Source organism: Fundulus heteroclitus, chromosome 1, assembly GCF_011125445.2.
Source record: "Fundulus heteroclitus isolate FHET01 chromosome 1, MU-UCD_Fhet_4.1, whole genome shotgun sequence".
NCBI lineage: Eukaryota > Metazoa > Chordata > Actinopteri > Cyprinodontiformes > Fundulidae > Fundulus > Fundulus heteroclitus.
Genome location: NC_046361.1, coordinates 39,925,441 through 39,997,529, shown reverse-complemented (window position 1 = coordinate 39,997,529; position 72,089 = coordinate 39,925,441). Strand labels below are relative to the sequence as shown.

Here is a 72,089-nt window from a genome sequence, read left to right as displayed (position 1 = left end):
TAATAACTGGAATAGTAACGATGGAGATAATTAAATACTGTAGCTGTGCATTTCTCCCCCACTTCATCAGGTTCACCTGGTAACCAAGGATTCCAACTATACGTGGCTCCATCCGACCACTTCCAGGTATCTCTGTAAAGACCAATCCAACTGTAACCTGCAGGGATCAGTGCCCTTATCTTCTCGTTCTCGGACAGGTTTCTGGGAATGGCCAGGTCTGTAAGGTGGTCTCTGCAGTAACTCTGAGCCTCCTTCCAGGTCATTAAAATGTTGATATAGACGAATGAAACATGCTGTCCTGAAAACGTTAAAAGAGAGATGGGACTATACTTGGAAGTAAGTGTTTGATCTCTGTGCAGAGTTCATCTCTTATTTTTGTGTTTACTGATAGTTGCTTAGTGAGATCAAAATTAGTTATTCGAAAGACTTTTAGGAGATTGGCTGAAGTTCACCGGTTATAGTTTAGACTTGTTTTAAAATAGCATAATTACAATCTCTGTGATTTATTGGTTTTACTTTTAAAAACCTTTTCAAAAGTAGATTCATACCTCTCATTTCAGACTGGTTAAACTGTTGTGTTAACAAAGTGCAGAGGAGTTCTATTGTTAAACATTTAATAGGACTAAACAGAATAATTATAAGAGTAACTAAAAAGTAAAGACAGAAGTAAACCAAATACTTACCCGTCACATTGGAGCAGACCGGTTTATAGGGATTGCCACAATGGTGCAGGCGCCACATTCCAGAACTGGTCATCACAACACATCCTGGCATCACCTTGTTGGTGCTTGGCTGTCCAGAGTCCCAGTTCATGAAGTTTGACTCATCATATTGGTAAAAATCTTTATCTACCAATGACCAGTTCCAGCTGACCTCAGTGAAGTACAAACCATTCCAGAACTGTTGGAAAAGTTAACAGTTACTAGTGAACTAGTTTAATCATATTTAACCTCCTGCTGCTTTGCATTATCACCTGCTCCATGTAGACTTGTAAAGTCTGCATTTTAGTTTTTGTAGGACATATAACATAGCTGTCATCAAAACATGGCTGAATGTCTCCTGGCAGTTTCACTGTGAGTTTCTACATCTCTGTAAAAGCATTATAAGCATGCATATCTAACAGTATGCTCATTTCCAGACATTTAGAAAGCATTTAGGTTTATCAGATGTGTTTCTATATGACTGAGTGTTTGGTTGATTTTACGAGTTTTGTGGTAATGTTTTAAAACCTTTTCTGGGTTATCATCCGAATCAGAATCAGAAATACTTTAATAATCCAAGAGGGAAATTACTGTTTCAGTACAACCGCCAAATACATCACAAACATTTTAGGGGGAGACGATTTACTGAGGCCATGCTGCCAAGGACACCGCCTTACACCGTGCCCACAGGGCGCTGCCATTACTCTGTGGAAAGATAAGAGGCACAGTAAGGGGAGGAAAAAACACATATTTTAAACTTTATCCTATCAATAGGACACAGTTTGAAATATCAAAAACCTCAGCATGAAAAGCACAAATATGATGAGACACATATAAGCAGAGGTTAACATTGGAGACTAGAGGTGTGTAAGTTCATGAGATAAATGAGCGTCAGTATTGTGTGTTGTTTTGTATGTCCATCACTCGCGCCCCAGCTTAACGCATCCACATGTGTCTGTGGAGGAGGAGAGAGCGGGGGGAGTAGTTCAGGGCCATCTTGCCATAACATCCAGGGGAGTTTTTAGATAGTGGGAACGCCTGATTAAAATACACAATTTGTTATGAGGACAAGCTGAACCAACTTTTCCGTCAGCTTTAAGAGACTTTTCATCGCTGGCTCCATGGATCCAATATTCCAAATTAGTTGGGCTTTTTCGTGTTTCACGTCCAGATTTTATCCCATCTCGCTTTTGAGTTCAACCACTAAAGCCAGTCTGCTACAGCTCAGCTCGTTCAACCTACTGTTCTGTTCATTTACTGCTTTAGTGATCGTGTCATAAGATGCCAGTAGCCTGATCATGGCCATATTTGCCAGTCTTGTAAAGTTTCTCTTAGGCAGAAACTTTACAAGCATCATGTTAAAAAACCCAGATTGAAGCAGGGTTTTAACCTTCTTATTAAATGTTAGCAACCAGACACAATTGTAAGATATATGTGTATTTTGTATAGTTCTTACAGTTTCATACGTGTGAACATATTCCTTGTCACTGTGCTGCTTATGGCTCCATTTGCTGTCAGTTTTGTATTTGCCATTCTTCCACCTGTGTGAATGTTTAGATTAACAACAGCTGGTGTGACGGCGCCACAGCAGCTATTGTTCCCTGGACATTCAGTTTTCGATTTGATTTTTAAGTAGTTGATGAATGGAGGCAGCAACAATATTCAGCAGAAAACTAAAAACTCACAACAACACCCGTATATCCCTCTGGGATTATTAAAGTATTTCTGATTCTGATTCTGATAAGGGGTTTCACAGTGCTTGTCTTTTAATAAGCACACCCTTCATCGACATTACAAGACTGTTGGACAGCTGCTTTCTCATCACATATAAAAATAAACAGAGTCCGTAGCATTATTTTTATGTAAGTTCTCAAGGAGTTTTCATCTCCTGGCTGGATTAGGCTATCATTTCATCATGTTTCAAGTGTGCCACCATTATTTCAGTGCTAATGCCCCTTTGTTCCGCTTGTTCTGGTTCTGCTTGGTTCTGTCCACTTCGAGAGCATTTCGATTACAGTTGTGTTTTTTATACCCGGCACGCTTTTTCGTTCCTGCTCAGGAGATAGTATAACAAGAGCGAAGCTGGGCAGGAACGTGACATAAACTGACGACTGTTTGACCAAGGGCGCAGAAAAAATAGATTTTCTCAGAGGAAAAGCAAGTTAAACTACCATGGATTTAATAAAAATTACCACTATTAATAGAGTGGGTCAATCTGAAATACCATTTTACTTTGCAACCCATAAACAATGCCTGAATAAAACAAAAGAAAAGAAAAAGGACACATCAGCTTTCTATACACAGAAGGGAGTGCTGTATTTAAAAACCTAAATCAGATCTGCTGATTTAACAAGGCTTTTTCTCATTTACACACACTGGAAGCTGTTAAAGGTTTTAGTGGCAGGGGTCTGGAGCTAAGCAGGGAAAGTCAGAGGAGCTTCCCACGTGCCAGAATGACATGTTCTTATGTGTTTAATAGTTCTATGCGTTTAACTTGAGAGAGTTTGAGATTTGGGCTTGTCTTTTTCTTTTAGGATGGGCAGGTTTTATGGTGGGTTTGGGCTGGAAACTAACAGTGAGATACAGCAACCTGTAGCGCTGTGTCTTGACTCAAACGTCTAGCATAAGCTACACGCTGATAAACATGAGCGCTGGTGTCAGGCTGAACACTGAAGTAAAAATTCAGACTAGAAGAGGTTCTGTAATTACAACAGCTCAGAGAACAAGGATCAGAACAAAGCAGACTTCCCGCAAGCAACCCGTTTCTTCAGTTTGGCAGTTTTACTGCTAGGTTCTGCTCCTGGTGCTCTTAGCTGTCTACCTAACCCTCCTAGCGTGACTTTTCAGACAGAAATTAACAGCGCTGCTTCCAGCTCGCTCTCCTTTGCTTCGTGGTCTCTTCTTGTAATTGTTTGGTAATCAGACCGAATATCCATCCCTTACTACTGACACCGACGGTTACCACAGCCGAGACGTGGCGTCCCTGAAGGCTATAAATGTCTGACCCAGCGACCCGCCCCTCTCCAGCTGTAATTGGCCAGCATGTTGCCTTGTCGTTGATTTGATTGGTTGAATTGTATGACTAACAAATCAAAGATAGTACTAATTGAATGTTGGCCACTCCGAGGTAAAAAAATTAAAAATAAAACTGCTTTAAAAAAAAAAGAAAACAGCTTCCGGTCCAGGGCGGGCAGGGCTTGCTCCATGGGCGGGCACGGTCCCCCAATGTACATACGGTCCACCATGCCACTGGGTATGAGCCCACATTGCTCCACATCACACTGATGGGGAGTTGCTCCGCCACAGCAGCAGTATAGAGCGAAGTGGGCATTGCTTGCTCCCATACCTGTGCAAGCAGAGAGAGGCTGTGTATTGATTATTAGTTCAGGGTCAGGAGCCAGATATTTATAACGAGGGATAATTTTATCCTTAAATATTTATATTTAATTGACCTCAAGAACAGCGGCCTTTTAGCAGACAGCTGCTTTCAGTTTTCAGAGTAAGTTACGGCTATGCCTTCGCCTTGTATTGCAGGTTTCTTTTTTTAAAACCCCACAAAGGCTGCGTTAGTTTATTTAAGTTTCATGAGGATCCTGAACATTTTGAGTAGGACAGGTTTGATTTCATTCCCACCTTAAAAGAGTTGCTTCGTGGTTCAGGACAACACAACTGTGGGCTGCTGTCTACGGCGGTACCCAGTCTAAGCCGAGTCTGAGAGTGTCGTTACTGGTTTTATAGATTAACTGGTGTCAGCAGCTAGAAAATGCAGATGTTACTGTGGGAGTGGCTTTTCAGGACCCTTTTACAAAATCATCAAATCAACAATGCTTGTTCAACTTTAAGAACTAAAACTCACTGCAAAGTATAATCTGATTCATAAGATTTCAAGAAATCCTTATAAAGGTATTTAATTGCTATAATGTTGCATGTTTTAAGTGATGCTTGTAAAACCGCTGACAGCTGCATATCTTGTTTGTGTTGTTTCAGAACCTGAGAGCCAACAAACTGCTGAAGAGCCAAGTGAAATAATATGTTCAAGAAGAAAAACTAGCTTTATTATTTAATTCTCTCCCATCCTGTATGACAGTAATTTCAACTTCCTATCATGAGGCTGAAAACACTCATGTTTTGTAGCAGTGTTTATGTCATTCCTTAAAGTTAGGAGAATATAGAGACAAATTAGGATGGATTTATTTTTTTCCTCTTTGTTTCATTAAGTAAATGTCAGGTTTTGTCCTGATGAACCTGAATTCACACCACACACAGAGTTTAGTTTAAGAGAGTTAATTGAAGGAAGGAAGGGATGTGGAGGGTGGTGAACCAGAGTCTATACCAGGGTGGAGAAGATGGACGAGGAACGCTGGAGGACTGAGGGTGACTGGAGGACCAGAGGATGCTGGAGTGCTGTGCTGCTGGAACCGGGAAGCTTTCACAGCAGGTGAGAGAGTTCTCGGGACACCAGGGCTGCAGTAAGACCAGGAGTGCAGCAGAGAGAGAGCCTGCAGAACGCAGGGGTTGGAGCACTGGGGTAGCAGGAGATCCCGTAGCACAGGCGTGGAGAAACTATGGCAGCCAGACGTGGGAGTATCTCTGACTGAGAGCATCAGACGATTGAAGAAGGACCGACAGTGAGGAGCTGACTGAGGTGAGCTTTTATAGTTGAGCTTGCAGGTGGAGAGAGTCCAGGATAATTGGAGGGTGAACAGGTGTAGATGATTAAGGTGAGTGGAAACAGAGCTGGGCGGGAGGAGGAAGCTGGTGGAAAATGATCAGGGTGCAGCAGGCAAAACTGCATCCTGACAGTAAATATATCTGAAATTTTTAAAATTTGATGTTGAAAACAAATGATGTGGGAAAAGGTTGATTTTCAACTAGGGCTGGGCAAGTTAATGCGTTAATTTTGCGTTAACTCATTAGACTATTAACGGCGATATTTTCTTTAACGCGCGTTAACGCATGTTGCTCACATGCTTTTATTTTGTGAAGGTCTGTTGCTGCGGTGTAGGGGTTTGAATCAGAACAGTAGGTGGCGATAATGCGCCAATAACCTCGCTGTCAGCCAAACCTCGGATTCAGAGGAAGAAAGGTGCTAGCCGGAAAAAAACTAAGCCGACATGCGGAAGGCGGTGTTTCCCGCAGGAATTTGCTTAGGCGAGGCGGTGAGTTGGCGAACGGAACAAGTTTTGTGCGGAGCGGAGCGGAGTCTGCATCGACGCCGTCGGTGAAGTTGCTTCTCGTTTCAAAGTATCCATGTGTTTTTGCCTGTTTTTCCCTGCCATTCACTATATGCACGCGAGAAAGCAACAACAAAAAACCGCGTGTTAACGTCAAATAAACGCAAGCAACGCAAGCATATCAAGTTAGCAAGCATTTCAGTTTAAAGTTCTTCCAGCAACGAATATGACAGAAACAAGTTAGTTGTAACCACTGCCAAGTTAAACTTTGGTATTGAACATAAAATGGTAATGCTGCTCCCTGCTGTTACCTCAGAAATTGCCTGTTTTTGGTAGATTTTTTCCTCATAAAGAGAATTCCCTGTCAGTGGCAATAAGCTTTAATTTATTATTATTGCTATTTTTTGTTTTACATGTTTAAGTTGAGCTTTACACTAAATATGTGTTACTGATAAGTGCTACAAATGTTACAACACTTTTGTTCATATGGCAGCAGAACATTAAAAGTGCTCTTTACACTACTTTTGAATTCATTCTTGGAGTTTGTAAATACAATGCGATTAATGGCGATTTATCGCGATTAATCAGGGCGATTAATTGCGATTAAATATTTTAATCGTTGCCCAGCCCTATTTTCAACATATTGAACTAAGGGTGAAATCAAGATCAAGATTTTCCCTTAAAGGGGCTATGTCAACAAATAAAAAATTTCTGAGGTTTTGGGGTTATAATATGATCTGTTGTGCACTGATTAGACCGTGTTAAAGTCAAACATGAATACCAAAGGACCTGCTGAGGGGTGGTCAGGTTTGTTGCTTTGCTCAAAAATATTCAGGTCAGAAAACGGGTCGTCTTTCTACGTTATTCATATTCTCCAATCAGAGCATGTCATCAAGCAACATATAAGTCACCAGACCTCTAAAATTTTATCAAAAGTAAAAAAAAAAAAAAAAAAAAAAAAAAAAAAAAAAGTTAGGAGTGAGATTATGCTAATTTGGGGGCGGGGCGTGTTTGGGGGCGGGGCTAACCGGACCCTGGAAGAGCCGGTGCAGTCAACTCCATCTCATTTTTATCCCACCAGACAATGAAGTAGACATGTATTACTTGTGTTAAAAAGAGAAAGAGACGTATTAATACTTTATTGTTCAGTTAATGGATTAAAACATAAATAATACACAATTGTTCAAATAATACTGATTAAAATAAGTAGTTTTAAGTTATTGACCGAATTATTACACTGTTACACATTCATCTATGGGTTGTTTATCATTGTAAATCTATAACCTGATTGGTGATTCAGGCTGAGTTTCATCAAGCCTTTATGATCCCCTCAGCAGCAACACTGAAGCACACAGAGGTTCCCGCTGCGTCTTTACGCACGATCCAGCTGCTGATGTCTCCCTCTTTTCAGCTCAATGCACTTCTAGACTGTTACAGTTTATAACATTCTCATCACCTTTCACAGCGACAGGTTTCTCAGTCAGTCGCCGCGCTGACCAGACAAATTTCTATTGCTCTCGTCAGTGCGCTCTGGGCGCCCAGAAAGCACCTGCTCCGAGGGAAAGGAGGGGGGGGAGAGGAGCAAGCGCGGAGGCACAGAAATACGGTGCATGTAGTTAAAAAATGCAGAATTAATAAAAACGAAACTTATAAACTGACCAAGTGGCGTTTTAAACTGCATCTGGTTAGCAGAACTGTTTTATGATCCAGCGTGCAGCCATGACTGGTTCTGAATGAACCGGTCATTTCGCAGCAGCTCCCCCCCCCCCCCCCCCCCCCCCGCCCCTCCTGCGTACGTAGTACAGGACCTTACCGGCTCACTTTCACCACTGTTAAGACTAAAATTATTCATAACTCTGATCACTCTTCCTGCTGCTCTGTTAAAAAGAACTGCAGCAGGAATTACTGATGGCCACAAGTTGTGAAAGAAGCCGAAACAGCTCAGCAGAAGGTGGAGTTTTGTCGTCCGCAGCCCAGATGGGCTTTGTGATTTTTATGCGTGAGAAATTCCATGTTTGCGTGTGAAATGTCATGTGTTGCGTGTGAGCATGTGAAGTTAGTGAAATGCGTGTGTCACACGGTCAATGCGTGAGAGTTGAGAGCTATGTAAGTCACATACATAAATCGCACCGGACTATACGCATTTATTTAGACATTTATTTCACAAAATCCATGACTATAAACTGACATTTAATCTGGCCCGATTTATTAAATTACACAGCTGCATCCACAAACAGCTGAATAACATGAAACACACCTGGGCGGACGAATGGGGTAGATTAGCAACTCCAACCAGCAAAGTTTACCCCTGCGAATTTCAGTGTAGGCCCGTTATGTCAAAATTACACCTAAATTAGTCCGTGACCGTAACGGTGCTACGACACGGATGTTTGAGAGCAACATAAAGCTCACGTACATCAACAAAGTTGTAACCCGCCTGGACAACAGAGCTGTAAGCTAGCGCTAGCTGTTTTTAGCTTCACAGACACACCAGTAACAGGGCTGTCACGGTCTGGGCCCTTCAAGCTGCACTGCACAATGCTCCAATGCGTGAATGCAGACTGAAAGAGCAAAACAACACAAAAACATGTGTTCAGTCGTTGTTGTCTAGCACTATTCAGATAAACAACCAAAAGTCCAGTGATAACTCTGGAGCAGCTGCAGAGATTGAAAAGGTATAAGTGAAAAAGCAAACAATAAGAAACCCTATTTGCAGTTTGCCCCAAGTCATCTGCATGGCACGGTTTCTGGAAGAATGTGAAAAAGCGAGAAACCCGATGCTTTCGGTGGTATAGTGTCTTGGTCTTGATTTGTTAACTAAAACGTTGAGCAATAAAATAACACGTTTATGTAAAATAAATGTTGAAGTGTTCTGAATTATAGCAAAGAAATATCAAAAATATCAACAAGAAAGAAAAGAGGGTTAAACAATCCACAACATTTATAAGCATGATCTTATCTTCAATGAAACAGAGAGAAATAGTGACTTTACAGGTGTTGAAGAGCGGATGTTTCTCTGATCAGCCATTCTGTTGAGGATGGTCCTGACATCTGGGTCAATGGTAACCAGGTCTGTGTAGTTTTCTCTGCAGTACCTCTGAGCTTCAGTCCAGTTTTTTGGGTCATCAATGAAATGGTATTGTCGTCCAAAGAGAGAGGAGACGGTGCACAGAACTGCACAAACAGAGATGGGAACATCATTTGAAATGTCTTTCTGCAAAATTTTCCATTTCAGGAATAAAATCTATGAAACTATGTAAACCTGATTTAACATCATAAAGAAGAGAAAAAAATTTACTTGTTCAATAATAGTAAATTTTAAATTTAAATTAAATCAGGAAATATGGTATGTAAAAAATCTAAATCTAAAATTAAAAACTAATGCACTTGCCTGATGCAGCAGTGATATACCAAAGAATGTTCTCCATTTCTGCACATTCACTGGTCTCTAATGACTGCAATAACCTGTGACTGCAGAAATCTGACTGCAGAAATCCAGCTTCTTGTTTTTAACCTCAAGATGCAAAACCTTAGACAAGCTATTTGCATTTTACATATCAGGAAATTCTAGACATCATAACTCTGCCTCCTCCCAACTTTGTGACATGCATTTTTGATTTTAGTCTTCAGTTTTTTTTTGTACTCTAAATTGTCATTAAACTTTAAAGTAATTAAATGTTGCTATATTTCAGGTATTACAAATATTTTCATCTTATTTTTTATATAAAAGAATCAGATTTTCTTTCAAACCCTTATCACTGTTGACGTTGTTACCATACCATATTATCCACGCATTTAAACTACTTAAAGAATAGATTTCAGTTCTGCTCCATATGAACATCTGCTAATTGCCTTATGAATAACTCATGATCACCTTGTGGCCATTATTTTTTGTTTTGAGACAGTTTGAAATTCTTACTCTTAAGTCATTTTGTTTTCTATATTTAAATGTTGCTATATTTAGAAATAATACAACTATTTTCATCTTTAACCTGTACATATAAAGGAATAGGATTTCCTTCAAGCTGTCATTGATGTTCCCACACCATGTAAATTAACAGTTTCAAATTCAGGCAAATGTTACTTTTTCCATAACATTTTATGTCTCCTGTTGTATCTCCTCCAGGTGAATCATTCTGATTTTCCTTATATAGGATATTTTTGACCAATCTGTATAATCTGACCCAATCTGTATAATATGATTGAACTTGACTTTGTAAAGAGCCTTGAGATGACATGTTTCATGATTTGGTGCTATATAAATAAAATTGAATTGAATTGATGAGTCACAAACATTGTTTCTTAATTAAGATAATACACAGTGTCAATGAGACACTGATAAATGTAGCTTTCCCAAGAAAAGAGATGAGATTTTTATTAGACTATTCAGTTTTATTACAAATCATGCAGACTCTCTTAATAATCTGTGACTGCAGAAATCCAGCTTCTTGTTTTTAACCTCAAGATGCAAAACTTTACACAAGCTATTTGCATTTTACACAGCAGGAAGGATGTGCTAACTCTGCCACCTCCCAACTTTGTGGGCTTACACATGCATTTTCAATCAAAAAGATCAATAAGGTCATTTTTTGCTGTATAATTCAATGTTGCTATATTTTGAAGAATTACAACTATTTTCATCTTACTCTTTTATATGAAATAATCAGATTTTCTTTCAAGCCGCTATAAATGTTGACGTTGTAACCATAACGTATAATCCACGCATTTAAAAGATTACTTAAAGAATAGATTTAAATTCTGTAATCTTTGGACCAGAGTCCTCAAAAAATTAACTTCTTAATCAATCACTTAATCTGGATGGCATTAACTTGGCCTCTGGTAATAAACTAAAAAATCTTGGTGTTATTTTTGACCAAGACATGTCATTTAAATCCCATATTAAACAGGTTTCCAGAGTTTCCTTTTTTCACCTCCGGAATAACGCCAAAATTAGAAACATTCTGTCCAGGGGTGATGCTGAAAAACTACTCCATGCATTTGTTACTTCAAGGCTGGACTATTGTAATTCTTTACTATCAGGAAGTCCACAAAATGCAGTTAAAAGTCTTCAGCTGATTCAAAATGCTGCGGCAAGAGTTCTGATGAAAATCAACAAGAGGGATCATATTTCTCCAATTTTAGCTTCCCTTCATTGGCTTCCTGTTAAATCAAGAATAGAATTTGTTGGCGGACTTCCTGTTTGCGGTAAGGCGTATTGCGTCACTTCCTGTTGTTGCTGTGTGAACGACGGAGCTTTGCTCCAGGCTCTCTCGCTTTTTATCTTTAAACCTCTTTGCTGTAACATCTGTTTCCAAACATAAGCACTTTTAAAACATTGTCTGTGGCTGCTCATCACGTTTGGGAACTCCTCGTGTTTCACACGGTTTGTTCTTTGGCGTGATAATAGGGCGTTAGCCTAGCTTTAGCCTAGCGTTAGCCTAGCGCTAGCCAAGCCTTAGCCTCATAATGGCTTCTCCGGCTCAGACTAAGTCTCCTATCTGCTGCTCTCTGTGTCAGATGTTCAGTTATTCCTCTGCCTCCTTTAGTGATGATGGTACATGTAATAAATGTAGTGTTTTTGTAGCTTTGGAGGCGAGGGTGTCAGAATTGGAGACCCGGCTCCGTGCTGTTGAAAAACCAGCTGATAGCCGCTCTTTTGCTAGCGCGGAGCCGCATAGAGTAACTTCACGTAGCGAACCTAAAGCAGTAGCACCCAGCCAGCCTGGTAACCAGGCTGGCTGGGTGACAGTTCGTAGGAAGCATAGCTCTAGATTACAGACCCCAGATCACCACCAACCCATCTGCGTTTCTAATAAATTTTCCCCTCTGAGCGACAATCTCGCCGAGGAGCCGACCTTAATTATTGGCAGCTCCATAATAAGAAATGTGGCACTAAAGAAACCAGGGACCATAGTTAAATGCCTACCAGGGGCCAGAACAGGCGACATAGAATCCTACCTAAAACTACTGGCTAAGGATAAGCGTAAATACCGCAAAATTGTTATTCACGCTGGCGGTAATGACACCCGGTCACGCCGATCAGAGGTCACCAAAGTTGGTGTTGCTTCGGTTTGTGAGTTTGCTAAAACTATGTCGGACTCTGTAATTTTCTCTGGTCCCCTGCCTGATCTGACCAGTGATGACATGTTTAGCCGCATGTCATCATTCAACCGCTGGTTGTCTAGGTGGTGTCCAGAAAACGACGTGGGCTACATTGATAACTGGAGAACTTTCTGGGGAAAACCTGGTCTGATCCGGAGAGACGGCATCCATCCTACTTTGGATGGTGCAGCTCTTCTTTCTAGGAATCTGGCCGGATTTATTAGTTCTCCTAAATGCTGACAACCCAGGGTCCAGACCAGGAAGCAGAGCCGTAGTTTAACACACCTCTCTGCAGCTTCTGTACTGTTACCCACCCATTATCCTATTGAGACGGTGTCTTTCCCACGGCCAAAACTTAACAGATCAAAAACTGATCTAAAAGGAACAAATCATAAAAACCTAATAAAAATCAATATGGTTCACCTTGAACCTAAAAATAAAATAATAAAATGTGGTCTATTAAATATAAGGTCTCTCCCTCCAAAGACTTTGTTAGTTAATGAATTGATTTCTGATAATCAGATTGATTTGTTTTGTCTCACAGAAACCTGGCTACAAGAGGACTACGTTAGTATAAATGAGTCAACCCCCTCCAGTTATTCAAATTTCCACATTCCCAGATCTGTGGGAAGAGGAGGAGGAGTGGCAACTATCTTTCAGTCTGATTTATTAATTAGTCCCAGGCCAACTAATAATTACAGTTCTTTTGAACATTTAACCCTCAGTTTCCCTCATCCAAACTGCAAAGCAATAAAACCTCTTCTGTTTGTTGTTTTGTATCGTCCACCAGGCCCTTACACTCAGTTTTTGGATGAGTTGTCAGATTTCTTATCTGATTTGGTGTTAAATACTGATAAGGTTATTATAGTGGGTGATTTTAACATCCATGTTGACACTGAATGTGATAACCTTAGTGTAGCCTTTAAAACTATCCTAGATTCAATTGGTTTTGCTCAAAATGTGCATGAACCGACGCACTCTCGGCTCCATACTTTAGACCTTGTTCTGACATATGGCATTGATTGTGAAGAATTAACAGTATTCTCTCACAACCCTGTCCTGTCTGATCATTTTTTAATAACATTTGAGTTTAATCTAACTGAATTCTCCACCCCCAAAAGAGGGTTCCATTATAGTAGATTTTTATCGGATAATGCTGTATCAAAACTTAAAGAGTCTGTCCCCTTCTTAATATCCTCAGTATTGCAGAAATGCCCTGTAGATGGCAGCATTGCTGTTTCTTCCCATTCACAAATCGATACCTTTGCTAACAATGTGACTTCCTCATTGCGTTCTGCATTAGACAATGTAGCTCCCTTGAAAAAGAAGGTGATTATTCACAGGAAGCTGGCTCCTTGGTTTAATTCAGAGCTGCGTTCCTTGAAGCACAATGTTAGGAAATTGGAGAGAAAATGGCGCTCTACACACCAAGAGGAATCCTACTTAATCTGGAGGGACAGACTATTGTTGTATAACAAGACCCTCCGCAGAGTTAGAGTAGCATATTTTTCATCATTAATTGAAGAGAATAAAAATAATCCTAGATTTCTCTTTAGTACAGTTGCCAAACTTACCCAGAGCCACAGCTCTGTTGATCCATCCATTCCCTTAGCTCTTAGTAGTAATGATTTTATGGGATTCTTCATAAATAAAATTGATGCCATTAAAAATAAAATAATTGGCATCCTCCCAAACATGATTACCTCGTCCTCAGTAAGTGAGGCAGCATTGGAGGAATCTTTAGAATCTGCGCAGTGTTTGAACTGTTTAGAAGCAGTAGAGCTTTCTGAGCTATCTAAAATTTTAGCTTTATCTAAACCTTCTACCTGTATGTTAGACCCAATCCCAACCAAGTTGTTTAAGGAGATATTCCCTTTGATCAGTGGCACTATTTTAGACATGATTAATCTATCCTTAGTAAATGGATATGTACCACAGGTTTTGAAAGTAGCTGTTATTAAACCTTTACTTAAGAAACCTTCTCTTGATCAAGATGAGTTAGTAAATTACAGACCTATATCTAATCTTCTTTTCTTATCTAAAATTCTTGAGAAAGTAGTTGCTAATCAACTTTGTGAACATTTACAAAGTAATGACCTACTTGAGGAGTTTCAGTCAGGCTTCAGAGCTCATCATAGCACTGAAACAGCTCTGGTGAAGGTCACTAATGATATTCTCATGGCCTCAGATAATGGACTTGTGTCTATACTTGTCCTGTTAGATCTCAGTGCTGCGTTTGATACAGTTGATCACAATATTCTCCTACAAAGACTTGAACATACTGTAGGGATTAAGGGGAAAGCATTAGGCTGGTTTAAATCTTATCTGTCAGACAGATTCCAATTTGTTCATGTTAATAATAAATCTTCCTCAAACTCTAGGGTCACCTGTGGAGTACCACTGGGTTCAGTCCTTGGACCAATTCTCTTTACTATATATATGCTTCCGATTGGCAAAATTATCAGACAGCATGGGATTAATTTCCACTGTTATGCTGATGATACTCAGCTATATTTATCCATAAATCCTGATGAATCCAATCAATTACTTCGACTGCAGTCATGTCTTGATGACATCAAAAGCTGGATGACTTTAAATTTCCTGCATCTAAATTCTGACAAGACCGAAGTTTTAATCTTTGGGCCAGAGTCCTCAAAAAATAAACTTCTTAACCAATCACTTAATCTGGGTGGCATTAACCTGGCCTCTGGTAATAAAGTAAAAAATCTTGGTGTTATTTTTGACCAAGACATGTCATTTAAATCCCATATTAAACAGGTTTCCAGAGTTTCCTTTTTTCACCTCCGGAATATCGCCAAAATTAGAAACATTCTGTCCAGGAGTGATGCTGAAAAACTGGTCCATGCATTTGTTACTTCAAGGCTGGACTATTGTAATTCTTTACTATCAGGAAGTCCACAAAATGCAGTTCAAAGCCTTCAGCTGATCCAAAATGCTGCAGCAAGAGTTCTGATGAAAATCAACAAGAGGGATCATATTTCTCCAATTTTAGCTTCCCTTCATTGGCTTCCTGTTAAATCAAGAATAGAATTTAAAATTCTTCTTCTAACGTATAAAGCCCTTAATAATCAAGCTCCATCATATATCAGAGCTCTGATTACCCCGTATGTTCCTAACAGAGCACTTCGCTCTCAGACTGCAGGTCTGCTGGTGGTTCCTAGAGTCTCTAAAAGTAGAATGGGAGGCAGATCCTTTAGCTATCAGGCTCCTCTCCTGTGGAACCAACTCCCAGTTTTGGTCCGTGAGGCAGACACCCTGTCTACTTTTAAGACTAGGCTTAAAACTTTTCTTTTTGACAAAAATTATAACTAGTGACTCATGTTACTCTCAGCTACCTTTATAGTTTTACTGCTATAGGCTTAGGTTACTGGAGTATATCAGGATCTAATTTTCTCACTATATTGAGTTCTACTGTTCTTCAATTATGCATTATGTGTTGTCATTTCTGCTTTAACTTTCTGTTCTCTCTCTTTTCTCTTCATAGTAGGTACACCTGGTCTGGCGTTCTGTTAACTTTGACATCATCCAGAGAAGACGACTCACCTGCTACTACCATCTAATGTAGAACAGATTACTAGATCAATGTGTGCTTCTGTGCTTTTTTGTTTCTCTTGTTGTGTCTCTGTTCTGTCTTCTGTAACCCCAGTCGGTCGAGGCAGATGACCGTTCATACTGAGCCCGGTTCTGCCGGAGGTTTTTTTTCCCGTTAATGGGTGGTTTTTCTTCCCACTGTCGCTTCATGCTTGCTCAGTATGAGGGATTGCAGCAAAGCCATGTACAATGCAGATGACTCTTCCTGTGGCTCTACGGTTCCCCAGGAGTGAATGCTGCTTGTCGGGACTTTGATGCAATCAACTGGTTTCCTTATATAGGACATTTTTGACCAATCTGTATAATCTGACCCAATCTGTATAATATGATTGAACTTGACTTTGTAAAGTGCCTTGAGATGACATGTTTCATGATTTGGCGCTATATAAATAAAATTGAATTGAATTGAATTGAATTTAAAATTCTCCTTCTAACGTATAAAGCCCTTAATAATCAAGCTCCATCATATATCAGAGCTCTGATTACCCCGTATGTTCCTAACAGAGCACTTCGCTCTCAGACTGCAGGTCTGCTGGTGGTTCCTAGAGTCTCTAAAAGGCAGATGACCGTTCATACTGAGCCCGGTTCTGCTGAAGGTTTTTCCTTCCCGACAATGGGGATTTTTTCTTTCCGCTGTCGCTTCATGCTTGCTCAGTATGAGATATTGTTGCAAAGTGATGGACAATGCAGATGACTCTCCCTGTGGCTCTACGCTTCTCCAGGAGTGAATGCTGCTTATCGGGACTTTGAAGCAATCAACTGGTTCCCTTATATAGGAAATCTTTGACCAATCTGTATAATCTGACCCAATCTGTATAATATGATTGAATTTGACTTTGTAAAGTGCCTTGGGATGACATGTTTCATGAATTGGCGCTATATAAATAAAATTTAATTGAACTAAATTGCTCCATATGAACGTCTGCTAATTGTCTTATGAGTAAATCATGATCACTTAGCGGCCATTATTTATTTCTTTTGAGACTAACTCCTTTTTGAGTTTGAAATTCTTACTTCTCATGAGTTGTCCTGATGAACCCGAACACATCCACACACACAGAGCTCTTTCTTGAGCTTGTGGAGTATGGATGAGGAGAACCAGAGTCTTTACCGAGCTGGAGCAGGTGAATAATGAGTGCAGGAGCTGGAGGATTGGAGAGGACTAGAGAGCGCTGTAGAGCTGCAGGTGCTGCACTGTAGGAACCAAGAAGCCTCCAGAGCAGGTGGGAGAGCGTCGGGGTGGGGGCAGAGCTGGCAGCATGGCACAGTCCTGACCACAGTCCCCCGTGAGACGGAGCTTTAACTCCCACACCCGGGAGAGCTTTAAACACGTCCCGAGGGAGGCAGGGGACATTCAGTCTGAAAGGGCCATGTTCCGCTCCTCTGTAACATTAAGTGGACATCGGGGGCAGTTCCCCTAGATTGGCAGACTGGGGTGGTGGTCCCCTTATTTAAAAAGGGGGACCGGAGGATGTGTTCCAACTACAGAGGAATCACACTCTTAAGCCTCCCTGGTAAGGTCTATTCAGGGGTTCTGGAAAAGAGGGTCCGTCCGATAGTCGAATCTCAGATTCAGGAGGAGCAGGCTTTCGTCCTGGCCGTGAAACACTGGACCAGCTCTATACCCTCAGCTGGATCCTGGAGGGGGCATGGGAGTTTGCCCAACCAGTCTACATGTGCTTTGTGGATCTGGAGAAGGCATTCGACCGTGTCCCCCGGGGGATCCTGTGGGGGGTACTCCGGGAGTATGGAGTACCGGACCCTTTAATAAGGGCTGTCAGGTCTCTGTACGACCGGTGTCAGAGTCTGGTCCGCATTGCCGGCAGTAAGTCGGATTTGTTTCCGGTTAGAGTTGGACTCCGCCAAGGTTGCCCTTTGTCACCGATTCCGTTCATAACTTTTATGGACAGATTTTTTAGGTGCAGCCAAGGTGTTGAGGGGATCCGTTTTGGTTGCCTTAGGATTGCGTCTCTGCTATTCGCGGATGACATGGTCCTATTGGCTTCATCAGGACGTGATCTACAGCTCTCACTAGAGCGTTTCGCCCCCTATGGTCACGAACTTTGGGCCATGACCGAAAGAACAAGATCCCGGATACAAGCGGCTGAAATTAGTTTTCTCCGTAGTGTGTCTGGGCTCTCCCTTAGAGATAGGGTGAGGAGCTCAGTCATCCGGGGAGGACTCAGAGTAAAGCCGCTGCTCCTCCAAGTCCAGAGGAGCCAGTTGAGGTGGCTCGGGCATCTGGTCAGGATGCCTCCTGGACGCCTCCCTGGTGAGGTGTTCCGGGCACGTCCTACCGGGAGGAGACCCAGGGGAAGACCCAGGACACGCTGGAGGGAGTATGTCTCCCGGCTGGCCTGGGAACACCTTGGGATTCCTCCTGAGGAGCTGGCCCAAGTGGCTGGAGAGAGGGACGTCTGGGCCTCCCTACTGAAGCTGCTACCCCCGCGACCCGACCCCGGATAAGTGGAAGAGAATGGATGGATGGATGGATGGATGGATACCGATTTGAGGTGGTGAGGTGGGTGGATTTATCCACACTGCACATGATGAATAAACTGTGGAAAAAATGCATAAATAAAGATTGTAAAGGTCTCCTTTAGAGGTAAGAGGAGAAATGACAAGTCTGAGCTAAAGCCCCTGATGTTACAACTTCCTTAATAAAGAAGTTGAATAAAAACATAAAACAAATTAATAATTGTGTTTAGCACACATCTTCAGTTACTTCAGCTAGTATACACTGAACAGGCACAAAATCTAAGTGTATTGATGGAGTCAGAACAGAACCTTAAAACGCATGGCAATTACAAAGCCGGCCCTCTTATTTCTAGGATTAAAGGACCGATGTCTCAGCAGGATTTTGAAAATCTAATCCATCCGTTTATCTTTAGTTAATCTGATGGGTTGTACCAAAAGGGGTGTGCACTTTCTCCCACAGTCAGAGCTTCTATAAAAGGGAAGCTGGCTGTTTTGTTGTTAAGTGCCAGTTTCCTGTTTGGTGGTCAGGTGGTTATTGGGCCCATGAAGCCCAATGTTGATGCAATTGTGGAAGGACTTGCGATAAACTATGTTTTTCGAGGTACGGATCGATTAGTGAAGGGTAGATAAGGCCTCGAGAAGCATTGCGGCAAATTCCCCAAATTGTTTTAATCTATATCTAAAAACCATAACAAAAAGAAAAATGTGTTGGTTAAAGAGGTGGAGACAACGAGACTGGGGGCTCTACGCTTGCTGCACTGTGAAATGGAGACAAGTTGGGAATTTCTTCCTCTCGGCGAATCCCTCACCTGGCTTTCTAATTGGCTTACGTCACATTCAACAGGCTGCTTGCTCGTTAATCTCCAGAGGACACCATACACCATAGGATATCGGGGCAAGACAATCCAACATGTGAAATATCCCCGATCTCAGGATTCAGTGAATCTTGGTTGACTGCAGATCTAAGTTAGAGAACCAAAGTTCATCTTAAAGAATATGGAATGAGATCAAATAAGCTTAGCTAATTTAGAACAACCTTTGGTCTGTGTTCAACCCATCCACAATACAAATCTGAGTTAGACAAAACATTATTCGAGGAAATAACCTTTTCAAAGAATGCTTTGCTAAATAAAAATCAATAACCTTTAGTACACTTGGCTGGTCTCTCAAGTATAAAACTCTTCTCTCCTCTAGGGTCCACAGCCACAGTCTACATAGCAGTGTTGGCACCCCCTGCTGTGATGGGCAGTCCCCTGGAGGCCTGTAAAAGTGTTACATTTCAGTGGCTTTAAACTTACACTCTGATGTTATCCTCCTCTGCTGACTGCACAAGAGTTTTTTGCATACATATCAAGTGGAGTTGTACAGCAAGAGCAATAAAACTGCACTTGTGAAAGTAAATCAGTTGGGTTCCTTTTGGCATTACCAAAGGAATTATGAATGCTTCCCAGCCAGACGGGGCACATAAAAACATCCTTACAGTGGCTCCATGTATGCCAATAGACTTTAAAATACTTCTGTCAGTCAATAAATTGCTCAAAGGCTTATCACCAAAATAAATCACATAATTGTTAGGGTGTCAACCATCCAGACCACTCAAATGGCTCAAATTTACTCTGCATACGTAAAACCACAACCAAACATGGAGAAGCAGCATTTAGTTCTCATTCTCAACTTATCTGGAACAAACTCCCAGAAGACTGTTGATGTGTTCAAACCCTGAGTTCCTTTTAAATCAAGGTTAAAACCGTATTTGTTTAAATTTGCCGTTCAATGTTACAGTTAGAATTAAACTGCTGTTGTAAACTGAGGCCTCATTAGATTAAGTTTATTGTCCAATTTATCTTGACATGTCACTATTATTCTTTTGAAATATACTTTCCTCTTATGTCTTACATTTATTTAAAGCACTTTAAGTTGCACTTTAAGTTGTCAGCATTCACTCCTCCAAGCCAATGAAGGGTGTCAGGATTCTTTGTTTTGAATTCTCAGGATTCTTTGATTCCACTAACTCTGCTCCACAGGTGGCTGCAGTTGACGGGTGGGTGTGGCCCGCACCTGCGGCTCATCTGGGCTGCTCAGCTCTGGTTTAAAAGGCGTGCTCACTCAGCTGGAAGATGCCAGAGTGTTACCCTCATTGTGGTATGCCTAGGCCTAGATCCTGTCTCCTGACCTTAGTCCCTGTGAGTTTTTGAAACCCCTGTTTTTGGCTCTGACTTTGTTTCCTATCTCCTGTCCCCTCCAGGTCATTGTGTGTTCTGGATTTACTCACCCGTGTGGCTCCCTGCTCTGAAGACCAGTCTCCTGAATCCCTGCCCGCTCAGATTCTGCTCTGGCGATCTCCCCCTCTCCCCCTGGGCACAAGGTTCACCTTCCTGGATTCCCTGGTACTTCTGGACTCACCCTGGTTCTTCCAGCTGCTCCTTTCCGCCTCTGCTGCGGTGGGCTGCTCAAGCTCTCCGCCAGGATCCAACTGCCAGCCCTCCCGTCACTCAGCCACTCACAATCAGTAAGCTAACGACCACAGAACTCACTCACATTGTGGGCTAGACTTTGTTGAGCCTTTAATAAACTTCTTAAAATTGTCCTTGCGTCCGAATCTGTCTTCATGTGGGCCAAACACCTTAAAACCATGACAAAGGGAAGCTAAAATTGTAATGATCTCGGCACTGATGCTGGTGTAATCAGTTATGTTGTGCGCCTGCTCAGCTCCACCCCACCTGCAATCAGCTTTCATCGGTTCCACCTGTTTCCACCACCATATAACCAGCTTCTGAACCAGCCATCAATGCCAGAGTGTCTCCAGCCATCCCTGTGTGATTAATCTAGTAATCTCATTCTGTCTGCCTGCCTGTAATCTGACCTGTTCTGTTTTTGATACCGAACCTGCCTATTCCCTGTCGGATTCTTCCTGCCTACCTGGACTGCCTGCTTATGTGCCCGACCCGCTCTGTCCATTAGTACTGAGCTTGTCGATCCCCAGTCATTCTCTGAACCCAGCCTGTTTTGGACCCGGACTGGACCTCAACCTTGTTTCTGGAAATTCCCTTTGGATTGTTCTTTAGATCTCTGCCTGCCCGGTTCTGACATTGGATTGTCCTCAGACTAACAATCTTGGAAAGCCCCTCTGGTCCTGTTAACCTGCCTATCAGTCCGTCTACCTGTCTGTGGAGATCTTAAGCTAAGAGAGTTTGTCCCAGTCCACCCGCTTTACCCGACTCTCAGCGGTCTCAGGCTCGGTCTCAATAAAGGGGTTCCTGTTCCAAACGCAGACGATAAGTTCCGCGAGTAGCCAAGCTTCTTAAATAAAACAGCTTTAAGTGTCACTGATTTGCCTTTCTTGTGTTCTGAGTCCTATGTCTGATCATTACAAAAATTGGAGAACTCTTGCTGCAGCATTTTGGATCAGCTGAAGGCTTCAAACTGCATTTTGTGGATTTCCTAATAGTAAAGAATTACAATAGTCCAATAATACTGCCCTGAGAGGCTGCGACTGTGTACAGCTCCCGACAACTTGTGGCATTTTCTACAAAATATGCTGCCAAACATGCTACAAACTATTCATCGACCTGGTGGATGTGTACTTGACCCCCAGCGCCTGCTGGAGTTACAGTCATCTAGTGTTTTTGGACTCGTAACTAGTCCCAGAGCCTCAAGACGCAGCGGACTCACCGAGCAGCACACGCTGGAGGAGAAGCAAGCGAAGGCAGTGTGACCGGCGGTGGAAGCTTGGCTGTCGCAGAGGACTTACAGCTAAAGGCTAACCCCCACAGAACGTTATTGCTTCCATCCATCCTGCTCTCAAACATCAGCTCACTGGATAACAAAATCCTCACTGGATAACAAACTACAACTACAACTATACTATGTACAATAAACTCAAACAAAACCTAATAAAAAACATATTTTCTAAAAAAGAAACAAACCATATTAGAGCATAAGCTTTTTGAATAATGTGCACTCTGACATATAGTCCCATTATTGTAATGTTAGTTTACATCAACAAACTTGCCCATCCATCCAGCCATTGTCTTCCGCTTATCCAGGCTCGGGTCGCGGGGGTAGCAGCTTCAGTAGGGAAGCCCAGACAACCCTCTCCCCAGCCACTTGGGCCAGCTCCTCTAGGTGAATCCCAAGGCGTTCCCAGCTGAGAAACATCATCCCTCCAGCGTGTCCTGGGTCTTCCCCGGGCACATCCACCAGGATCTCCTCCTGGTGGGATGTGCCCGGAACACCCCAATATGGAGTCGTCCAGGAGGCATCCTTACCAAATGCACAAGCCACCTCCACTGGCTCCTCTCGACGTGGAGGAGCAGCTGCTCTATGCTGACTTCTCCCCGGATGACTGAGCTCCTCACCCTATCTCTAAGGGAGAGCCCAGACACACTACGGAGAAAACTATAGAGCGTAGGAATGTAGATCAACCGGTACCATAGATGAGGGTAGGAACGTAGATCGACCGGTAAATCGAGAGCTTCGCCTTTTGGCTCAGCTCTCTCTTCACCACAACAGATCGGTACAGCGCCCGCTTCACAGCAGACGCTGCACCAATCCGCCTGTCGATCTCCCGCTCCATCTTCCCCTCATTCGTGAACAAGACCCCAAGATACTTGAACTCCTCGACTAGGGGCAGCACATCCTCCCCAACCCGGAGAAGCACTCTACCCTTTTCTGGCTGAAGACCATGGTCTCGGATTTGGAGGCACTGATTCTCATCCCGGCTTCTTCGCACTCGGCTGCGAACCACTCCAGTGAGAGCTGTAGATCAAGCCCTGATGAAGCCAATAGGACCACGTCATCCACAAATAGCAGAGACGCAATCCTAAGGCCACCAAAACGGATCCCCTCAACACCTTGGCTGCGCCTAGAAATTCTGTCCATAAAAGTTATGAACAGAATCGATGACAAAGGGCAACTTTGGCGGAGTCCAACTCTCACCGGAAACGAGTCCGACTTACTGCCGGCAATGCGGACCAGACTCTGACACCGGTCGTACAGAGACCTGGCAGCCCTTATTAAAGGGTCCGGTATTCCATACTCCCGGAGTACCCCCCACAAGATCCCTCGGGGGACACGGTCAAATGCCTTCTCCAGATCCACAAAGCACATGTAGACTGGTTGGGGAAACTCCCATGCCCCCTCCAGAATCCTGCTGAGGGTATAGAGCTGGTCCGGTGTTCCACGGCCAGGACGAAAACCACACTGCTCTTCCTGAATCCGAAATTCGACTATCCGACGGACCCTCCTTTCCAGAACCCCTGAATAGACCTTACCAGGGAGGCTTAAGAGTATGATTCCTCTGTAGTTGGAACACACCCTCCGGTCCCCCTTTTTAAATAGGGGGACCACCACTCCAGTCTGCCAATTCAGGGGAACTGCCCCCGATGACTACGCTATGCTGCAGAGCCGCGTTAACCAACACAGCCCCACAACATCCAGAGCATTAAGGTACTCAGGGTGAATCTCATCCACCCCCGGGGCCTTGCCACCGAGGAGCTTTTTAACAACTTCGGCAACCTCAGCACCAGAGATGGGAGAACCCAACCCAGAGTCCTCAGGCTCTGCTTCCGCAATGGAAGACGTGTTGGTGGGATTAAGGAGGTCTTCGAAGTATTCCGCCCACCGAAACACGACGTCCTGAGTCGAGGTCAGCAGCACACCACCCCCACTGTAAACAGTGTTGGTACTGCACTGCTTCCCCCTCCTGAAACGCCGGAAAGTGGACCAGAATCGCTTTGAAGCCGTATGGAAGTCTTTCTCCATGGCCTCTCCGAACTCTTCCCACGCCCGAGTTTTTGCCTCGGCGACCAGCCGAGCCGCCTGCCGCTTCGACTGCTGGTACACATCAGCTGCTTCCGGAGTCCCACAGGCCAAAAAAGCCCAGTAGGACTCCTTCTTCAGCTTGACAGCTTCACTTTCGAGGTTTCGAGGGTTGCCGCCGCGACATGCACCGACAACCTTGCGGCCACAGCTCCGACTAGCCGCCTCAACAATAGAGGCGCGGAACATGGTCCATTCAGACTCCATGTCCCCCGCCTCCCCTTCTGCTTCCCTGCAGAAGCTGGCTAGCTGGCTCATCGCAATTGGCAATCATTAAATGTAGTCAAACAATACATGAGAGATTTCAGTCTTTGCAATGCATGGTGATCTCTTCATCCTAACAGTAAGGAATATACTTTTTTTTCAAATGTCCATCATTCCTACTCTCGTTTGGACTATTTCCTAATTAGCAGCTCGCTGCTGTCCGGCGTTTCAGAGGCTGTTATTCATCCTATTGCTGTCAGTGATCATGCTCCTGTTACTTTAACCCTAATAAATAAAAAAATAACCCCATGAAACAAGAGTTGGAGACTTAATACATCACTGCTTAAAGATGAAGAATTTATTACATTTTTCAAAGAAGAATGGGCTTCATACTTGGAGTGCAATGATCTACCAGCCTCTATACTATGGGAAGCAGGGAAAGCAGGGATGAGAGGTAAAATAATTTCATTCTCATCTCATAAAAAAGATAGAAAAAAAAGATTCAGGAATTAGAGGAAAAAATAAGTTACTGGAAACCTCCCAAGAGGAGGAAAAATTGGGTAAAATCCGTAAAGTAAAATTAGAATTATACGAATATATTGAAAAACACAACAAATATTTAATACAAAGACTTCGAATAGAAAATTTTAAACAGGGCAATAAGTCGGGAAGCTTCTTAGCTAATCAGCTAAAAATAAACAAAGAAAAAACAATTATACTTGCAGTCACAGACTCAACTGGTAACACATTACATGCATCAGATCGATCTCTTTGGGCTCCTTTGATCGGCTCCATCACTTAGTGGAATGGGGGGCTGTGGGATGCGTTCTGCGCAGTGTTGTATAGTAACTAAGTACAAATACTTCTCTACTGTACTTATATATTATACACACATATATATATATATATATATATATATATATATATATATATATATATATATATATATATATATATATATAGTATATTTTAGAGTACTTTATACTTTTCTTGAGTATAACATTTTTTGATTACTTTTACTTCACTAAATTTCCGAACTTAATTGCATACTTTTACTCCAATACATTTTCAATGTTTGGTTTAGTTACTCGTTACAAAAAAAGCCAGGCGTGGGCGGGCATTGGGGGGCCGTGCCCACCCGCTGAGCCAACAGTGCCCGCCCTGGACTGGATGCAAATTTTTTTTTTTTCCTCGGAGTGGCCGTCGTTCTATCTTTGATTTGTCAATCATACAATTCAACCAATCAAATCAACGACTGAAGGCAACATGCTAGCCAATCACAGCTGGAGAGGGGCGGGTCGCAGGGTCAGACGATCAGCCTTCAGAGAGACACCGGGTCTCGGCTGTGGTCACCGTCGGTGTCGGTAGAGCGGGATGGATATTCGGTCTGATTACCAAATAATTACAAGAAATTACAACGAAGCAAGCAAAAGCAAGCAAAAGCGAGCTGGAAGCAGCGTTATTAATTTCTGTTTGAAACATCAGCAATGAAGTCAACACTGGAGTAAACATCTACACTAGCAGGGTTGGCTAGACAGCTAGGAGCACAAGGAGCAGAAGCAAGCAGGAAAACTGCTGAACTGAAGAAACTTGGGTTCCTTGCAGGCAGAAGGGAACTCTGCTTTGTTCTGATCCTTGTTCTCCTAATTGCTGTAATTACAGAACTTCTGCTAGTATGAATTTTTATTTCAGTGTTCAGCCTGACACCAGTGCTCAAGTTTATCAGCATGTCTGCTTATTCTTGACTTTTGAGTCATAAAACAGCTCTACGGGTTGCCGTATCTCACTGATGGTTTCCAGGCCAAACCAGCATAAAACCTGCCCAACTTAAAAGAAAATCTCAAACTCTCTCATGTTAAAAGCACAGAACTATTAAACACATAAGAACATGCTGTTAGCACACTACTGTGCTGAAGGAATCAAAAAAAAACTTTGCGCTTAGGAGTCTGCACAAAATGTAAAATCAGTCAACCAAATAACACACAAGATCACTTTAACAATCATGATATATTAACTGGGAAAAAAGAAAACTTTTATCAATAGCTTCCCAACATGAGTTGTAAATCTACCTTAATATAAGCTTAATATCTCTTACAGAATATAGCTCAATCAAACATTTCTCTTTCACAGCCATGTAATATTTCTAAGTTGATCAGTAGAACTCAACCCCTCTTGGGCGTTTACGTTGACCAAACACTTGATTAACCATTATTCTTTTCTTGTTTTATTATAATAATCAATATTATTCATTAGAACTATTATTCATTGATGATGTCAGATTCCACAGATTCGACTTATTTAAAAAATAAAATGATCAGAAAAATGAACTCCCCCACCTAAACATAAAATGGTTTGACCATTAGGACAACGGCTGGCTTACCTGACTCCGCCAGATAGATTTGCTCCGCATATCCATCTGGAAACCTTCCGTTGAAGTAATTTTGGGAAGGGGCGAAAATACTGGTTAGCTGATTGGCCTATGTTGGTGATAGACGGGCCAAATAAACCAATCAGATTCGTCGTCGCTCGTAACAGAGCGATGACGAAAACACAACCACAAGCCAAGCTACTCCTGCTGCTGCAGGTAAAGGCTCGTTAGCTCAGCAAAGAAATACTCTGTAATGCCGATAAAACTTGCTCGATAGCCGCGCTAACGCTAGTTTCGTCGGCTGAAGCCGCCATGTTCTTTAGACTGAACTGTCGCGCTTCCCGTTTCGTCACACCTCAACCCGCCTCAAAGCCAACGCTGATTGGACGTTCGTTTGGTGAACGGCTCCAAATTTTCTTTAACGGAGAGTAGCCAGACTGATCTGCGAGTGAAACCTTGAAAACTCGCGAGATCAGGATGGTCTCACGAGGCTAACGGCTGGCTGCAACTTTGAAAGTTTGTTCCACTGCAAACTAAGAATCACAGGTGCACAGAAAAGAAAGGAGAAAAAGAGAAGATGACACCAAAGACTTGAGGGATTTTATGAGTAAATTTTTTTTTTAAACTGAGGATGAATCAGGAACAGGTCTAGGGACGGAATTGCAGAGCAATGATGCCCATCCAGAGCCAGGTAAGAAGCAATGCATTTATCAATGTGATTTTAAAGTATAGCATCCGCAAGCTAGTGTAAGGGGGAAAACACCTTTTCCTTTACAGAAATACTTGAGCTTAGCGCCAAAAGAGCAGAAAGCAGAGAGATAGCAGAGGTCCAGGTACAATCTGAAAGACAGAGCGGAGCAGGAGAGCCAGCTGAGGCGGGGAGCTGGAAAAAATTGTTAGGGACTGGCTAATATAAAGCAGGTCAAAAAAGGCCATATTTTGGCTGCAGTGCTTGCTGTTCTCTTATGAAGAAAATATCAACTAGTGCACTAAATTCAGTAGATGGGTTGAAAATATCCAGTATAAAATACAGAGATTTCCAGGGCATGAAGTATACAGTTAATTTGACTTTTGGTGTGTGTGTGTGTGTGGTGGTGGTGGTGGTGGGGGGGGGGTTAACTAAGCCTGGTTTATCACTTACCCATGTTCTTAGTATACACCCCCTTTGCCTGCACTTTTCTCCCCATCCCCGGACTCCTCCCACTGCCTGCTCCATCACGCTGCCACACATGTAGGACCTTGGGGAGGGGGGCGTTACTGGAGGTTGCCACTTCCTGATGACGTCCCTCACCCCAATTTTATCATGCATTTTAGACACTTTCATTCCAAACATTTTCACAACGCACATTCATGTAGGCCAAGGTATGGGGGGTGGGGGTCAAGACATCTGGGGGGGGGGGATGGGGCTTATGTTGTGTGAGCCTTGTCTCAAATGGCTCCCTTCACCCCCTCTCGCATTTAGACATTGAGGGTTCTGGGCAGTTGCTTGGAGGGGGTGCGCCGGCACCAGCTACCTTCCGGAGGGGGGGTGGACTGTGCCGGGCACTCCAGTTTTAAACACACTTGAGAACAACATGCAACAACACAACATCTGAGCTGGCGTAGGAAGGCTCGGGGTCTTTTCCACACCCCCATTCTCCGATTGTGGCACGGAGTCTGGGGCCTGGAGGAGGAGCGGGCCACCGGGTCCGGGGTCTTGGCGGGGGGTTGCTGTGGGGCCCAAGCGGCTTGCCGGGGCTGGGGCTGACTCCTCTGCTCTCCCCAAAAAGGGGTGGGGGGAGGGCTGGCTAGATTGTTGGGATTGTTGGATGTGAGTGTTATGTGGTAATGTGTGTACAGTGTCCTCCCTTTTTTTGTGTCTGTGTGTGGTGAGTGGTGCCCTAGGGTGGGATGGTGTGAATGAGATTTATTTATTTATTTATTTATTTTGCCAGGTTCGGGTCCGGTCCCTCCCTCTCCCAAGAACATCTCAAGTCTCCGCTAGGTGCGGAGCCCATCCCCCCCACGTCCTGCCCCCCTCCGCTGGCTGGCGCCTTGGCCCGCTGGCGCATTGGCAGCCCTCGGGTTTGAGGTGGGTTCCCGGGTGGGTGCCGGCCCATTCCTGGTGGCTGCTTTGCGGGGCCTGGCCCCCCGGGGCTTGGCCGGGGCCCCTGCCACAGCGGCGGGGCGCCCCTGGGACCTCGGGGCCCATGGCCAGGACCACTTCAGCATAGCTGGCTGCCAGCAGAGCCCACGGGCTCGCCCCCGCGGCTCCTGGGGGCTTCGGCATTTTGGTGGCTGGGGGATTTCCTCTGGGGCATCTCTCCTCTTTCCTGGGGGGGGGGGGGATTTCCTGTTTTGGCCCCTCTTGGGGGCCCCTTGTGGGAGTCCGGGCCTTTGGTTCTTCACAACCACCATTGAGCAATTTCCTTCTGGATAAATTTCACATACACATATGCACTCTCACAAACACCCACAGATGCTGGGTTCCAGGTTATAAGTCTTCACTTATACACAGAAAGCCCGTAATTTCTTTATATATTTTATTTATTTTTTCACTTTCTTTTCTCAGGTATCACTTTACACATGTCAGCTAAAATAATAATACATATGATTTAGCAATGTTATCAAGGTGTTACTCGATTGTATCTGTTACACTATACCTGTTGGTTGTGCTGTTCATTTTACATCTCTCTTTCCAGGTGATGAAGCAGACGTGAGACGTTTTATCATTCTTTCCCTTTTATCTCTTCTCTTTCTTTTTTTCCTCTTCTTGTTATTCTTTTACTCTCCTACTTTCCCATTGTAGTGTCCACATAATTTGAAATTCTCCCCACAGGAATCGCAATAAAACTGTTTACATGCATAAATCAAGCAGAGCACTATGGCGAAAGCTGATTGCTCCACTTGTGAAAGTAAAATCTGTCGAGCACTATTTGGCATTAAGATATCAATTCTTATTGCCACATTGCTAGACAGGACACTGGGGGGAAAAAAGAAAGAAAAAGCTGTGTTTCAACAATTAAACACCTTCTTAACGACTAGCAGCTTTGACATTTTCCAGTCTGGCTTCCTTGCTCACCACAGTACAGAGACCGCCCTGATCAAGGTGTTTAATGACATCCAAATAAATACAGACTGTGGAAGAACCAACGTGATGGTTCTGTTGGACCTCAGTGCAGCATTCGACACTGTTGATCACTCCATTCTGTTAGAACGCCTGGAGAACTGGGTCGGCCTTTCTGGTACAGCTCTCCACTGGTTTAGATCCTACTTAAAGGACAGGGACTTTTTTGTATCAGTAGGTAAGTTTACATCAAAGACGACAAAAAATCACATGTGGGGTTCCCCAAGGGTCCATCCTGGGTCCCTTCCCCTTCAATATCTACATGCTCCCTCTAGCTCAGATCATAAGAAACAACAACATCAGCTACCATCACTATGCAGACGACACACAGCTTTACATCACCATGTCACCAGGTGACTATGAACCAGTTTAGGCACTGAGTAAATGCCTAGAAGAAATCAATACCTGGATGTGCCAACATTTTCTTCAGTTGAATAAAAACAAAACTGAAGTAATAATATTTGGACCAATTGTCAAGTTCTTTTTTAATCTGTGCAGCTTCCCCACTTGAAAAAGGGATGGATAAATTCATGCAGACTTTTATCAACAGGGTTTTTACTCAAAGGACCACGCAGTTTTCCTTCTTTTATCCTCCATTTATTTGGTGAATGTCAGGACATGTGCAAATTGGTCCAGAAGCAGGTAAAAACCTTTAAACAATCCCAAAAAGAAGAAAAATAAACAAACAATTACTAATCCATAAATTAATTTACTTAAATTAATTTCACTTAAACTACAAAGGAAATGGTAATCTATATAAACAATACAGAGCAAACCACTGTGAATCAAACCCACAAAGTAATCAAAGTTAAATGAACAAGTAACTAAACTTAAGTTCTTTAACTTTAAAATACATTTCAAATAAATATTTACATCTACACAATTACATTTATTTAAAGATACAAATATCTACTTTTCAATATTAGTCATAAATATTCATTTTATAAATATAAATAGCTTCCAGTTGCAATTCTTTCTCAAATGATGCTAAGTTAATTAATAGGTAAACTTAACATCCAAATCCAGTATTCAACAACACAACAATCAGTTCAATTATAAAATCAATCAATCAATGCCAAACTTCTCTACCACAATCCACCTCTTCAGTTCAGGTGTTGCTGTCAATGGGTGTTAATGAGCTGGCAAATCTGGAGGCCCTGTTGGAGGTACATGGGTAACCTTGCAGTCTGATTTAATAGACATTACAGCTTGTCTTACCGGCTGCCTCTCTGCTCGTCTTACAGATTTGTCCTCCTCTGCACAAAGTGTCCAGGATCTCTGATCCCCCAAACTTCCGTCCTCTTTGTCTGGCTTGCTTTCTTCTCCGCTCTCTCTTCCTTCTTCTTCTTCTTCTTTTCCTTTTATTGGCGGATTGCAAACAACTTATAGGTGCATACCGCCACCTACTGTACATGAGTGTGTAGCTCTATGGTTCCACCTACTATATTCTATTTTTTAATTTTGTGTTATGTAAAAATAAAAACAATGCTTTATTAATTTCCATATTTTCTTCCCTATCTCCATCTGTCCCTAAAATTCCTTTAATACTCCAATCTCTCCCTGTTTCCATAATTACTTTCCTCATCCTCTCTCTTTCCATTGCATATTTAATACAATTCATCAAAACATGATCCACATTTTCTTTTTCTGCACAACCCTCACATATGTCATTATTTCTCTTCCCTATTATATACAAAAACTCATTCAAGTATGTGTGTCCAGTTCTTAGTCTAGTAAAAATTATCTCTTCCCTTCTGCTTCTTTTTCCATAATTTTTACATATTACAGATTTTTGAACCCTATATAATCTTCTTCCTTTCTCATCTTCATCCCATATTTTTTGCCATATTTCTGTTTCTTTCTTTTTAATTATTGATTTACCTTCCCCTTTCCCAAATGAAATCTGATCTTTATTCTGCTTTCCTAAAGCCTTTTTTGCTAGTTTATCTGCTGTTTCATTTCCTTTCACCCCTTCATGTGCCGGTACCCAACAGAACTGAACCTCTATTCCATACCTATATAACCTATATAAACTCTGATAAATTTCTATTACCAGGTCTTTCCTACTATTTCCTCCTGAATGAATGCTTTCTATTGCAGCTTTTGAATCTGTACAAATTACCACCCTATCCGGTCTAACCTCCTCCACCCACTGTAAACTAAAAATAATTGCAACCATTTCTGCTGTGTATATAGATAAAAGGTCTGTTAATCTTTCACATATACAAATATTAAACTCTGGGATAAATATCCCTATACCCACATTTCCCTTTGAATTTTTTGACCCGTCTGTGTATATTTTTAAAAAAACTATAAAACGATTGTCTGATATATATGCTAGATTTAACCCCAACTTCATTATGTTTCCATTGTCTTTTCATTTCATGTATTTTTAAATCAACTTTTGTTTCTGGAAACAACCATGGTGGTACAGCACTAATTGGATTATTTTGTGAGAATGTCTTATCCTCCAGCTCGTACATTTTTGCCCATTCATTCACATTCTATCCAAATCCCTTTCTTGTGAATTTAGAATATTCCCAACAATTCTTTATTATGCTTTTTGCTGGATTTCCTTCACTACTGCTTTTAACTCTGATCCAATATGACAGTGATATTCTGACCCGTCTTATTTCTAACGGAGTTTCTCCAGCCTCTACTAAAAGAGCGCTAATAGGAGTAGTCTTAGTTGCTCCAGTAGCTATTCTTAATGCCCTATATTGTAATTTATCTGCAATTTGTAATGATGTTTTTGCTGCTGCTTCATATACTATACAACCATAATCTATTGCTGATCTCATAAGAGCTCTATATATATTCAATAATGACTGCTTATCAGCCCCCCAATCATTCCCAGCCACTGCTTTCATGAGATTTATTACTTTCTTACATTTTGTTTCTAGCTGCTTAATATGCGTTTTCCATGTATATGAACTATCTAGCCATAATCCTAAATATTTGAATTCATCTACTCTTTTTATAGGTTGATCATATAACTTTATCTCTCCTATATCAATATTCCTTTTATTAGTAAAAATCATATAACAGGATTTAGTTACCGACAATTTAAATCCCCATTCGTATGACCATTTTTCTATTTTATTAACAGCTCTTTTAATATTTTTAGCTAAATGTGGGACATTCCTTCCCCTCATCCATATAGCTCCATCATCTGCATAAAGTGCTGATTTAATGATTTAAATCTAGATTTAAGAATATATCATTAATCATAATATTAAAAAGTAAAGGACTAATTACACTTCCTTGAGGAGTGCCGTTTTCTACTTTAAAATCTCTTGAGTATTCATCCCCAACTTTAACTCTAATTTTCCTTTCTGTAAAGAAACTTGCTATCCAGTTATACATTCTTCCCCCTATTCCCATATTTTCCAACTTTATCAATAAACCTTCCCTCCACATTGAGTCATACGCTTTTTCAATGTCGAAGAATACTGCTATTATCAATTCTTTCATTTTTAATCCTTTTTCTATATCATTACTAATTCTCACTAATGCATCCATAGTAGACTTTCCTGTTCTGAATCCACATTGATAACTACTTATTATCTGCCTCTGCTCTAACATATACCCCAATCTTTTTACTAATATTTTCTCCATCCATTTACATAAGTGAGATGTCAATGCTATTGGTCTGTAATTATTTGGATCTGAAGAATCTTTTCCTGGTTTATTAAATGGGAGGATTATTGCAGTTTTCCATTTCTCTGGAACTTCACCTTCTCTCCAAATTTTATTAAAAAATTGTAATATTAATTTTAATGTTGCTTCCGGTAACCTTCTAAACATTGCATAGCATAAATTATCCTCCCCTGGAGCTGAATATCCAGTATCTTTAATAACTGTTTTTATTTCATTCATACTTATTTCTTCATCTAATGCTGAAACCGATCTATCTTTCTTTTTATAGATATCATTATATTCTTTTAATTTTTGTTCTTTTTGATTTCTATGTATATTTCCTAAATGCTCCCCACTATGCACTGCTGCAAAAGCCTCACCCAAAACATCTGCCTTATCTTTATTTAATACCTAAATTTCTTGACCTCTACCCAATGCTGGAATTTTAACTTGACTTCTATTCCCACCCATTTTCTTAAATATTTTCCAAACATTTTGTAGTTTTACTTCAGCTCCTATGGAAGAACAATAATTTCTCCAAGTTTCCTTCTTAGCCTCTTTGATTATTTTACGAGCCTCTGCCCTTTTCTTCTTATATTTAATAAGATTTTCTCCTGTTAAATTTTTCTGTAGATTTTTAAAAGCTTTATTTCGTTCTTTAATCACTCTGCTACAATCCTCATTCCACCATGGCACAATTTTTTTCTTCCCTTTAATAATTGTTTTTGGAATACTTATTTCTGCAGCATTAAGTATATGTTCCGTTACCTGTTTAGTACACTCATCTATATTTCCTTTTAATGTTACTAAATGACTTGTTTGCTCACATATTGTTTTAAAAATTTGCCACTTAGCTTTATTAAAACACCATCTTATTATTTTTAATTCATCTTGTTTAAATAAATTATCTTTAATGATTGTACTAACAGGATAGTGATCACTTCCTATTGTGGATTCTTCCCTCACACCCCAATTACAAGAACTAACTATCGAATTGGATACTAATGTTAAGTCAAGACATGACAAAGTACCTTTATATATGTCAATTCTTGTTCCTTGTCCATTATTAAGACACACCAGTGACCTTTCATCCATTATTTCTTCCACTATTTTACCATTATTATCCGTCTGTCTGCTTCCCCATAGGCTATTATGTGCATTGAAATCCCCACACCAAACTTCTCTTCTCGTTATTGATCCTGAAATTTTATTAAATACCTCACTTTCCAACTTTTTACATGGATTATAGTAGTTGAAAATCCTAATATTACCAATTTTTTCCAAATTAAATATTTCTACACTTACACATTCATACTGCCCAGGAACTTGATGCTCTCTATATGCCAATCCATCTTTAATGAAAGTTGCACAACCTCCTCCATTACTGTTGTTTCTCCTATCTCTTCTTACAGAACTGTAACCAGGAATTTTAAAATCCAAAGATGGTTTTAACCAAGTTTCCTGAACACAAATAACATCTGGAACTATTTCTAATTTATGTATATATTTTTTTAATTCTTGACCATTTACTATAAGACTCCTAGCATTCCATTGAAGAATATGTATGACCATTTTTTTTTTTTATCCTTTTCTTGATCATTTCCAACTGTACTCAGAAGTTTGTGTATTTGATCTGCTTGGACCTCTTTCATGTCTAGAAACCTTCCTGCTGCTTCTACAACCGTTTTGATTTTATCACTTTTCTTCTTCATTTGCACTGTAACATTTATAATGTGACAGATAAATGCCACAAAATTATCTTTTTTCACCACCATTGTATTTTTATCCACATTACATTTGTGTTTACATACATTACTTTCATCTGTTGAACTGACAATGGTTTGCTTTTCCTTTCTTTGTGATTTATTTTCCTGATTTAAAACTCCTTGAATTGTTTCTTTATTTCCCAAGTTATTTATACTTTCTTTTCTAACTTTCCTTAATGCCTCAGCATATGACACCTTCTCTGTTATTTTTATTCTTTGTGCTTGCCTTGCTTCCCTCTGAACTATGCACCCACCATATGCTGCACTGTGTTCTCCTCCACAATTACAGCATTTAACTTTGGGGTCTTTCTCACATTTTCCATACTCATGCAAACCTCCACATCTTGCACACCTTATTTTCCCTTTGCATTCCTTTGCTACATGACCCATTCTCTGACAAATATAACATCTTATTGGATTGGGAATGTATTCTCTGACCCTGAAGTTTATATAGCCAATCTGCACAGATTCTGGTACAACATTCTCAAACTGCAATATTACTGCCATGGTGTCTTTAACAACTCCATCCCTTTTATGTTTTATCCTTGTAGCTTCAACAACTTTGCCTCCTTTAATCTCTTGTTTGATTTCATCAACTGTCATGTCAATGGGAACACCTGTAATCACTCCTCTTAATCTTGCAGCTGCGCCAGGGATGAATGTTTTGACTCTCTCACCTACCAAATTTGTCATTTTGAGAATCTGTTCTTGTTGTTTTTTACTAACAGCATAAAATAATATCTTTCTATTATTCATAATCCTGGCTGACTTGATTTGTCCAATTTCTTTCTCTATTGCTTTAGTTAGTTTAACCGGATGTAAATGTCCTCCCTCTTCTTTGAACTCGACTGTAACTTTCCACTCCTCCTCCCCAATTGCTCTCTATCCCTGCACTTGTTTTCCCGGGCTTGTATTTGTTTTTGTCTTTTTACTTCTTTCCTCTCTAATCTCACTCCCATCTGACCAACTTCTACCTCTTTCCTGTCTTTGCCTCATTTCTCCTTCTCCTTGCAGACCTAGACATCATCCACTCCATTTCTTCTCCACTATTTCCACCTGATGTGGAAGCCATAAAGCTACATTCAATGTACAGTTTATGCAATCCGCCAAACAATTCTCAGCTCCTACCAACTTCTCACTCCGCTTGTAATCCTCCTCTCCAATCCAGTCTGTTTTGGTCCATGTGGAATTTCGCAAGTTGTCACCCTCAAGCTTCAGGTCCAACTCCCTCTCTCTTCCTTGTTGTCCGTCCCTCTTTTAAGTCCGTGTGAAACACAGTGCATTTTTTTTTTTCCTCATTTGACTTCACACCAATAGAGGAGAGATCAGAAGTTAGCTCACATCTTCAGCTGCTTCAACTAGGAACCACTGATCAGGCCTAAAATCTGGGAGTAGTGATGGACTCAGACCTGAACCTCCAAAAGCATCTAAAGACAATTACAAGGTCTGGTTTCTATCACTTGGGGAACATTTCCAGGATTAAAGGACTGATGTCTCAGAAGGATCTGGAAAAACTAATCCATGCATTCATCTTTAGTTGAATTGATCACTGCAACGGTGTTTTCACAGGTCTGCCTAAAAAGTGGATCAGAATGCTGCAGCTGATCCAGAACCTGCTGCCCGCGTCCTCACTAAGACAAAGAACGTAGAGAACATGGACCCGGTTCTGAAGTCCTCACTAAGACTAAGAACATTGAGAACATGGACCCGGTTCTGAAGTCCTCACTAAGACTAAGAACGTAGAGAACATGGACCCGGTTCTGAAGTCCTCACTAAGACTAAGAATGTAGAGAACATGGACCCGGTTCTGAAGTCCTCACTAAGACTAAGAATGTAGAGAACATGGACCCGGTTCTAAAGTCCTTCCACTAAGACTAAGAAAGTAGAGAACATGGACCCGGTTCTGAAGTCCTTCGATTGGCTCCCTGGATCTCAGAGAATAGACTTTAAAATCCTTCTGTTAGTCTATAAATCCCTGAATTAGCACCTAAATACATCACAGACTTGTTATCAGGGCATCAACCCTCCACACCACTCAGGTCTTCTGGCTCCAGCCTGCTCTGCAGAACCAGAAACAGAACCAGACATGGAGAAGCCGCATTTAGTTCCTATGCTCCACTCATCTGGAACAAACTAATTATATTGTTGTATGTAAAGGGACACAAATCCATATTTTAGCCACTTTTCATGCTTATATATTTTTTAATTGAGTCATTTATTTATTTCTGTATGTAATCTTGATCTGGCCACACGGTCCAATTCATTAAGGGTGTTGAGGAGCCTTTTTTAAGTGCATAGACAACATCATGATCTTCAAAGTTCCAGAAATCTTATGTCAAGCAGCTGTATATAAGTTCAGTTAAAACATTAGTGTTTATATAAAACATCTTGGTCAGTCACCATTCTCTCCATATTTTACAAACCTCTGGCTCCAACTTTTGTCTTCTACCTTCCGAACTCCATATGTGGCTTTTTCCCAGAAGCTGTTAAAGAGGGCTCTCTAACAGTGGCGTACTTCGTTACCCTAACACACATCTCAAGTGATTTGACCCCAGAAATTATCTTGGCAGGACATTGTGTTCTCCAAACTGCTTTATAGAAAAGCCTGCATGCTATTTTGACAGGACATCAGTTATCAGCAACCTATGCTTTTAACATCCTTTTTCTAAAAACAACACGTGGTTGCTCTGGCGCTCCCCCTCTTGCTCCCTTGGTGTTACCAAGCCGGGCTCGAGGTTCCCCTTTCCGGATTCTGCTGGTTTCCCAGAATTCTCTGGTTAATCCATCTGTCTCACCGTCAGTCGTGGCTCGCCTCAGTTTCCTCTCCGACAAACCATCAGTCCGCCCTCCAGCTGCTAACCACCGCCTACCCTCGAGAGCACACGGCCGCAGAGTTTCCTTCACAATCCCTCCCCGGTTAGGCCCGCTCGTACTAAATTGTAAGCAGCCTGGCTTCTGAAGACTCTCCCTTGGTTTGTGTTTTAATTAACATCTCCCTTCTCTCTCCCCAACACTGACGTTCAGACCTCGATCGATTCCACCACCCTATGTTATCCTTGTAGCCTGTAATTAAAATAAAACTTCTTAAACTGTGCTCTGGCTTCCGGATCGTGTCTGCATGTGGGCTAATGTCAGATCTAATTACCTAAAACATCATACAACACAGGGAAAGAAAGTCACAAAGACAATTAGTATGGTTTGGCTCGCGAGGAGAGTAGGAAGAGACCGTACAGTTACAATCTCCAACCCACTCTGCCGGTCTCAGCGTTCTCCTCGGTTTTATTAAGTTTGGGGCGTTTCCCTAGTTACAGTACTGAGGCTGTACTGAAGGGTGGGGGAACAGATAGTTACAGCCTCAGTTGCCAACAAAGATACACAGCTGAGCAATCACGTCCAGTCAGCACATAATCTTGTAGATGAGCCTTCTTGTTTCAGGATGGGAAGAAACAGAGTGTCTTCTGTTTCTTCGCACAGACATGATTAAGCCATCATGTGAGTAATAGGATTATATCAGAAGCTTACATTACTACATCATAACAAGATAAATCGGTTAATGAAGTATAAACATTAATCCCAACAGCTAAGCATATTAAAACCATGACAGTTGATACTATAAATTGTCTGTAAGTATTTTTGTTTGAAAAGTAGAAACAGATTAACAGTTTGAGATGGCCTTGTTTTTTTATTGATCTGTTCATTTTCACTTTCTCAGAAGTTTCATAAGATCCACACAAGAAGCATATTAACATTTTAAGCATCCCTATTTAATGAACACTCTAAGCTGTTATGCAAGCATGTCATTTTATTCCTAAAAAGTAGCGTTACTAATCAGATAAATTTGGCCTTTATTTAAAATAATCCCAAATTGAATAAGAAAAAGAAAAATCTCTCATAAGGCCAACTATTCCCCTTTAAAGATCCTCTTTCTTCTCTGTATAGAAGATGCTCCCATCTGATTGTTTCTTCCAACTCAGCTTGAAGCTTTTGTTTTCTTCCTGGTTGACCAGCTTCTGCTTTAACTGAAAGACAATATTATATATATTTGTATTAAAAATTACATGCTGACTATTCAAAATCTCACAAGCAGCAAAAACCTTCCAGATTCTGCTCCAAACTAGCGATGTGCTTCTCTTTTCAGCCAATGATATGATGCGGTTCATGCCTATACTTATGCAGCCAACCACTGTCATTAGCAGAACTTTACACGTATGTGCCAATTTTTTGTTCTAACTGTATGCTAAAGACGGAATTAAGGAGGTAAATCTTGCTAACCGCACTCTTGTTATGGCAAAACCACCTGGATGTGGAGCATCCGCTAATCAAGGGAAAGCTAAAAAGAAATGCGGTGCATTTACAATGGAATGGCTGTTGGAGCATGTACAAACAGAAGAACGAGAGGTGAAACTGGGTGAGATTTTTCTCTTTTTCAAGTGAGAAAAGGCTGCGCTGGGAAGTATGCTGCAAAGCTAAAGTTGCAAGTGAGTTTTCAGAGGGAAAAGTGTGGACTAAGTGGAAGTTGGACTACCTTAAACGTTACATTCACCATAAAACCCAGTGCAAACCCAGATGCAAGATGATGACATTCTACTCGCCATCAAAATAAATGCATCAATGCTGTCGGTGCAGCAAATCCATGATCACATGACAAAGTATGTGAGTGCGCCAGAAAGCTGGCAAAGCAAAAATTCCTTTGAATTTGTGAACTCGACCAATATGAGAATAAAATAAAAGTGCAGAATAAAACTATGCACAGTGTTAAAAATGCACCCTGGCATACTCTGATAATAGATGAGAGCACAGACATAACGGTGCACAAAATGCTAGTCTTGTATATTAAATACAGGGAGGAAAATTATGTCAACTATAAAACTGTTTGGTGACATCATCCAGCTAACAGCATGCACTGCTGCTGATATTGTGCAGGCTATCACCCAGTTCTACTCCAACCATGGAATGGACTTGCAGAAGATGGTGATGCTGACATCTGATGGTGCCTCAGTAATGATGGGACAGCACAATGGAGTTGCAGCATTATTAAAAAGACGAATACCACCCCTAACCGAACAACATTGTGTGGCCCATAGAGAGGACCTGGGCATTGATGATGCCTGGAGAGATGTGCCTTTCATGTGAGATGTGGAAACTCTTCTTAGAACTGTATATTCCACTTTCTCTCGGTCCACTGTGAAGTGGGGCAAAGAGCTGAGTGATTTAATGTAACGGTGATGGAAGGACGCTGCTTTGCAAGAGCAAAGATTGAGAAGTTGCATTCCCAATACTTGAAGGATAAGAAAGATGTGCAGTGGAGTGATTGTGTCAAAGAGCCGATGAGGACATCATCAGCTGATGATATAAACACCAAAGAGATTATTATTTTCATTCGTAAGCTCTGTGATCACATGGATGTTCGTTTTCCTGAAGGTGAATTAAGGGAGTGGTCTGCATTGGACATTGAAGCACTAAGCTCAGACATCAGTTCTGAGTATGGATCAGTAGGCATTGCTACACTGGCAAAGAAATGAGGGCATTCTGCCCCTCATGCTCCGTAGAGACCATCAACAGTGAATATGCTGAGTTCAAGTACATAGTGAAACAAAAACCTAAACAAGGGTCTATCAGCACATTATCAGATATGGTGGCTGCAACACTTAGATGTAAGGAGCTAAAAGAAATCTCACAGCTTCTGGATATTTGTGCTACTTTTCAAGCATCCAGTGCAGATTGTGAAAGAGGCTTTAGTTTGATTAATCGCATCAAAACAGCATCCAGAAATCATCTTGAAGTGGCACATTTGGACCAGCTGATACGCATAAAGTCAACACAAGAAGACGGTTAAGCAATCAACCTGGACAAAGTCTACAACCACTGGAGAAGTGAGAAGGACAGACGATAAAAATAAGGAGAACTTGAAATTTCAGTTCTGTGATGAATTGTGTAGAGATGAACCCAGTGGTCAGCCAGACACGGTTGTAAATCTTTGCAGTTGTTACGGCCAGTGGCCCTTGTCTGTTTTGTTTTGTGTTTCTTTCTTAGTGCAAGTTTGCAGGTGTAGGTGCATCTTCCTGCCAGCTGGTGCCACTGTGGGAACCTCCAGACCTCCAGCCTTCATGTGTCGCTTCCTGGTCTGCCTTCAGCCACTCCCTATTGCAAATATCCTCATCTGGATTGGACGTGACCTGATTGCCCCACCAATCTGTGGAGAGACCTTTTTATTTAAACCCAGCTCTCCCACACAGACAGGGCAGCTGTGTTTTAGAGCAGCTTGCCTCTTTGCTGGGTGGTTTAGCCTGTTGACTGTCAGAACAATATTATTTGTATGTGTCTTATTCGTAGCTGTCTCTTGAAGGCTTTGTGTAGGCTTTGTTTATCTTGGCTTTTGCCTTTTTTTTATTTTGCTTAAGCCTTGATGCTGTTTGCAGCATCAGGACTAGGTTTTGTGGCCTTAAGTCATTGTGGGTTTTTCTTTTGTCATTTGTGTTGTGTCCCTTGGGGGTGTATTTATTGTTTCAACCTCTTTTGTTCATACCCCAAACTGGACAATAAATTACCTTTTTTCTTTCTTTTTTTTTTTTTTTTTAAAAAAACCTTCCTGGTTGTGATATTTAAATGCTACTTCCCCTCCCCTAGACGAGTTGGGGCGTAACAGCAGTGTTTATTGAAAAGTAGGTGAGGGAATTGGGCAGGCGAACAGACAGGGTCCAGGCGGCTAAAGGTACAGACTTCGAGAACTGGACAGGCTCAAAAAACAAGAACAAGTTAAATACAACGAAAAGAATGTGAAGTCCCGGCAACAAACAGAAAACTAAGAGGGGTTTAAATAGGCGGACAGACAAGGTGGATGGAAGGGACTAATTAACCAAAACCAGATGGAAATAATTAAGGGGGCAAACAGGACAAGTCTAAAGATAATAAACCAAGACCGAACAGACTAAACAGAAAGGAGCTTAACTTAACCAAATAATAAACAGAAACCAGAACAGAAACCAGAATATTACAAGTTCAGATTCTTCTGGATTCTAGTGTTATTAAGACATTTTATTTGTGGATATTGATCATTAAATGTTGTTAATAAGTTAAGAGTTGTAGAAATGCTGGCATAAAACTGGGATAATATCACAGAATATTTTACTTCCTCTTCTATTCTACCTCAGTTTTTGAAAAGCAACTATAACTTCCTTATTCTATTAGCACATGCCTGAGGACTAGAGAGAGAGAGATTTACAGTACCGCATGCTTGTGCTTAATGTCATTGCACAAAATGTAAATATTTTAATGGCAATAAAATTCGAACTTTGAAAGATGTACATGTCTCTCAGTTCTTCCTTAGCAGGACCCCTACTCTGACATAAAATATACTATACAGCTCATAAAAAAAGGTTTTGTCTTTTTCAGATGATCGGGATATGTCAGTTGTATCTAAACTAAGTAATCTAAAAGAAACAATTGCTTTAATTTGATTATTTTAAGACATGTACCAGTAACTTGTTATAATCTTATAAACTCAGGTTTTTGACAGACATAACATTGACATAGCCTCAGTGCACGTGCGATGTTGCTCACAGAGGTCAAGTGAATGCTCAGGGAGTTTTTGTTTGCTCAGACACATGGAAAATTAGGGGAACTTTGCCTGCAAGTAGTTGTCCCAGGGCCACTATTTAATATCATTAACACAGTTTATCCAGGAGGAAAACTTAAAAACTAAAAATATTCAGCTGTTTTAAATGGACAAAAGAGCTGAAAGTCATCTGCATTAAAATAATATGTGGACTGTAAGGCTTTTAAGAGGAAAACATCTCACGCTCCAAGTTTTCTCTGCTGTGTGGTTCTTTAGAATAATACAAGGTTTAACTCTTAATGACATTTAGGCAAGAGAAAATGTTGGAAATAAAAGAGGATTTACCTGTTTCAGGATGTCTTCTTGTATAGTGGGATCATTAAGATCCAGAGAAGAGCTGCTCCTCAGCTTCAGTTTCACCACATGCTTCATACCTTTGGAAACACAAACTGACTGTTACATAGCTTCTGGTTAGATTTTAATGGCTGTTTTGGTGCTACGCTCTGAAAAAAGGATATCAGAATGATCAATTTTGAAAAGCCTCTGCAGATAAATTTGTTGGTAGCTTTCCACAACAAAATACACTTCCATCCCTGAAATAACTTAAAAGTAAAGCTTAATGCTATGCCTTCTTGTTATTTCCTATTTAACATCAAATCAGACTTTGAACTGATTATTAATTTAGTTCCATATGCTTTAGGATAAACAAATAGCATTGGCTTGAGAAATAGTAGAACTTATTTTGATTTCACAGGACTTTTCAGCAATCGTTGTCAGAAAGTGATCACTGTGCTTCACAATAAGATGGTATCTTGCGAACAGGTGGTTTGATTCTTAGGGATCAAAACGGCTTAAACAGGCTTAAGATTGAAGAACAACATCACCAGACAGCAGTTTTTAGTTCTTTCTGATCTATGCTCATGGAGGACCATTAAAGAATACCTAGCTCACCTAGTACCCTTACTTGGTTTTACAGGGTAAATGTGACTGCGCCCTATCCCCAAGGAATCCTGGAGCAGCATACCTCTACATCACATTAGGTGGGTAGTGTAGAGGTTGTTCCTCATGACCTTGTTTACATAAGTTATCCAGTGCTTGAAGACCCGCCTCTGGCGGTCAGTAGGGATGAAATAGAATGAAAGTTACTGCTGTAACTACGGTCAGTGGCGTATTTAGGCCATTTTTAGGGGTGCTCAAGCACTCTTAGCTCAGCACCCCTAAAAAAAATACTGATTCAGAGTATTCCTGCTTTTTCATTCCTGTCCCTTTAAATCTGCAGGACACGTGACTGTGCTGTGTGCTGTTCGCTCTCATTGGTTTTGCTGCCTTAAATTCCGCCTTCCCTCTTCCTGATTGGCTGTTTTCTATTGTGTGTGTGTGTGTGTGTGTGTGTGTGTGTGTGTGAGTGCATGCTTGGAGCACGAGATTTAAGTTTTGATTCATACTGGGATACTGCCGTTACCACAATTAATACTAGGCTACAAAACTAGTCCTAGTTAAGACACTAATATTATCTGCACTAAAATAGATGAAAGCTGCTGAGCACAGTTCTGAACAGAAGCAGGAGAGAGTTTTGATTTGTTGAACTGGAGAAATGAGAGTAACTAACGTTAGCATCTCAAAATAGCATTTAATTCTGAAGTATAATCAGGGCAGTCAAACTTTTTTACAGTAGCAGGCTACACACTATCAGGTAGGAGGGTGCATATATATATATATATATATATATATATATATATATATATATATATATGTCACGATTTTGTTTACCGATAAACTCAGGATGCACACACGGGACTAAAAGTTTGAGAGTCTTTATTACAAGGTTGATGGGTGGAGGTTTGATGAGGCCAGAGGAGCTGGTTGCACAGGAACGGAGAGAAGGTGATGGCAGGAGCTGGCGGACCGGAGACAGAGAGTCCACACTTGCTTGGTGTTGCTCGGCTAGTAGGCCTCGTAGCACTCAGGTTAGCAGTTCATTGTAGACACCAGGGCACAGAGCTGAGCTTCTACAGTGCGGCTAGTCAGGTTAGCAGAACTTGAGAGACACCAGGGCTCAGAGCTGAGCTTCTCCAGGGCGGCTAGTCAGGTTAGCAGAACTTGAGAGACAACAGGGCACAGAGCAGAACTTCTCCAGGGCGGCTAGTCAGGTTAGCAGAACTTGAGAGACAACAGGGCACAGAGCAGAACTTCTCCAGGGCGGCTAGTCAGGTTAGCAGAACTTGAGAGACAACAGAGCACAGAGCAGAACTTCTCCAGGAACAAACAGTGAACAAACAGTCCTTAGAGTGACTGACTGGACTAACCTTAACAGGAGAAAAAACAAAGCTTCCAAGGCAAAACGGGGACTGGCATGGAGAGGTGTGGAATGATGATGACGGCCCAGTGCTGAACTAAAGACAGAGGGAGGTTTAAATAGAGAACTGACAGGTGACACCAGGGTCTGACTAATTAACCAGCAAATTATCTCAGGTGTGACTGACTGCTGAGGAGGTGAGGTGAAAATTGACAGAAAATAACTGATGACTGAAAACTAACAATAAATAAAGTCAAACCTAACCCAAAAGAGATGAAAAAATGAAAATAACAGAAAAACAAAGCCAAACCAAAACTCAACCATGACAATATATATATATATATATACTGGGTGCGATTTGCTGGGGGGGATGGGGGGGGGATTTACCCCCCCTCTGTTTGTGACGTCCCCCCCTCTGGTCATTGATGTTTTATCCCTGGGGGGGATACATATCCCCCCCCCTCTGGTCTGAATAGGGCATATTGTGGATTTTTAAAAAAGGTATATAAATTATGGCTGTCAGTTTTAACGCGTTATTAACGTGTTAACTTTGTTAGATCATAACGCCGACAATCGCGCGTTAAAACACACACCGTTCCCTAATGTCTTTTCCCCGCCGTGCTCTCCGGACTGTGTTTCTTTTACCCTCGGCGCTTTCCGTAGTTTCAAGAGAGCTAGAGACTGTAGCAAAACAGACCCGCGCTCACTGTTGCACAGATTGTTTATTTCATGCGACTTTGGCCTTGTTTTATTCTAAATGCGCTTGTAAATTTCATAAGTCACGGGTTGTGGGTTTTTTTGGGCACGTTTCTGAAAGTTAAATAGCTTATTTAGGCTCCAAAATAAGTGACGAAACAGCGGTTATTAAGAGACCTGCCTGCACTAGACACTATCCAGCTGAAATATCCCTCCGCCATAGGAGCCGACGGTAGTAAAGGCAGACAGAGCAACTCTGCACGTATTTTCTGCAGTTTACGGTGCAATAACCGGTGATAACTGCTGAAAGTAGATTACTTGGTGCAGATCACCATTTTGAGCAGACATTGGTTCTGAAGATGAGCTTTTACACGTTGATAACATTGCAGAAACCCAACCCATAATCCGTACTTTAATGCTTATTCATTTGTTATCTCTGTATTTGACAAACTAAGGCTGAATCACGTTGCCAAACGAAGGACCTGGAGTTACTAAACAGTTGCTAAACAGTCTCATTCAGGGTATTAAGCTCCTGCCCAGTTGCAAGCAAAGTGTAAGACTGGAATGACCTGGAAATTTAAAACCTTTTTCCAGGCTTAAACTCTATGAATATGGATATAAACAGCAAGCAAAAATATTGTTGTTGGTGTGAAAGCTCAGAATTAGATGTGTGTGTGTGTGTGTTCGAGAGAGAGAGTGAAAAAAATGAACAGAAGTTATGACTTTATTGAAATGTAAAATTTTTATTAATTTGAATGTTTTTGCGTAATACCATGTCTATCTTTGTTTAAGAGGCAAGAAAATATATCGGCATGAAAACAGGTATTTATTTACACATTTTTACACATTGTGTAAACATCAGGGCGTCATGATTAGTCACTTAGCCATTATAGTCCAGAGTTTAACATTTGGCACTGGGATGTTTTCATTCCAATTCTGAAAAGTGCTTGAAAAATCACAAAAATATTTTTTGTACGAGCATGTATTTTATTAGTGTCATTTATTGCAAAATTGCATAGTAAAATGCCCAAACAGGCTATTACACTTTCAGAAATAAAAGGATAAAAAATGTGATTAATTTGTGATTAATCTCAAGTTAACTATCAACATTATGAGATTAATCACGATTAAAATTTGTAATCGTTTGACAGCCCTAATATAAATACATGTCTTGTGTCCTTCACATTTGGTAATTAACATTTTTGTTGTCTGTTTTTAAAGAGTATTAATACGTTTTCTGCTCGAAGCGGTTAAAGTAAACTAATACCCACTCCCGAGTCCAGACAGTAGATGGCACAAGTTTAAAAACAATAGTCTAACCTACTGGATCTAGCTAGCTACCTGAAAGAGCAGCTGCTAGCTAACTAAGTAATGCATGAGAACGTGTGGCAGCATGAAGTATTTTGTCATATTTCGGCCCGAAAAATCAACAGAAAAGGTCAAGAGTAGATGACGGGACAAACAGTCATGGTAATGTTACAGGACAAACTTTGGTGATAAAGATTTGCAGGCAGCGTCACAAGACAAGAAGCAGCAGCAGCCGATTTCTCCACCCTCCGTCCCAGGACAGGTTGCATGCTGTCTCCAGCCGGCAAGCATGCGGGCCATATAACCTTGTTGTTATGTTCATTTATGTTCGTTTATAAAACACTTGAAATGATCCCCCTCTCTGTTTTTTTTTTTTTTGCAAATCGCACACTGTATATATATATTGTTATGCCATAATATACCATGAAGAATAATTGATCTCGGATTGGATTCTGAACAGTGGAAGAGTTTAACAAAGGAATTCCTCTCTGGCTGCAACATGAGACCCTCACAGCACGGGGACGGCCCTTCTTCCCAGCAGGAGGTCAGCTGTGACCCCCGCTTGCTATAAAACCTTTCTTCCACAGACGCAGAGCTCTCTTCTTCTTCTGCGATTCTCTCCTCCTGACTCCAAGCTGCTGAGACACACACCTCCAAACCCTCTGAGGACCAGCACTCAAGGAGAGGGGGGAGCCATGTGACTGAAGGCCTCCAGGAACCATCCATGGGGCCTGGAAGAGGCCGCGAGCTGAGTGAAAATGAGCCTTTCTGAAACTCAGTTCCTCCCTGGCATAGGGAGAAACTGCCAGCCAATTCAAAGATAAGTCTCTCACTTCTGCTTAAAACAGATGCCGAAGTGAAGAAATCCGTCTATGCCAGCTTTGTTTTGCTTTCTCAGCGCACCACAGACGGAGCTGGTCCCAGGCAACGCAGAGCTGAAAAGCCAGCACAGAAGCCACCTCCCATGCTGAGGAAAACCCCTGCTCAAATCGGACTGCGTCCCGGTCAAAGAACGTGGCCTCCAAGCTATCCAGACCACGCCGTTACCCACATGCTGCTGCAAGGCTAACACTAGCCTGCCAAGAAGAAACCAACAACTTCCTCCTTCAACGCCCCTTCCGTGAATGGCCAAACTGAACAGAACTGACAAGAGAAAAGGACAGGTTTGGGCAGCGGTGGAGTAAAAGGTTTATTGGGAAACGATTTGTAAACCATTGTAAAACCGTTGTACGGTTTTATTATACTTCATGCAGGGAGTATTTCATGTTATATGGACACCACAACGATAAAGGAGAAGAGGAAAAGAAAAACAACAAAAGAAAAAAAGGGAGAAAAGGTGAAAGAAAGAGGAGACAAAAGGAGAGAATCATAAAACGTCTTAAGTCTGCTTCACCACCTTCAAAGAGAGATGTAAAAAAAACAGCACAACCAACAGACACAGTATTACAGATACAATAAAGTGCCAGCACTTTTTTTTACCAGAGTGTTGCCTCACAGTGGTAACTCTAGCCTCTGAAACTCCTGTTGTATATCTAAGCGCTGACTCGGACATCCTTGTGCTTTGCTCTCCAGATCCCGGCTCAGTTTCCCAGAATTCACCTGTAAGCCTTTCAGAAGACTCCCTGGTTCTTCATTCTCAGCTGGCAGCCTCCAGGTTTCCCAGTCCTCCTGCGGTCACACCCTGCTCACTCTCCACAGTGCTTCCCCTCTCAAGACCAAGATCAAATTGTAACTTACCTGCTTCCTGGAACTGCCCCGCCTATTCCTCCCTGGCGGGTCTTTACCGCCAAGTCTCTGCTGCACCGGCCTAAGCACCCATTCCCTGATTCCTGACAACTGGCACGTCTTACTCAATAAACCTTTAAAAACTGTGTTGATCTCCTGAGTGTGTTCTGCATGTGGACCAAATCAATTGGTAAAACCATGACAAGGAAAAAATCCATTGATATTTCCACAACATATCATAGACCAGATGCATGTAATGAGGCATCACAGACTATCACAGACTAAAAGGCTGCTCTTTTACTTCGTGAGGGCAACACAAACTTTCCAAATGCACTTGTTACATGCCTGCAGGCTGTTTCTCTTTCCCCTCCCCCTTTGTCTCTTCACAGGTACTGGGGAAAGCTGATGTCAATCTCCCTTGATTGATTCTCACCAACCATGGGCCAATCAGCATCCAGGGAGGCCTTATTTAAGCAGCCCAGCTGGGGAGAGCTAGAGATAATCCACAATAGGGAGTGATCATTTTCCAGTAAGTACTATAATTAATGATAATATAAAGAGGCAAGAAGATGTCATAATCACAAGATGGTGTTTTAATAAAGCTGATTGGAAAAAATTTAAAGTAAAGTGTGAGGAAAGCAGACATTTGGTTACATTAAAAGGTAACATAGAAGAGTGTACAAGCCAGATAACAAAACATATTTTAAATGCTGCAAATTCAAGTATTCCAAAAACAATAATAAAAGGAAGGAAAAAAGTAGTCCCTTGGTGGAATGATGAATGTACTAAAGCGATTAAAGATCGTAACAGGGCATTTAAAATACTGCAGAAAAATTTAACACTTGAAACTCTTATTAATTATAAAAAGAAAAGAGCAGTAGCTCGAAAAATTATTAAAGAAGCCAAAAAGAAAACGTGGAGAGAATATACTTCCTCAATAGGATCTGAAATTAAATTGCAAAATGTATGGTCAATGTTTAGGAAAATGATTGGGGAAAGGAGTGGTATTAAAATACCAGCCTTAGTCAGAGATCAGGAAGTAGTAGTGTTAAATAAAGATAAGGCAGATTTGTTGGGGGAAGCATTTGCGGCAGTACATAGTGGGGAACATCTTACAAACATTCATAGACAACAGATGAATCAAAAAATTAGCAAACATAAAAATATTTTGGGAAAAAGTCAAACATATAATTCAACATTAGACATAAATATAACTATGAAGGAAATTAAAGCAGTATTGAAAGGGACAGGATATTCAGCTCCTGGGGAAGATCAGTTATGCTATGCTATGTTTAAACAGATTCCTGAAGTAACATTAGAATTAATATTAAAACTGTTTAATAAAATATGGAAAGAAGGTGTAATACCAAATAGATGGAAGAGAGCAATAATTCTACCGTTTAATAAACCAGGGAAAGATCCTACAAATCCAAATAATTACAGACCAATAGCATTAACTTCACACTTAAGTAAGTGGATGGAGAAAATAGTGATTAATAGACTAGAATTTATTCTTGATCATAAGAAATTAATCAATGAAAATCAGTGCGGATTTAGGAAGGGAAGATCAACAATGGACGCAATAACTAGAGTTAGTAATGATATAGAGAAAGCTTTAAAAATGAAAGAAATTATGATTGTAGTATTTTTTGACATAGAAAAAGCGTATGATTCATTATGGAGAGAAGGATTACTTATAAAAATGAAACAGATGGGAATAGGAGGGAAAATGTTTAATTGGATAGCAAATTTTTTGAAGGATAGAAAAATAAAAGTTAAGATTGGAAATGATTACTCAAAAGAATTGAATATTGAAAATGGAATTCCACAAGGTAGTGCAATTAGCCCAATACTATTTAATATTATGATAAATGATATCTTTTCTGAAACAGAAGAATGTATAAAATCTGCATTATATGCTGATGATGGAGTTTTATGGATGAGAGGAAAGAATACAAGATTTGTTATAGGTAAAATTAAGAAAGCGATTAATAAAGTAGAAAAATGGTCCTTTGAATGGGGTTTTAAATTATCAACAAGTAAATCTTGTTATATGATTTTTACAAATAAGAAAAACATAGACATAGGTACAATAACATTATATGAACAACCATTGGAAAGGGTAGCAGAATTTAAATATCTGGGAATATGGTTGGATCAATCATATACATGGAAAACGCATACAAAGTATCTGGAAACTAAATGTAAGAAAGTGATAAATCTATTAAAGGCTGTGGCTGGAAATAACTGGGGTGCAGATAGACAGTCATTATTAAACATATATAGGGCTCTCATGAGATCAACAATAGATTACGGTAGTTTTATATATGGAGTAGCAGCTAAAACAACATTACAAAAAATAGATACTTTACAGAATAGGGCTTTACGTATATGTACAGGAGCAGTAAAATCGACACCTATTAATGCCCTTCTAGTAGAGACTGGAGAGATTCCACTAGAAATAAGAAGAATAAAATTAGCTTTGACATACTGGATGAAAATAAAAAGTAAAAAAGATGAAAATGTAAATGCAACAATATTAAAATATTGTTGGGAATATTCAAAGTTCCATAGTAATGGATTTGGATGGATCATAAACAAATGGATTAAAATATATGAATTAGAAGATAAAGAAATAGCTCAATTTAATCCAATTAACGTTAGCCCTCCATGGATATTTCCGGCAGTAAATGTAGACATAAAACTACTTAAAATGAAAAACGATTGGTATTTAAAAGAAATAGGGGTAAAAACTGATATATACTTAAGAAACTCATATTATAATTATGTTAAAATATATTCAGATGGTTCTAAGAATTCAAAAGGATGTGTGGGAATAGGAATTTATATATCTGAGTTTAAAATTGACATATCTAAAAGACTATCTGATCAACTATCTGTATTTACGGCAGAAACGGTGGCAGTTATCATCAGTTTGCAGTGGGTAGAGGAGGTGCGACCAGACAGAGTAGTAATTTGCACAGATTCCAGAGCAGTCATAGAAAGTATTCAAGGAGAAGGAAACAATAGGAAAGATCTAGTACTAGAAATTCAACATAGCTTATTTAGATTATACAGAGGTGGCATTGATGTTTGGTTCTGTTGGGTACCAGCACATCAAGGTGTAAAAGGCAATGAAAGGGCAGATAAATTAGCAAAAAGGGCTTTAGATCAGGCAATAACGATTAAAATACCTATTGGCAAAGGGGAAGGGAAATCAATCATTAAGAATAAAGAAATGGAAATATAGCAAAAAAGATGGAATGAAGATAAGAAAGGAAGGAAATTATATAAAATACAGAAGTCAATATTTAGTAGAAATGTTAAGGAGAGAAATAGAAGGGAAGAAATAATAATGAGTAGATTGAGAGTAGGGCACACATATTTAAATGATACTTTATATTTAATAGGGAAGAAAAATAATGATAAATGCGAAAAATGTGGAGAGAAAGAAAATGTAGAACATATACTATTGAACTGTAAAACATATGAACGTGAAAGGGAGAAATTGAGAAGAATAGTTGGAAAGACAGATCAAGAATGGAGTTTGAAAGGAATATTGGGAAATGATGGAAATATAATGGATATTTGTATGATAAGAAAAGCGTTATTTATTTTTCTTCATAACACAAAATTAAAAAATAGAATATGACTGATGTAGAATACAGTTGCTACACACTCGTGTACAGTAGGTGGCGGTATGCACCTTAAAGTTGATTGCGACCCGCCATAATAGAAAAGAAGAAGAAGAAGAAGAGCTAGAGATCCAACTGACTTTGTTACCTGATGCTTGTGTTGTTGCTCTTTGTGTGAAGGTTTGTGGTGGGAGTTAGAGGGTGAGGTAAGTTTGGGGTACCCTGTACATTTCATCACGTAGAGGTTTGTTTTTCTGTTAGATACACTAGGCAAGTAGGTGGGTGCCACCCATGTAAAGTTTTGGTGGAAACTTTTGTTAGATTAGATAGGCAGGGTTTTTGTTTTCTTGTTTCTTTAGCCCAGACGGTAGTTAGGCCCTGTTTTGTTTTATTACTTTCTTTGATTTGGCACCACCTAACCACCCCTTTCTCCCCCACAGTTTGTGTGAGCCTTCTCGGGATTTTTTTGTCATCAATAAATCCCTCCTTTATACAACATTCACCTGGGGCCTGTTTCAGAAAGGAGGTTAAGTGAAAACTCTGAGTATGTTAACCCTGAAATGAGGGAAACTCTGGGTTTTCTGTTTCAGAAAGGGAGGTAAGTTAAACCTGAGAAAGCAGAGTAAGTCAAGCCCGTTTCTGAAAGAGAGGTAACTTATACTCAGAGTCAGTTACCATGGCAATTTACTCTGTGAACCTAACCTGGTTGGGAGCAGGTTTTCTTCAGAAAACCCAGAGTTTATTTTGGTCTCCTCCTCTTTAAAAAAGGGGAAGTGGTGTTTAAACACCTCATTGATTCTTTGGGGACATATTCATTGCGCACATTTCAGTCACACAGAGCGCATCAAAGGGAATGAAATGGCATGCCCTTTTATGGATGATCCTGTTGACGAAGAGGCTGTATTACTTCGTAGGGAGTTACATTTACGTCGGGAAAGGATTTTGAGGCCCAGAGTGGATTTTTTGTCATATGCCTTTTCCTCATAAAAATTTTGTTGGGAGCTTCAAACTAACCAAAGTAATTATCCAGTGTGTTACGCCCCCCCCCCCCCCCCCCCCCCCCCCTTTTTGTGAGGAGGGGAGTAACACGACAACCACAACAATTTGACAGAGTCCAGGGGCCTGTTTCAATAAGGAGGTTCAACCAACTCTGAGTTAAAACTTGAACTCTGAGTTGACTTAGCCTGAGATGGGAAACTCTGAGTTTTGGGTTTCAGAACAGCTGAAATGAGTTAGTTCAATCAACTCTGAGTTCACTGACTCTGAGTTAAGCGCGTGCACCACAACTATAAAAAGCCATTATCAATGGAGCGCAGATATTACGAGTCACCATGGCAACAGCGTCAGACAAAAAAAGGTGTGCATATTTCTCACCAGCAGAACTGGATGTGCTTATGCAAGCAAATGAAGAATTTGACCATGTATTAAAAAAAAATAATAAAGCAACACGGCTGCAGCGGTGAAGGAGAGAGAGTTAGCGTGGGTCAAAATCGCTGCTCGAGTCAATGCGTAAGTTTACATTTTAATTACTTTTATACAGTGTTGGGTGTAATGAATTAAGTTACTAAGTCATCCAAATACTGTAATTAAATTAAAGACTATAAAACAATAGTGGATTTAATATCAAATTTTAAAAGGTATATTTTTAATTTAACTTTCTCCCTCTAGTTACACACTTTGGTCAATTTAAGAATAATTCATGCAATTGAATATTGATTATTTGAAAGCATTAGAAGCATTAGTGCAGTTTCTTGTCTCTCCTTGTATTGTTCAAGTGGTTGAGGTTGATTTAGGATTTAGAAAGTAATTAATAAGTAAGTAAAACAAATTAGTAAGTAGACCAATACTGTCTAGAGACAGTAATTATTACATTAATCTAATTAAGACTTGTTGAAGATAAAATTTTTAGTTAGTAATTAAGAACTATTTTAGAGTAACTTACCCAACTGTTATAATATCAGAGGTGAAACTGGAAGAACAGTATTTTATTAAACCTAATTTAATTTTCATGGATAGGTGCAATCCTGCAGGCATCAAAAGAACATGGCAGCAGCTGAAAATGAAATATAAAAACATACTTCAAGCAGGTAAGCCTTGAGCACATCATAGGTGTAGAGTAGCTACCTGGCTTTACAAACATTTGACATATTAAATGACTAAATGGCATTCAGTGTCTAGCAGTGCAGCAGCATTTCTGACATAGGTCTAAATGTTCATTCTCATTTGACTTCTACTCAGCCAACAGAAAGAAGGCAGAGGCTCGTAAAACAGGGGGAGGACCTGCACCACCACCCCTGACAAATGCAGAAGAGATGGCCCTGAGCCTAAATGCTGGAATATTTTTTTTTATATAGACTAAATGTGATATTTCCATTGATATTACTTTGGGTTGGGTTTTTTGTTGGTCCCAACAGATTTGGATGGTAATATCCGCCTCTTGGAGCCTCCTGTCCCAACAGTACCCCATACAGTTGTCAGTAGCCTACTCCATACACCATCAATTATGACAAATAGTATTATAAAGTTTACTTTATGAAATGCTCATCTTCACAGGATGATGGGGATGGAAAAAACGTTTCTGCTGCCACAGACAGGCCTACAGAGGTAATTTTAATATTATATGTCTACACATCAAACAATCAACACATTCACATTTATATGTGGAGTAGCTTATAGAATCCAAGTTTATATCTATAAATGGTCATTCTTATCTCTACCCCCCAGAGTGTGGAAGAACAGCAGGAGGAAGGTCCATCAACTTCTTGTGCACAGATGGACACAGTTCAGTGATTTACAGTAAATGCCACAGTTTCATTCTGAATTTTAGACTACATTCATGATGTAACTCTAATCTAATGTATTTTCAGTTGCCAGTTAAGGAGTTATATAGACTTCTTCTTATTAAAAAGATAGAAAAAAACAGCAAAGAACTTGTATACTTGGACCGCCAGATCCAAAAGGCAGATCTGGAAATCGACATTCTGAAACTAAAGCTAGAGGTGAGTTTTTGGTCACAGGTGAATTCTAGGAAGTATTGAAACTATTTTAAAATCTTTTTTTTTTTCTTTTTTTTTTTAGCAAATGAAGAACACCATATAAATTGCTGTGATAGGATAGGGATATGACAAAAAATCCACTCTGGGCCTCAAAATCCTTTCCCGACGTAAATGTAACTCCCTACGAAGTAATACAGCCTCTTCGTCAACAGGATCATCCATAAAAGGTCATGTCATTTCATTCCCTTTGATGCGCTCTGCTGAAATGTGAGCAATGAATATATCCCCAAAGAATCAATGAGGTGTTTAAACACCACTTCCTCTTTAAAAAAGGGGAGGAGACCAAAATAAACTGGGTTTTCTGAAGAAAACCTGCTCCCGACCAGGTTAGGTTCACAGAGTAAATTGCCATGGTAACTGACTCTGAGTATAAATTACCTCTCTTTCAGAAATGGGCTTGACTTACTCTGCTTTCTCAGGTTTAACTTACCTCCCTTTCTGAAACAGAAAACCCAGAGTTTCCCTCATTTCAGGGTTAACATACTCAGAGTTTTCACTTAACCTCCTTTCTGAAACAGGCCCCTGGAATCTAAAATACCTCAGATTGGAAATGTGGAGAGAGGACAGCAGAGGGCAGAAGGGAGAATCATCAGGACAGCGCTTCCCTCCATCCTTGACACTGGTGGCAGACGCTGCCTGACCAGTGCTCAGACAACCATAAAAGACTCCTTCAACCCCCAATATGGACTGTACACCTTGCAGACCCCCCATACATACCAAACTAGTCACTTTACATGGACACTGTGAACCCTATATGGTGCGCTGGCAACAAAATTATTATTTGAGTAAAGGCTTACCACTAAAGCAAACAAATGTTGTCTTCCGGGCACAGTTCCAGTCTGCCCATTTCCCTGAGGAGCCAGGGCCAAAGTATGCTACTGCACAAATTTCTGTTGCAACATCAGGTTCAGAGTCTGCCCAGTATCTCAGTGAGGGTTTCAGGCCATCCACCCACATCCAGGGACTTCTGAAAAGACCAATCCAGGCAAACTGTCCCCCAGGAATCATATCTCTGATCCTGGTGTTTTCCAAATCATTTCTAACACTGGCCAGGTCTGTGTGGTGTTCTCTGCAGTAGCTCTGAGCTGCGGTCCAATTCATGTTAATGTTGATGTAAACAAAAGTCACATTCTGACCTGAAAACAGACGACAGTTAATTGGAAACAAAATTGCGAAACTGTAGGGCTTGGTGGTTTTGTTTGATTTACAGACCTTACCTTCCACATCAGAGCAGATTACGTTATAGGATGTTTTACAGTCCTTGTCATTCCACTTTCCATTTGAATCTGTTGTCACACAATAGTCAAAATATCCATATTCATTTGGTTGAGTAGACAACCAGCTTCTAAACTCAGTTTCGCCATCTTTGTAGAAACTGCTGTCAGATATTGACCATTTCCAGTTATTCCTGTCATCATACAATCCAATCCACACTGGCTGCAAATAACAATAATAATAACAATAATAATGATAATAATAACTAAACTATAGAATGTTAAAGCTCCATATTTAATCCCATTTCTATCCTTCCTGTTAGTCCTAACTCTCTGTTTTTCATAGTCACACTAAGAAGACAGACACCCCAACCATTTGTATGGTTCAGTGAATAAAACATGAGGGGTTATTCATGAATTGCTTACTTTTTGCTCACAGCACCTGCTTTATTTATATTCTCTGCACAAAATAATTTCCCAAACTGCTCCACTGTTTCCTGTTTTCCTGTGTTACCACAACTATAAATGGGCCTTATGTGGGTCTAAATCAGAAGAAAAAATGTATTTTTGTCCTGTCATGTCTATGACATCTGTACCGTTTCTTGCAAATGTTTTTACTCACATTGGCTTTTTACCTGATTTATTACAGTCCAACTGCTCTTTTTAAAATTACCACAGCATTTCTTATTGCTACACAGCAAGAAAGGATACTTTAAAAGAGAAGGTCTTTAACTGTAAAAACAGCATTTACAATAATCTTTCTCATTAAGGGAGCTCTGAGATGGGCCTGTAGTTCTCCAGTAGTAGTTTATCTAAATTGTTCTTTTTCAGCAGTGGTTTGATAATTGCTGTTTTAAGGAACTCAGGGAAAACACCTGACAGAAGGGACGTGTTTATTATCTGAGTCAAATCAGACACTATGACAGGCAGAACTTTCTTAAAGAAAACTGTGGGTAGAACATCAAGGCAGCAGGAGGAGGAACTTAGCTGCTGAATCATTTCCTCTAAGCTTTTGTTGGTTATTTGAATGAATTGGAACATTTTGTCAAGATCAGTTCTAGTTGAATACAGTTTTGGTTCTGAACTTGATATGGATGTACAGACTCATTCTTTAATCTTATGGATTTTCTCTGTAAAGAAGTTAGCAAATTCATTGCAGGCCCTGGTGGAGTGGAGTTCAGAAGTAACAGACACAGGATGGTTTGTTAACCTGTTGACTGTGGCGAATAAGACACGAGTTTTATTAATGTTTTTGTTGATAAAGAAAGATTCCCTTGCATTTTTCAGTTGTAAGTTATATCTGTAAAGTCTGTCTTTATAGATGTAAAGGTGAACCTGGAGTATAGTCTTTCTCCATCTGCGTTCAGCTTTTTGACACTCCGTTTTGTTCACTTCTAACTGGAGAACTGCTCCACAGCATTTTTTTTTACTTACGAATAATCTACGTTGTTTTTACGTTCAACCAAGTTCAACTATGGACTCTTTGATCTCAGGGCATGATCTTTTAAAAGTCCCCAAGGAGCTTTTTCCTTTCGTGCCCCGTCTCAGTGGAACAATCTCCCTTTAGACATTTGGCAGCCATGTTCTGTGGAGGTTTCTAAAGCCAAACTAAAGACCTATTGATTCACTTTATCCTATACAGCCTAATTTAATGCCTAAACCATATCGTTTTAATATTGGTGTTTTTTGTTTTTATGTTATTACAGTTTTCATTGATTGCTTTGACCTGTTTGAAGAAACTGGCATCCTCTCAGTTTTCATCATCACCATCTCAGCAGAGCATTTTCATTGGTTTGAGACATTTTCCCCGCCCTTTTGCAAAACAGTTAACGCAGATGTCATTCAAGCAATCCAAACTCCATTGCTTTAGCTGTGGTAGCATAACAGAAACCATATGTTCCAAGCTTTTTAGAAACTTCTTCATCAGTATGAAATCACTGAAGCACCTGTTTGACACTTCTTCACACAACTTTTAAATTTGCAGTCAGTCTGCAGGCCTTAAAAGGGGCTATGTTGTGTGTTGTTCTTTGCAAGAATGGATGGTCTTGAGAGGCAGCGTAAGAGGTAGATGGGTCCATATGCTAGGTAGAGGTGGAGGTTTAGCTAGAAGGGCTCAAGTTACAGACAAAATTCAGGCAACTGTGATTGACCATGTAGTAAATCATGGCCTTTCACATAGAGAGGCTGGATAAAGAGTTTAACCTGTTCTCAACAGAAACACTGTTGCATCCACTGTCAGAGTTTTCCGACTGGAGAACAGGTAATGTTGCTATACAGTATATACATTTATCTGTAGTGATATACAGTATTTCATGTAATTGTTTTCCACATTTCATATATTCTTTACAGAATTGAAAGGCTACCGGCTGGTGGTGGTAGACTCAAAATTTTCAGTGTTGAGCAGAAGGCAGCCATTGTGAACATGGTTCTGGCAAATAACGCCATTAGGCTGTGTGAAACCTGGGCAGCAGTGATTGCAGATCAGGGCGTATTTAAAAATGTAAATACTGTGAGTGTGACCACAATTAACCGTGTCCTCAGAAGGAACCATATGGCAATGAAACAGCTTTACAGAGTTCCATTCCAGAGGAACTCTGATGCTGTGAAGGAGACTAGATGCCAATATGTGGAGGTAAGGAAACATTACAGCACTATACTCTTATTCCTTGGCAAATCATACAGTTACTTTATTGTCAACTGGGGTTACTTTTATGTACGTAAATGTAATTTTAAAGATTTTCTTTTTTGTTCATTAGCGAATCATGGAGCTTGAAGCTGAGGAGGAACTTCATGTTTTCCTTTATGTTGATGAAGCCGGCTTCAACCTCTGTAAACGGTTGAACGGTTGAAGAAATGACGTGGCGACGTGGGAGGAACCTCATTGGCCATAGGCCACCGTTACAGTTCCAGGGCAGAGGGGCGCCAACATAACTATGTGTGCTGCTATTTCCAATGTTGGAGTGCTTTGTCATATTCCAGCGATTGGCCCCTACAATACTGAGCGCCTCATTGCATTTCTTAACACCCTGCATGACAGGCTCATCCCACCTCAGGAGAGAAGGGTGTCGAAGCCTGGCATGCCACTCTTTGTGATAATCTGGGACAATGTGAGAGGCATGTCATGGATGGATCAGGCATGCAAGAAGATTTTTCCCCAGGTGCATCGCAAGGGAAAATATTGAATGTGACGTAGATGAGGCCATGTGGCTTATTCGTCAGGAAAGAATGGACTAATAGAAACAAACAGCCCTAGTATTTTCTGTTGGAATCTTTCATTTTTTTGAATATTTCATTTGTTTATCTGTAAAAAAGAATGAAAAATCAATAAAATTTGCATCACATCTTATCTGCCTCTGGATCAATTTTTTGCAAGGCAAATTAGACTACAAATGATACTGTAAGCTGCGTACAGTCTTTGGTTATAATGAACAGCAATGCTGCACTTATTCACACTGAGTGTGGTATTTTGTATTTTGTTGCCCCTTGTGTAATGAATGATTAGAATGGCGCAAACATTTGTGTGCAGGTTGTGTTGTTTGAGGGCAAAATTTGGTTTTGGTTCATATTTTAAATGTTTTTGCAGAGTTGGAGCCTTTTGCAAACAAAATGTGTAATTTTGACCATTGTTGCTACTGTTTAGGCCTCTGCGTTAACTGTTTTGAAAAAAAATGTGGGTTTTGAGTTGACTGCTGCGTCAATCTATGAAAACTGTAAATTTTATTGTTGTACTTCTTGTTTTAGTATTTTTATCATCTACTGTTCAGCACTTTGAAGAAAAGCACTTAATAAATAAAGTTATTATTATTATTATTATTATTATTATTATTAATTATAATACTATTAACCTGTTTTTTATATTTTCATTTATCTCTTTGCATGGTTTTCTTCTTGTATATTGAGTTTTTCAAATAGTTTGGTCACCATTATTGTGGATATGGAAAGGGCAATATAAATAAATTATAAAATTTAAATAACTTCAGCTAAAAAAACAGTACTGTAAAGTCTTTAAATGCTAATTATAATCTGAGCAGTAATGTTTCCTTGATGGAATGAACGGAAACTACCCATTGTCTGAAAGTTCAGAAACTTTGAACAAAGAGAGAAAAAAGGAAATTACATAGCGATTTGCATCCTTGAAGATTTTGTTTAGAGTTTTCACATCTTCCATGTCATGTACAGTTGCCAGGTCTGCGTATTTTTCTCTGCAGTACATCTGAGCATCCATCCAGGTTTTACTTTCATTAATAAAATGGAACTGACGTGCAGTGATGATGTGCAGCACTGGAGTAACACAAAAACAGTCATCAGAACTGAGGCAAAAAGGTCACTGACTTCTGAAATCTGTCCAGTAACTATTTAAAACATACTGTGTAAGTGGAATAATAATAATAATAAACTTTTATAACAGTACTTGCCTGACGCAGCAGCGATTATGTACGGTAAAGCCATTCTTCTTAGTTCCCTGCTCTGATCTGTCAGTTTGAGTCTGTGGATAAGCAGAAAATTGAAAAGCTATTTGCATTCTTCATAATCTGTTTTTCCTGAAAAATTATTCAAAACTGTTTTATTTACATAGGCAAGGTCACAAGTAACACATGCTTACATCTGATTGTGGACTTAAAAGAAAAAGATAAAGATAAAGAAAAAAAATTGAAAATCAGAAACATGGGAGACCTGAGTCCTGAGGTATGGCAACGTAGAGCTTAGTCTCCTGACTAAAAGCAAGAATGTTCACCCAAAAACCAAGAAAAAAACTAATTTTGATGTGGAGAATATCAAGAAAGGGTAAGTGATGGCTTGGAGACAGATGGGTAAAAAGTCAGTGAAGGACTGAAACACGAGGATACCAATGCTAGAAGATAAGATGGATAAGGAAGGGGAACCAGTGAGTCTGATGCGTATTCTCCAGGAACTAAGAGGATTTAGGCAGGACAACAACCAAAAGCTTGAAGGTGTTCAAGACAAAATCACAGGAATCAACCCGAGACTAGATGAAGCAGAGGCAAGAATTGTGGCAACTGAGGAGAAGTTCCAAAACACTGAACAGGTGCTAGTGGAAACGTTAACAATACAAGAGCAACTCTGGGATAAACCTACGCATCAAGAAGACCGTTTAAGGAGAGAGAATCTGAGGAGGCTATACAGGATATACAGAATCAGACTCAGACTTACTTTAATGATCCCAGGGGGAAATTATTTTTTGTTACATGCTCCAGAATACACACATTATATATCATTCCACACAAGGTAATACCATGTAACAATAATATCACTTCCCTTGGGAATCCAAGTGAAGTGATGGTGACTTGTGCAAAGAACAGTGCAGATAATGCATAAATGACAGTTACAGAGGGGGGGGGGGGGGGGGGGGGGGGGGGGGGGTAGAATAACTGAGGGAGGCGTTGTAGAGATTGATGGCCACAGGCAGGAATGATTTCCTGTGGCGCTCTGTGGTGCATCTGGGTAATAGGAGCCTTCTGCTAAAGGAGCTCCTCTGCTGGTCCAGTGTGTCATGGAGAGGGTGTGAGACATTGTCTAAGATGGACTGTAGCCTGGACAGCATCCTCCTCTCTACCACTGCCGTCAGAGTGTCCAGCTCCTCTCCCACAACATCCCCCGCCCTCCTGATCACTTTGTTCAGTCTGTTGTTGTCAGCAGCCCACAGCCCACTGCCCCAGCATGTGACAGCGAAGAAGAGCGTGCCGGCAACAACAGACTCATAAAACATCCTCAGCATCGTCCCACAGATGTTAAAGGACCTCAGCCTCCTCAGGAAGAAGAGTCGGCTTTGGCCCTTTTTGTAGACCGCCTCGGTGTTCCTGGTCCAGTCCAGCTTATTGTTAAACTACACTCCCAGGTACTTCTACTCCTCCACAGTGTCTACAGGGACCCCCTGGATGGAAACAGGGGTCACAGGTGTTTTTGTCCTCCTCAGATCCACTATTAGCTCCTTAGTCTTTGTCACGTTGAGCTGCAGATGGTTCACCTCACTCCAAGTGACAAAGTTCTCCACCACAGTCCTATATTCACTCTCATCACCCTTTTCAATGCAGCCAACTATTGCTGAGTCATCAGAAAACTTCTGAAGGTGACAGGACTCAGTGCAATAGTTGAAGTCTGAGGTGAAAAGGGTGAAGAGGAAGGGGGAGAGGACAGTCCCCTGAGGGGCCCCAGTGTTGCTGACCACCCTATCAGACACACAGTTCTGCAGGCGTACATACTGTGGTCTGCCCGTCAGGTAATCAACCATCCAGGACACCATGGGGGCCTCCACCTGCATCACCATCATCTTCTCGCCCAGTAGAGCTGGGCGGATGGTGTTGAAGGCACTGGAGAAATCAAAGAACATGATTCTCACAGTGCTCGCCAACTTGTCCAGATGAGTGTAGACTCTGTTCAGCAGGAAGATGACGCTGTCCTCAACTCCCAGGCGGGGCTGGTAGGCGAACTGTAGTGGATCAGTGAAGGGCCTGACCATGGGCCTTAGCCGCTCCAGGACTAGCCTCTCTAAGGTCTTCATGATGTGGGACGTCAGTGTTACCGGTCTGTAGTCCTGGGGCCGCTAGGACGCGGCGTCTTTGGCACAGGAACGCTGCAGGACGACTTCCACAGCACGGGGACTCTCTGGAGGTGCATGCTCAGGCTGAAGACAGAGCTAAGTACACCACACAGCTGATCGGCACAAGCTTTGAGCACCCTGGGGAATACACCATTGGGGCCTGCAGCTTTACCGGAATGCAGTCTGGTAAGCTGTCTTCTCACCATGTCAGGTGTGAACGACGTTACAGTGGCAGCAGCAGGGGGAGGGGTGAGGGCCTTCGATCGTGAGGTACGTAAGAAGGGGGGAGGGGTGGAGTCGGTGGATGTAGATTGGTGTGGTGAGGAGCAGACAGGGTGTCTGTCAGGAGGAGGAGGAGTGGGGGTTAGATCAGGCCTTGTAGGCAGATCAGCAGCGGGGTGATGTGGGGGGTGGGCTGCAGTATCAAACCTATTAAAAAATAAGTTCAGTCGCTCATCTCAGGAGGCTGAGATGAGCGACTGAGATCTCGCGAGAGCTGTGAGCTGTGCGTAAGTAAAATGGCGGCATACATGTAGTTCAAAATTAAATCCACTCAGGTAAGTAATAACCAATAACTGAAAATGAAACAAAGTAAAGTTTAAATATTACAGTTTTTATTGGTTGCTTTGACCTGTTTGAAGAAACTTGCAACCTCTCAGTTTTCAGCATCACTATCTCTGCAGAGCAAAAGACACCTCTTGCAAATGAGTTAACCCATTTTCATTGGTTTGACTCATTTTCCCCACCCTTTTGCAAAACAGTTAACGCACATGTCATTCATGCAGTCCAAACTCCATTGCTTTAGCTGTGGTAGCAAAACAGAAACCATATGTTCCAAGCTCTTAGAAACTTCTTGATCAGAATGAAATCACTGAAGCACCTGATTGACACCTCTTTACGCAATTTTTCAATTTGCAGTCAGTTTGCAGGCTTTACGTAAAAGGTGTCATGTTGTGTGTTGTTCTTTGCAAGCATGGATGGTCTAAGGCAGATGAGAGTCAGAGTAAGAGGTAGATGGGTCAGGGGAAGAAGATTATTAGGTAGAGGAATCCATGTGTGAGGTGGCATTGTAGCTGGAAGGGCTGAAGTTACAGATGAAATTTGGGCAACTGTGATTGATCATGTGGTAAATCATGGCCTTTCACTTAGAGGTGCAGGACAAAGAGTCCAAACTTTTCTCAACAGAAACAAGGTTGGATCCATTGTAAGAGTTTTTCAATGGGAGAGCAGGTATTGCTGCTATACAGTATTTACATCTATATCTATTCTTATAGAGGAATTCTTCAGTGCATGGAGATGGAAGGTATATGATCACTGCCCCTATGAGCAGATGCCCTCGCTCAATGCAATGACTGCTGCTGCACAAGATGTAGATGCAGAGGCATGTCAAGGATGGATCAGGCATGCAAGAAGATTTTTACCTAGGTGCAAGGGAAAATATTGAATTTGACGTAGATGAGGCCATGTGGCCTATTCATCAGGACAGAATGGACTAGAAGGAACAAACAGCCCTAGTATTTTCTGTTGGAATCTTTCATTTTTTGGAATATTTCATTTGTTTATTTGGAAAAAAAAGAATGAAGAATCAATAAAATTTGCATCACAACATATTTGCTTCTGGATCCATTTTTTGCAAAAAGGCAAATTTGATTACAAATGACACTGACATGTAAGCTGCGTACAGTCTTTGGCTATAATGAACCAGCAATGCTGCACTGATTCACATTGAGTGTGGTGTTTTGTATTTTGTTGCCCCTTGTGTAACGAATGATTGGAAGGGCTCAAACATTTGTGTGTAAGTTGTGTTGTTTGAGGGCAAAATGTGCTTTTGGATCATATGTTAAATGTTTTGGCAGAGTTGGAGCCTTTTGCAGACAAAATGTTTAATTTTGACCATTGGTGCCACTGTTTAGGCCTCTGCGTTAAAGGTTTTGAAAAATGTGGGTTTTGAGTTGACTGCTGCGTCAAAGCAACCAATAAAAACTGTAACAATTATCTCATTTTTCACAAGGGAACAAACTGGAAGAAGAGACCTTGACAAGCCTGGAGAGCTACCTGGACGAGTGTTTTGACAACATCGTGATGGGGAAAAAAATAATCCCGCAGCCAAAAACACACCTTCACTCAAACGAACTCTGTCTAGCTCTACCGGTGCATCAACTTCCAGCGACGTCCTGGAATCCATTGACAAGAAGCTTACCAGCCTGGACGCTCGCCTCGCCTTGGTAGAGGTGTTCCACAAAGAGTTTCAGGCTCTCAGAGAAGCGGTTGAATTTAGCCAAGCCCAGCTAGCTTCTGTTGCCGTGGAGAACGAGGCGCTGAGGGGGGAAGTTACGGAGCTCACCGAGTGGTTGATGCAGCTCTCCGGCGAAAATAAGAGGATGAAAGAATCCATTCTAAACATACAGTCGCAAAGTATGAGAGACAATCTCGTCTTTGCAGACATCCCAGAGCAGCAGGAGGAGGACCCCGAGTTTGCAATACGTGAATTTCTCCAGCAGAAGCTGAAAATCCCGGCGGAACAGGTAAAAATCATCACCTTTCATCGCATTCACCGGCTCGGAGGTAAGAAACCCGATAAAATCTGTCCTTGTCCAATTGTAGCTAAATTTGAGCATTATAAACAAAAAGTGTTTGTTAAAAGCTATGGCCGCGAATTGAGAGGAACGGATTTCAGTGTTAATGATCAGTTTCCTAAGGAAATCCTAGATCGTAGGCGAGTGTTATTTCCAATCAGGAAAAAATACATTAATGATGGCGTCAGAGCTAACGTTGCAGTTGACAAACTTTATATCAATGGTCAGTTGTTCAGGGATCAGAAGATCACTCCTTGGCTTTATTAGATGCACAAAGGGTGGATTTGGAAAAAAGGAAAAAAAAATGTGTATAGTTCGGAACACGATGATAAAAGAAATAAATGCACAGCTCAAGAGCACGTTGGCACGGTATGGTTGTTAGTCACAGTTGGGTACATGAGGCATGGGCGGTGTTTTTTTCTCTTTCATCTTTTCTCACTCTTTGCACTCTCTCAATTCTCTGTCTTTCTTTATATTATTCATCTGCTACTTTCCTGCTGACCAGGAAATCACAAGCACGTCAGATGATGCTACCTGGGTCTTTGTATAACTATTCTTCTGAGGACATGCACTTTTCAACTTCTCACTTTCACCTATGATGAATGTAAAGTTTGTGACATGGAATGTGCATGGAGCTGGCACCAGGGGAAAAAAGCTAAAGATATTTAGATAAATAGTGCAAAGCAATAACAATATATAACGTTGCTCAAACTCACTTTATCAAGTTATTCCGCAAATCCCTCAAATTCTTCTTCAGTGTCCGAATTAAACAGTTGGGCGAATACGGGATCCAACGTGCCCGGCTCCGTCCCGTCGGCGTCGTCACTAATCGAGGCAGTGTCGCTGCTGTTGTCTAGCAGTTCAGTGACAATTCCTGCCTTCCTGAAAGCTCGGACCACAGTTGAGACTGATATATCATCCCAGGCATTTACGATCCACTGGCAGATAGTGGCGTATGTCGTCCGGCGCTGTCTCCCTGCCTTGGTGAACGTGTGTTTGCCTTCTGTCATCCACTGTTCCCACGCAGTTCGCAGTCTAGCTTTGAATGCCCTGTTGACACCAATATCTAGCGGCTGGAGTTCTTTTGTCAATCCACCCGGAATGACGGCGAGTGTTGAATTAGTGTGCTTCACTTGTTTTTTGACACCATCTGTGATGTGGGAGCGCATGGAGTCGTAGATCAATAGGGACGGAGCTGTGTGAAAAAAGCCACCCGTGTAATGTTCTGGTTTTATTTTTGAGTCATATTCCTCTCCTGCTTTAGGTTCTCTGCTTGCTTTGAGTTTGTGTCCTGTCTGGGGTTTTATTTACTGTTTAGTTTATCTTGTTTTGTCATCTGTCTTAGTCTTAGCTTTATTTTCTGTTTTAGGTTTTTACTTTAGAGTGATTTTGTTTCTCAGTAAGTTTGGTGTGGTTTCTGTCCACTTGTCCTGTTAGCTTTGGTTTCTGGTTTATTTCTTGTTTTGATCTTCTGCACTGATGTCTGGTCTAATTACCCACTCTGCACACCTGCATTACTCCACCCCTGTTGCAATCATCTCTGACTGGTTCCACCTGCTTCCTCCTCCATATAAACAGTTGAGACCAGACATCAGTGCCAGGTCGTCTTGTTGAGTTTATGGGTGAGTCGTCTCCTGCAACATTCTTTGTATGTTTTGCTTTTGGATTTTTGACCCTGTTTTCTCCAGTAACCTGAGCCATCCTGTTCTGCCTGTCCGTCCATATTTTTACCTGTCCTGCTGGAAGGTTTGTTTTTCTGCCATCTTTTGGGTTTGACGGTGTTTGTTTGGCTTTTTCCCTGTTTTTGATTTTTGTTAATAAAAATACTCATCTGAACCTCTGCTGGTCTGGTGGAATTCTGGGTCCCCTAATTCTGATCATTACATTACGACCTGGCCAAAGATTTAGGATCCATCGCCAGACCAGCACGTTTCTCTTTTTGCTTTTTCCCCATTTTTTTATTCTTTATTTTTTTTTTTTTTTCAAGGAAAAAAAAATGTGTATAGTTCGGAACACGATGATAAAAGAAATAAATGCACAGCTCAAGAGCACGTTGGCACGGTATGGTTGTTAGTCACAGTTGGGTACATGAGGCATGGGTGGTGTTTTTTTCTCTTTCATCTTTTCTCACTCTTTGCACTCTCTTAATTCTCTGTCTTTCTTTATATTATTCATCTGCTCCTTTCCTGCTGACCAGGAAATCACAAGCACGTCAGATGATGCTACCTGGGTCTTTGTATAACTATTCTTCTGAGGACATGCACTTTTCAACTTCTCACTTTCACCTATGATGAATGTAAAGTTTGTGACATGGAATGTGCATGGAGCTGGCACCAGGGGAAAAAAGCTAAAGATATTTAGATAAATAGTGCAAAGCAATAACAATATATAACGTTGCTCAAACTCACTTTATCAAGTTATTCCGCAAATCCCTCGAATTCTTCTTCAGTGTCCGAATTAAACAGTTGGGCGAATACGGGATCCAACGTGCCCGGCTCCGTCCCGTCGGCGTCGTCACTAATCGAGGCAGTGTCGCTGCTGTTGTCTAGCAGTTCAGTGACAATTCCTGCCTTCCTGAAAGCTCGGACCACAGTTGAGACTGATATATCATCCCAGGCATTTACGATCCACTGGCAGATAGTGGCGTATGTCGTCCGGCGCTGTCTCCCTGCCTTGGTGAACGTGTGTTTGCCTTCTGTCATCCACTGTTCCCACGCAGTTCGCAGTCTAGCTTTGAATGCCCTGTTGACACCAATATCTAGCGGCTGGAGTTCTTTTGTCAATCCACCCGGAATGACGGCGAGTGTTGAATTAGTGTGCTTCACTTGTTTTTTGACACCATCTGTGATGTGGGAGCGCATGGAGTCGTAGATCAATAGGGACGGAGCTGTGTGAAAAAAGCCACCCGTGTAATGTTCTGGTTTTATTTTTGAGTCATATTCCTCTCCTGCTTTAGGTTCTCTGCTTGCTTTGAGTTTGTGTCCTGTCTGGGGTTTTATTTACTGTTTAGTTTATCTTGTTTTGTCATCTGTCTTAGTCTTAGCTTTATTTTCTGTTTTAGGTTTTTACTTTAGAGTGATTTTGTTTCTCAGTAAGTTTGGTGTGGTTTCTGTCCACTTGTCCTGTTAGCTTTGGTTTCTGGTTTATTTCTTGTTTTGATCTTCTGCACTGATGTCTGGTCTAATTACCCACTCTGCACACCTGCATTACTCCACCCCTGTTGCAATCATCTCTGACTGGTTCCACCTGCTTCCTCCTCCATATAAACAGTTGAGACCAGACATCAGTGCCAGGTCGTCTTGTTGAGTTTATGGGTGAGTCGTCTCCTGCAACATTCTTTGTATGTTTTGCTTTTGGATTTTTGACCCTGTTTTCTCCAGTAACCTGAGCCATCCTGTTCTGCCTGTCCGTCCATATTTTTACCTGTCCTGCTGGAAGGTTTGTTTTTCTGCCATCTTTTGGGTTTGACGGTGTTTGTTTGGCTTTTTCCCTGTTTTTGATTTTTGTTAATAAAAATACTCATCTGAACCTCTGCTGGTCTGGTGGAATTCTGGGTCCCCTAATTCTGATCATTACAACCCGGCCTCTTCACGTAAATTTCTCTCAACGACTCGCTCATCTTTTCTTCATCCATCCATCCCTTTGAGTTAGCTTTGATGACGATGCCAGCTGGAAAGTTTTTTGGCAAGGTCTTCCTCTTGAAAATAAACATGGGTGGAAGTTTATTGCCATTAGCCTGGCAAGCGAGAACCACAGTGAAAGAGGACTTCTCATTCCCTGTGGTGCGAACATTTACCGTGCATGCTCCCGTTTTATCCACAGTGCGGTTCACAGGAATATCGAAGGTGAGTGGAACCTCGTCCATGTTGGTGATGTGCTCTTGCCGGATCTTTTTTCAGTAATGTTCTTTTTGCAATATGCGTGGAAAGTGGCCAGCTTTTCTTGGTAGTCTTTAGGCAGTTGCTGTGAAACAGTAGTCCGTGTGCGGATGGAGAGATTACGTCTTTTCATGAACCGAAAGCACCAAGTTCGCTTGCTAGCGCTGTTGCCTTCATTCAAATAGTGATTGTACTGACACTTCTACTTGCTGCTCTCTGTTCAACAACCCACTGTTCGAGTTTGTCCTCCAACGGTAGCCATCTCGCCTTGTTCCCTTGGAAACTCCGTTTAGTTTTCTTTACTTGGCGCAGGTCGTCTTCTTGCTTCCTCCACTTCCGCACCATTGATTCGTTAACGTTAAATTCTCTGGCTGCTGCTCTATTCCCGTGTTCTACTGCGTGACTGATCGCCTTGAGTTTGAACTCTGCGTCGTAGGCGTGTCTCTTAGTAGGAGCCATTTTGGGATCTGTACGTAACACACGCGGAATGAAACGGCGACTCGCGCAGTCATATAACCCAGCATGCACCGCGCGCTTCTTCTTCTACAGGGGAAAATTAAGTCGGCGGCTGCTTACCATATTGGTCCATATATAAGGCGCACGGGATTATATGGCGCACTGTCAGCTATTGAGAAAATTTGAGGTTTTTAGGTGCGCCTTTTAGTGCAGAAAATACGGTAGATATAGAACAGGAAATATGCAATAATATCACAACGTCAGATTTGCCGTTTATTAGCTCAAATATAAAACGGCATACATGCTTTAAAAATATTAACATCAGCTCTACTCTGACAGCATGGTGGGAGTTTCTTAAAATGACGAAGTCATCACTTTTCCCATGCAGTCATACACCCATCTGGAATAACCCTGACATCCTACAAAATAATAATATGATAAACTTTACATACTGGATGAATAAAAGTATTGAATATCTGGAACATCTACTTGACAGAACCGAGTTCATCAATTTTGCCAAACTAAATATGCAATATGGCATTAGTAAAAATAAATTCTTAGAATATGAACAATAGTGATGGGTCGATGAGGCGTCATGAAACGTTTCGACACATTGGCAAACTGTGTTGAAACTGTGCCGATACTGTGTCACTGAATACTGACACCTGCTGGACCTTAAAAATGCCTACAGGCAACCTGGTTGACAGAGTTAACTGACACTGATTTGATGACCAAGTATACACAATACAATTTAAATCATTGTATGTTGCATTGTATTATTTTATATTTTCATCTGAATTAAACATATATTAGATTTTTTTTTAGATACAGTCAATAAATAATGTGAAGGCGGATGCTTGTGGACTGGCTTTTTTATTTTTTACAAATGGTCGATCGGGCGCTGTGTTTAGTTACCTGACTAATATCATCTGTTCTGAAATCGGAAATGCTGAGTATGACAAAGGGAGGAAGAACTATTCAGAGTAGCAGCTTTCTACTCAGTGTAGATCAGCCGTTTTTTCTGAAACGACACTCAGAACAAAGACGCACAGCGGAACCCGCCCAACCATAAAAGGCGTCTGCCCAACCTATCCATCAGTGGTGCGCTCCGATCAGCACCTTGCGCTCACAGAGCGAGACTGTAGTACAACACCATCACACCAGAGTTGCAAAATGGTTAAAAATTAACCATTATTAACCGTTATTTTGTTTACAGTTCAGCTTGGATTTTATTTACTGCGCAGCATAGCTTTGCTGTGCGCGCTGCTATGCGCGAATGCACACGCGTGCAGCTTAGAGGGAACAGAAACAGTTTGGCGCGTCAGTCAGTTCGAAACAGGTGCTGTATTGGTCACGTGACCGAAACAGTTCCTGTATTGGTTACGTGACTTTTCCGTAGCAATACACACATCAACACGGGTTTCGCTCTATGAGACCGACACATGCGCCGACGCATCGGTGTTGCCGGACCCATCACTAATGAACAACTTAAATCTATAATTAGAAATAAATTTAAGCATATTAAAGGTGGTTTACAAATCCCAACTAATATATTAGAGTTCCTAGATTTACCCCCCCCCCCCCCAAACTACTGTCTAAATCATACAGGACACTGACTAAAATAGATGATTCAATATCTCTTCCTATTATGAAATGGGAAGAGGATTTATCAGACAGGATTTATCATCAGGGTTTGTCACAATCTAATATCTGTCCACACTGCATAGGCAATCATCCTGATAATTATATTCATGCGTTATGGTTATCCACACCAGTCCAGAGGTTCTAGGCACAGATATGTAAGGACTTATCAAAGTGCCTGAGTTGTAAAATTTCACCTTCCCCATCAGTTTGCTTGCTCGGTAATTTTGAGGAAAGCCCCCTGGGAAAAAAAATACTTTACAGGGTTTTCACTGCATTATGTATCGTAAAGAAAACTATCCTCATGAATTGTAAAAGTAAGGAAAATCTCAGTATCAATCAGTTTAGAGATCTTTTGTTGGATCATATTAATCTTGAGACAGCCTCTGCATCCACATCTGATCGATCTCTTTGGGCTCCTTTGATCAGCACCATCACCTAGTGGAATGGGGGGCGGTGGGTTGCTTCCTGCAGGGCGCAGTGGCTGGATGGAGGGGTTCCTGGGGCTCTGGGGGGCACTCGGA

The 72,089-nt window shown here is 41.1% G+C and overlaps 2 protein-coding genes across 2 annotated transcripts in view; both read right to left on the bottom strand.

The window, feature by feature from the left end:
* Positions 1 to 30,912, bottom strand: part of LOC118567289 — a 40,777-nt gene extending 9,865 nt beyond the window's left edge. The window contains exons 1-4 of the mRNA XM_036124551.1: positions 30,784 to 30,912; positions 8,868 to 9,049; positions 684 to 900; positions 1 to 298 (exon numbers count right to left, since the gene is read on the bottom strand). The exon at positions 1 to 298 is cut by the window's left edge and continues 83 nt beyond it. Of these exons, the coding sequence (XP_035980444.1) occupies positions 1 to 298; positions 684 to 900; positions 8,868 to 8,903 (551 nt within the window). The 5' untranslated portion in view covers positions 8,904 to 9,049; positions 30,784 to 30,912. The remainder of the gene's footprint in view (positions 299 to 683; positions 901 to 8,867; positions 9,050 to 30,783) is intronic.
* A 7,217-nt stretch (positions 30,913 to 38,129) lies between these two features.
* Positions 38,130 to 60,728, bottom strand: LOC118564523 (macrophage mannose receptor 1-like). The gene is made up of 5 exons (XM_036142882.1): positions 60,573 to 60,728; positions 56,459 to 56,678; positions 56,039 to 56,377; positions 42,871 to 42,959; positions 38,130 to 38,989 (listed from the first exon to the last, which is right to left on the bottom strand). The coding sequence occupies exons 1-5, from the start codon at positions 60,678 to 60,680 to the stop codon at positions 38,882 to 38,884; spliced, it is 864 nt and encodes a 287-aa protein (XP_035998775.1). The 5' UTR covers positions 60,681 to 60,728; the 3' UTR covers positions 38,130 to 38,881.
* Positions 60,729 to 72,089: the final 11,361 nt, after the last annotated feature.

What these genes read in the sequence shown, in the direction of transcription:
- LOC118564523 (XM_036142882.1), bottom strand. Translation starts at nt 60,680, where the DNA reads ATGGATGCTCAGATGTACTGCAGAGAAAAATACGCAGACCTGGCAACT. An exon ending in TCAAGGATGCAAATCGCTAT is followed by an intron (nt 56,679 to 60,572) that starts GTAATTTCCTTT and finishes TGTTATTTGCAG; the next exon opens with CCAGTGTGGATTGGATTGTA. An exon ending in AATCTGCTCTGATGTGGAAG is followed by an intron (nt 56,378 to 56,458) that starts GTAAGGTCTGTA and finishes GTCTGTTTTCAG; the next exon opens with GTCAGAATGTGACTTTTGTT.